At 34.4% G+C, this 72,089-nt stretch overlaps 2 protein-coding genes across 2 annotated transcripts; one reads left to right on the forward strand and one right to left on the reverse strand.

Annotated features, from left to right (window-relative positions):
* Window positions 1–22,217: 22,217 nt before the first annotated feature.
* LOC134850920 (cilia- and flagella-associated protein 299-like) lies at window positions 22,218–28,720 on the reverse strand. The gene is made up of 5 exons (XM_063866722.1): window positions 28,289–28,720; window positions 27,652–27,782; window positions 27,174–27,264; window positions 24,712–24,984; window positions 22,218–22,625 (listed from the first exon to the last, which is right to left on the reverse strand). Exons 1-5 carry the CDS (start codon window positions 28,391–28,393, stop codon window positions 22,512–22,514), a joined length of 714 nt encoding a protein of 237 aa, XP_063722792.1. The 5' UTR covers window positions 28,394–28,720; the 3' UTR covers window positions 22,218–22,511.
* An 87-nt stretch (window positions 28,721–28,807) lies between these two features.
* LOC134850918 (cingulin-like) lies at window positions 28,808–48,950 on the forward strand. The gene is made up of 15 exons (XM_063866721.1): window positions 28,808–29,437; window positions 31,675–31,855; window positions 35,175–35,283; window positions 35,502–35,599; window positions 35,934–36,013; window positions 39,079–39,187; window positions 39,863–39,960; window positions 40,258–40,332; window positions 40,681–40,781; window positions 41,283–41,410; window positions 42,421–42,576; window positions 43,452–43,576; window positions 43,924–44,026; window positions 48,180–48,272; window positions 48,724–48,950. The coding sequence occupies exons 1-15, from the start codon at window positions 29,256–29,258 to the stop codon at window positions 48,775–48,777; spliced, it is 1,692 nt and encodes a 563-aa protein (XP_063722791.1). The 5' UTR covers window positions 28,808–29,255; the 3' UTR covers window positions 48,778–48,950.
* Window positions 48,951–72,089: the final 23,139 nt, after the last annotated feature.

Genomic DNA, 72,089 nt, shown 5'->3' on the forward strand with positions numbered 1-72,089 from the left:
TGTTGGCAAGGTTTTTTTTGCATAGAGTAGCAGTTAGCTTTTTTTGCTTGTATTTGCAAGTGCAGCTTCGCCTCTGTATTTTTGTATGTTTTGGCATAAAATGTTTTAGAGTCGCTGAAAGTAGTTCAGACACTTAATAGATCGTGATGATTTTTTGTTCTTTTTTTTCAGTTTGCTTAAAATGATAACTTCAATGATTTTCACTAGGTGTAATAATCAGGTCGTTGAATTTCTCAGTTGATCAGATACCGCCAGTAAAACCAGTGAACAGTCTGTTTCAAATCTTTTCAAATTAGTTTTCGATTTTTTTAAAAGGCAGTAAATGTACTGAAGACTCTTTAATGGGTCGTGTTGATTCTTTCATTTTTTCCTGGTTAATTTCGAAAGTGGATTTCAATTTTCAGATTTTCCAGCGGAATAAATTTTTTTCTAATTTTCCAGTTTTTTCAAATTGAGTTAATTTTATCAAAAAAGTGTCAATAATACATTGTTCTTGAAGTTCAAAGATCTTTAAGGCCATATATTTTCCACTTGAAATTTCGAAAGTTGTCATTTTTAGAGCGGCCAGCAAAGCTGTTGAAAAATGAAGTATCTCATATGTGTTAAAGTCTCAAGTGCGCTACTCGAGTTCTCCAACTATTCTTTTTATTACACCTGCGAGAGCAAGTGTCTTTTAATCGGTAACTAGACTTTTTTCGCAAAAAAAAACTTTTCTGGTTTAACAGAGTCACTTGGTATCTTGGTTCATATTGAATTCAAAATTCCAAGAGTCTCTGGCACAAGTACTCTGGATACCATTACGAGAATACCGAATACGCCTGGGACGGCTAAAGTCCTGGATTAGAATCTGGCCAGGACCTGTTTTTTTTTCAAACAGGAAACATTTCGTTTCAAAAAAACTTTTATTTTATGGGCCTACTAGCCTAATTTTGAGGCGCTCGAGTGAACCATAATTTTTATACTTTCCTCCGATCGCACAAAACGTTGAAAATCTTAAAATATAATTTATAGTTCAAATTTTTTTATGACACTAATTTTGTTGCTCAAAAATTGTTTTCGAGTTTTCATTAAACGCTGTCGCATGTGCTTCTGGACGTGTTTTCCGCAAACATAACATCATTCGAGACATGATTTTGAAATTTTTTATTTGAAATTTTTCGTTTTTTATGCACTTAGTTGCTTCCTTTCCTGTCTGCTATCTTGCAATGCTGTTTTTGTGTTCAATATATATAAAATTGTAAAAGAAATATATGTAAAAAAATTGAAGTCGAATTTCGTTTGTCTGCTTATGTTTTGTCGGCTTAGTTGCCACACCGGGGAGTTTTATTGTGCTGTCAGCAGTTTTCACCGTAGATGCAAGTGTTTTTGGTTTGCTCCTGTAATTTGTAAAATTTTCTTTTTTCCGCTCATAAGCTTTTTTCGACCTAAATGGTTTTGGCTTACTTTTATCGGCGGATTTACCTTATTTTGTGTCGCTTCAAAGGCAAAATTGATTGAATTTTTTTGAAAACTTCAGATAGTTTCTATTGCAAGATTTCAAAATTTTAAACTTAATTGCTCAGAGTTTTTTTACGACAACAATTTCTTGTGGCATTTATTTTGTTTTCGGTTCGATAGGTGTCCACGCACTTGTTATCTGCTTAAGCCCCGCTCAGTAAATACTTAAAGTTTATTTAATGCTTAGTTTTTCGAAACAATACTTAATTAAAGCTTAGTTTTTCGAAACAAGTTTTGTTATTTCCGTCTCATTTTCTAATCGGTAGCTTCGCCTCTGTTTGAACATGAACTACTAGTGCAATTCAACTTTATCAAAATTGTTTCATTGTTGTACTTCTGCTGCGAAATTCTGCTGCCGAATAACTTTGTGAAGTAGTATTTTTCGAAATGTTTTTGAAAGATTACATAGCAAACCTTTGTTTTTCAAGGCATATTTTATTTTTCATTTTTTTTTTAAAAAATTTTTCAACTGTTTTTTTTTTAAATTGAAATTCTGAAGTTGGAAGTTTTTTCAAATGTTAAATTTTTGGTTTCTTTGCATTCATTGAATCTCCCAACTGTATGTTGGCTATGTCTTTGTGCAGAGTATAGTTTTGCTGACTTCTTGCTTGAGTTTGCGAAGTGCAGCTTCGTTTCTGTATTTTTGTATGTTTAGCACAAAATTTTTTAAGGGTCGCTGATAGTAGTTCAGACTCCTATTTAGATCGTGCTGATTTTTTAAATTCTTTTTTTTTTCAGGAAATGTCCTAAAATGCTCTTTTACCTACAGTAAGTGCTTTCATACATTTTAATGCATTCATGAATGCCCTTAGCTATATGTGCAATTTTTCAGTTAGTTCATTTCAAATTCATTTCTAAAAGGCAGGCAAAAATGGCTCTCCAGTTACGAAATAGGAAATGGCGCGAAAAATTATGATCGATTTCTAGTTTTAAAGGTGGAATTTAATTTTCAATTTTCCAGTGGAGTAATTATAGAATGCTCTTGAAAGTCAAAGAGCTTGGAGGCCCACTAATTTGTTTGTATGAAATTCGAAAGTTGAAGTCAATTTTGTTTTGGTTTCTTTGCGTTCATTGACTCTTCCAACTGCCTGTTGGCAAGGTTTTTTTTGCATAGAGTAGCAGTTAGCTTTTTTCGCTTGTATTTGCAAGTGCAGCTTCGCCTCTGTATTTTTGTATGTTTTGGCATAAAATGTTTTAGAGTCGCTGAAAGTAGTTCAGACACTTAATAGATCGTGATGATTTTTTGTTCTTTTTTTTTCAGTTTGCTTAAAATGATAACTTCAATGATTTTCACTAGGTGTAATAATCAGGTCGTTGAATTTCTCAGTTGATCAGATACCGCCAGTAAAACCAGTGAACAGTCTGTTTCAAATCTTTTCAAATTAGTTTTCGATTTTTTTAAAAGGCAGTAAATGTACTGAAGACTCTTTAATGGGTCGTGTTGATTCTTTCATTTTTTCCTGGTTAATTTCGAAAGTGGATTTCAATTTTCAGATTTTCCAGCGGAATAAATTTTTTTCTAATTTTCCAGTTTTTTCAAATTGAGTTAATTTTATCAAAAAAGTGTCAATAATACATTGTTCTTGAAGTTCAAAGATCTTTAAGGCCATATATTTTCCACTTGAAATTTCGAAAGTTGTCATTTTTAGAGCGGCCAGCAAAGCTGTTGAAAAATGAAGTATCTCATATGTGTTAAAGTCTCAAGTGCGCTACTCGAGTTCTCCAACTATTCTTTTTATTACACCTGCGAGAGCAAGTGTCTTTTAATCGGTAACTAGACTTTTTTCGCAAAAAAAAACTTTTCTGGTTTAACAGAGTCACTTGGTATCTTGGTTCATATTGAATTCAAAATTCCAAGAGTCTCTGGCACAAGTACTCTGGATACCATTACGAGAATACCGAATACGCCTGGGACGGCTAAAGTCCTGGATTAGAATCTGGCCAGGACCTGTTTTTTTTTCAAACAGGAAACATTTCGTTTCAAAAAAACTTTTATTTTATGGGCCTACTAGCCTAATTTTGAGGCGCTCGAGTGAACCATAATTTTTATACTTTCCTCCGATCGCACAAAACGTTGAAAATCTTAAAATATAATTTATAGTTCAAATTTTTTTATGACACTAATTTTGTTGCTCAAAAATTGTTTTCGAGTTTTCATTAAACGCTGTCGCATGTGCTTCTGGACGTGTTTTCCGCAAACATAACATCATTCGAGACATGATTTTGAAATTTTTTATTTGAAATTTTTCGTTTTTTATGCACTTAGTTGCTTCCTTTCCTGTCTGCTATCTTGCAATGCTGTTTTTGTGTTCAATATATATAAAATTGTAAAAGAAATATATGTAAAAAAATTGAAGTCGAATTTCGTTTGTCTGCTTATGTTTTGTCGGCTTAGTTGCCACACCGGGGAGTTTTATTGTGCTGTCAGCAGTTTTCACCGTAGATGCAAGTGTTTTTGGTTTGCTCCTGTAATTTGTAAAATTTTCTTTTTTCCGCTCATAAGCTTTTTTCGACCTAAATGGTTTTGGCTTACTTTTATCGGCGGATTTACCTTATTTTGTGTCGCTTCAAAGGCAAAATTGATTGAATTTTTTTGAAAAGTTCAGATAGTTTCTATTGCAAGATTTCAAAATTTTAAACTTAATTGCTCAGAGTTTTTTTTACGACAACAATTTCTTGTGGCATTTATTTTGTTTTCGGTTCGATAGGTGTCCACGCACTTGTTATCTGCTTAAGCCCCGCTCAGTAAATACTTAAAGTTTATTTAATGCTTAGTTTTTCGAAACAATACTTAATTAAAGCTTAGTTTTTCGAAACAAGTTTTGTTATTTCCGTCTCATTTTCTAATCGGTAGCTTCGCCTCTGTTTGAACATGAACTACTAGTGCAATTCAACTTTATCAAAATTGTTTCATTGTTGTACTTCTGCTGCGAAATTCTGCTGCCGAATAACTTTGTGAAGTAGTATTTTTCGAAATGTTTTTGAAAGATTACATAGCAAACCTTTGTTTTTCAAGGCATATTTTATTTTTCATTTTTTTTAAAAATTTTTTTCAACTGTTTTTTTTTTAAATTGAAATTCTGAAGTTGGAAGTTTTTTCAAATGTTAAATTTTCGGTTTCTTTGCATTCATTGAATCTCCCAACTGTATGTTGGCTATGTCTTTGTGCAGAGTATAGTTTTGCTGACTTCTTGCTTGAGTTTGCGAAGTGCAGCTTCGTTTCTGTATTTTTGTATGTTTAGCACAAAATTTTTTAAGGGTCGCTGATAGTAGTTCAGACTCCTATTTAGATCGTGCTGATTTTTTAAATTCTTTTTTTTTTCAGGAAATGTCCTAAAATGCTCTTTTACCTACAGTAAGTGCTTTCATACATTTTAATGCATTCATGAATGCCCTTAGCTATATGTGCAATTTTTCAGTTAGTTCATTTCAAATTCATTTCTAAAAGGCAGGCAAAAATGGCTCTCCAGTTACGAAATAGGAAATGGCGCGAAAAATTATGATCGATTTCTAGTTTTAAAGGTGGAATTTAATTTTCAATTTTCCAGTGGAGTAATTATAGAATGCTCTTGAAAGTCAAAGAGCTTGGAGGCCCACTAATTTGTTTGTATGAAATTCGAAAGTTGAAGTCAATTTTGTTTTGGTTTCTTTGCGTTCATTGACTCTTCCAACTGCCTGTTGGCAAGGTTTTTTTTGCATAGAGTAGCAGTTAGCTTTTTTTCGCTTGTATTTGCAAGTGCAGCTTCGCCTCTGTATTTTTGTATGTTTTGGCATAAAATGTTTTAGAGTCGCTGAAAGTAGAAGTAGTTCAGACACTTAATAGATCGTGATGATTTTTTGTTCTTTTTTTTTCAGTTTGCTTAAAATGATAACTTCAATGATTTTCACTAGGTGTAATAATCAGGTCGTTGAATTTCTCTAAAGAGCTTCTGAGAATATCGTTGTCTTAATTGCAGTAGTTTGAGTTCATTGCAAAAAAACTTATCTGATATTTTTTTAATTCGTGTTTTGTCTAGATTTGTTAATTTTGCAGAAAAACTAAAGGGTCTAAAGTGGCAACTGATCCACGAGTTTCAAAACACACAAATCGTTTTTTTTTTCAATAAACTGGGCATTTTCGTTAAAGTCCTGCCTGCCTGTTCAGAAATAAAAAGTTTCAGTTTATAGGAAAAAAGATAATTTTCATTTAGTGAATAAACAAAGATTTCAAGAATCAAAATTTCGTGAACCTTTTTGCTCTGCTTAATCGGAACTGTATACATTGATCGAATAGCTCTGAGTTTTGAAAAAAAAAATCAGAAAAGATGACTTCGAAAAGGTTTAGAGTAATTTTATTACCTAAAATCATAGTTCAAAAATCAAAAGCTTGAGTTTTATTTTCCAGTAACCTCCATGTTTTATAAATTGGCCTTTTTATAGGGCTAAACAAGGAAAATAGAAAATGAAAAACTTTTAGTTCGTATCCTATGATGCTTCTGATTAGCAAGCGTTATCAAATCGGAATGTAGACTTTTCGGATTTACAACCTGTTTAACTAAAACACCGAATATTTTATGCAGTTATTACACTAGCCAGCTTGTGAGCTTTAGTGTATGAGTACGAACGTCCTTTTTTTAACCTAACCCGCAAACAAAAGTGTTCATTAAAGGTGTTCACTTATTTGGTGGCACTTTTGCTATAATCACGACCTAGAGCATTGGAAGTTTCTTAGCTTTTGTTCTCTGCTTCTGTTCTCTGCTTCATTTGTGGCTAGTGTTTGTGATTTATCAAGCGTCCGTGGCTGAATAGCTATCGAGTGAGACTCATAATCTCTAGGTCGCAGATTAAATCCCAGACGTAGCGAGTTTTAATCAATTCGAGGCTTATCTATCTATATATCTATATACTCTATTTAAATGCGAGTGACTTCTATCTTCCATGTTTAAGCATAATAATTTTGCATGTTTAACGAAAGAGTTTTTTCATGTTTAAGCTAATCGTGTTTTGCAATGCTTAAGAAAATTTTTAAATTAGTTTTCCGCAAGGTCATTAAATTTCAGTAGTTTTTTTGCGAGGCCAAATTAATTCTGTCTGTCTGTCTGTATACCTGCTTTTTAAATTAATTTGATTATGTCTGTCTACCCGTCTCCTAATTTTTAAACTTTCATCTATCTATTATATATTTAAATGCGGGCTTCACTATCTCGCCATGCTTAGGCTTTTTCAACGTATTTTTTTTGCATGTTTAACAAAAGAGTTTTTTGACGTTTAAGCTATATCGTATATTGCTATGGTTAAGGTTTTTCAATTTTCCAGTTTAAATTCGGTGTGTATTTCATCAAGTTTGAAATTAGCAAGCTAAAAGTAGGATGTTGTCAGAGTTTTCCCATGCTTTGCGATTCTGGCCTCCATATATGAATAACCAAATCCTTTTAGTTTACGAGATAGGCAATTTCCGAGATTTTTTAAAAATTTCTAGAAAAATCAATTTTAAAAAAATTCCCAATTTTTGAAATTCTCACCCTGTAATTGGGTGCTGTCAGGGTATTGTCAGGGGTTGCGAATCTTGCCTCCAAATCTAACTTCTCAAATCCGTGTAATTTTCGAGATATGACTGACGTTTTATATGACGAAAATATTCAAAAACTTGGATTTCAAAAAAATTCCAAAATGTTGGAGATCTCATTCCTGCTGCTGGATTTTGCGACGGTACTATCAGGGGTTGCGAATCTTCCCTCTGATTATGGCTGCTCAAATCCTTGTAGTTTTCGGGATATGACTTTTTTTAGGATTTTCTCCGAAATTTTCAAAAAACTCATGTTGAAAAATTCCAAAACGTTAAAGATCTCAATCCGTTGTTGGAATCTGTGAGGGTACTCACAAGGGGTTGCAAATCTTGCCACTGAGTATGGCTGCTCAAATTCTTCTAGTTTCTCCTTATTCTTTTTGCACTTTATAGAGTTGCTCTTTGTCGTTTTCTCGGTAGTGTTTGTGCAGCGCCTCTGTTCCATTCGTCCAGCATTCATTTCTAGCAAAACTTGCTCTTTTTATTGAAAATTCAAATTTAACTCCTGGCTACCAAAACTAGTTAACTGCTAAGGGCCTAGGCTCGAATACGGTCAGCTTCTTTTTTTTTTTAAAAAACCCAAAGTGTTTAGTATTAGAAAAATCATCGGACTATCAGTTTTCTGCTTATGTTTTGTTGGTTTAGTTTCCTCATTTCTTATCTTTCTTGCGCCTTAATCTATTTTTATTGTAAATGAAAGAGTTTTGGATTCTTTTATGTAATTTGTAAAAATAAAAGCTCTGACTCAGTGTATTTTTTTTCGCTTAAAAGCTTTCTTTGGCCTAAATAGTCTCGACTTTTTTAAATTGATTTATGGACCTATATTTGAGTCTGATGAAGCATAAACTAGATTTTCACCTTTTTTCGCGTTTCCGAAAAAGGTGGGCCGTAAAAATTTACCGAACTTATAGCTCAAAGTTTTTCATTAGTATCTTCTTTTCTTTTTGCTCGATCAGTTTTTGAGAGTATTTTTTGACGATGATTTTGTTTAACACATGGTCTCCTCAAATTGAACATCTGTCGAGACAAAAAATTGCAAACTTTTGTAGATTTATTTATTTTGATTGATTTTGAAAAAGTTTTTTTTCCATGTTTGTTATCGCATGTGGTGCGAAGCTCCGCTTCGCTTACGTCTCAAAGTTTCAACAGTTTGGGTGGCTCAAGTTTTCCGACTCAACTTACAGTTTTAGTTATGGGTTAATAGCATGCAGCTAAGCTAATCGACTTCATACATTTACCATACGTCCCTGTCGTAATAGTTATAGCATCATGAAAATTCTACTGATTGAAATCGTGAAAAAATGGTTGAAAAGTAAGTGGTTGATCTTCACTGATGTTAGCTCGAAGAAAACCGAAAAGGTTCTAAATTTTTGACAAAACTAGATTTACTGATAAATATCCCTGAAAATTGTCAAGTATTTATATTCTCACAGCCTAGAAATGAATATCAAAATTCTAGTAACAACCGAAATTCTTGTGGTTTGCACTTCGATAGCACGTGTCTTGTAATCGGGAGCTACTTTTTTTCTCCGTTAACAACTTCTCTTACAAATCTGTAAGAAAAGGAACTTGCTTTATTAATGAACCTTAAAATTTTCAGGTTCCTTTTTTCTTGTTCTAGAGGTAACGCGGTTGCATTTGCATCTTAAGGTTTTGTGCTTTCTTTCAGTATGTATGAACTGAACTTTTTTCCGGGAAAAATTGAATTGTCAGATTTCATTTGTCTGCTTAGTTGCCATATCACAGAATTTTTTCTGCTGTAAACAGTTTTCATACTAAATCAAATATTATTAGGAATTGATTTACTCCTGTAGTTTTCAATTTTGCTAGCCCTATCGTACTATATTTTTTTTCGCGTAAAAGCCTTATTCGGCCGAGATGGTTTCAGATTTTATTTTATCGGCTTTGTCAAATGATTGAAGGGCAAAAATAGAAAAAAATTTTAAAAATAATTCAGGTCGGTTGTGGTATAAAATTCAAAGTTATACAACATAATCGCTCAAATTTTTTTATGACCAAAATTTCAGATGGCATTTTTTTTCCGGCTCAATGATCGTCTATCGTCGTAACGTCGGCTTGATAGCAGCTCAGTAAAAGCTTATTCAGTTCTAGTAGTTGTGTTTCTCGATTATTTTCTGAAACTGGTTTTTTATTTCTAAAAAAAAGTATTTATATTTTTTCAACCTTCTCGACTTTGATTTATCCATTTTATTTTATTTTCGCAATTTTGTAGTGCAAAACTTGCGTTGTATCGTTTTGATTGTATTATATCTCCGTTGTTTCAATGAAGAACTATGTCATAATTATTATTATTGAGAGTAAATGAACGTGGTGAAGACTCGTAAATAGGTCGTGATTATTTTTTCAGTTTTTTTTTCCAGTAAAAAGTCTTAAAATTTGTCCACGCTCACAGTTGATTTTTCGTGGTTTGACTTTGATTTCATTTTAAGTTTAGTTCATACTTTTGTTAAAAGGAAGCCAAACAACCATCGAACAGCGAATAAGTACTTGTCACGAAAATGTGATCGAAGTCTAGTTCCAAAATTGGATTTATATTTTTCGAAATATCAGCGGAATAAACTATTTACTTCTGGATCCCGGATTCTCACATTGGAAGTTGGAATAAAATCTTAATTACAGTTTTGCACCCGCTTCTGTTTATCTGATATATCATAGCTTTAGAGGAAATCAGCGTTCATCGACAATTTTGTAATACTGTTTGCGTCGACTAGTTAATAATTCGTTAGTAAGTTTTTGTATGCAGATGATAGATATCAAAACAACTTAATCAATAATTTCCGTAAGAGCAGATTACTATAAAGTCATGACCGAGCGAATCTGGGAATCAAAAGCAATATGCCAACCGTGGACTCAGAAAAAGTTAGAATATATTTGGTGGAATGTTTTACGCAAATGTTGAAATTGAAATAGCAACCAATAGTGGTAACGTAGGAAACGTATCCTGGGCGTTTTAAGGAACGATGATTTCATGGCAGAAAAAAGAAACTGCTTGATTAGGTCTATAAAATTTTCTTTAGTCAATTGTACTGTATGTACGCATCACCTTGGTATCGACTGAAAAAATGCGTCCTCATGTTTACATCGGCTGACAGAAATTGGAGCGCTTAAAAATTTTGTGAAAGTGTCGTATTAGATTGATGTGTTGTAAGAAAAATTTCAATCAATTGCACACAAGACAACAACATAAAATCACAAGTGTTCAAAAATAACATGCTCATGTGTAACTTTAATAGTTGTTTAAATTAAAAGTAAAGAAATGTGTTTCAGTTATTCTTCAAAATGTAATTGATAATGAGGTTCAGCAGAAATTGCCAGTTGAAGGAAGTTTTGGTGTATGTTCGCATGCTCTTAGCGAAACTTCCTTTAGCTGTTAATTTTTGTTGTGAATGCATGCCAATGTACTAGTATTAAAGTATTAAAGTATTACAGCTTAGTTGCTGTAAAGTTGCAATACAGCTTAGTTGCTGCTAAGGGTCGTACACATGTCAACTGTTGCCATTGTGATTAGCATGTTAATTTTTGTTGTGAATGCATGCCAATGTGCTAGTACAAAGTATTAAAGTATTACAGCTTAGTTGCTGTAAAGTTGAAATACAGCTTAGTTGCTGCTAAGGGTCGTACACATGTCAACTGTTGCCATTGTGATTAGCAAGGGCGTTGCAACTGGGTACTTGACTTTTTCCCGTAAATGCCACATGTTTTAACTTGCTACTTAATATATTCAAGTTCTATCAAACATCTAGCGCCTCTGGCGTAGTGGGAACCCACCTGCTTAAGACGATAAAGGGGTGTAGTTCGAGTCCGATCGGGACCTGTTGTCAAATTTCTGCTTTTTCTGCTTATCGTCCATCTGTTTATTTTTGTCGGCTAATTTCCCGTAGACCGACTCCATTTAAAAGTTCTGAAGATGTCTGAATGCTATTTCTAAAGCCCTATTGATGGAGATGTGAGCTACTATTTTAAATTATTTTATTGATTTTTTTTGTGAAATCTGTAGCTCTAGACTAATGTGCAAAGAATTATTACGCATGCGATTATTATGCTCGCGGTTAGCACGTATTGTCAATTTGGAACTTACTGCTTCTTGTAAACAACTTGTCCAAAAAAATCACCGAATCATTTCCCAAATAAGTGGACTCAGAAAAAGTTAGAATATATTTGGTGGAATGTTTTACGCAAATGTTGAAATTGAAATAGCAACCAATAGTGGTAACGTAGGAAACGTATCCTGGGCGTTTTAAGGAACGATGATTTCATGGCAGAAAAAAGAAACTGCTTGATTAGGTCTATAAAACTTTCTTTAGTCAATTGTACTGTATGTACGCATCACCTTGGTATCGACTGAAAAAATGCGTCCTCATGTTTACATCGGCTGACAAAAATTGGAGCGCTTAAAAATTTTGTGAAAGTGTCGTATTAGATTGATGTGTTGTAAGAAAAATTTCAATCAATTGCACACAAGACAACAACATAAAATCACAAGTGTTCAAAAATAACATGCTCATGTGTAACTTTAATAGTTGTTTAAATTAAAAGTAAAGAAATGTGTTTCAGTTATTCTTCAAAAGGTAATTGATAATGAGGTTCAGCAGAAATTGCCAGTTGAAGGAAGTTTTGGTGTATGTTCGCATGTTCTTAGCGAAACTTCCTTTAGCTGTTAATTTTTGTTGTGAATGCATGCCAATGTACTAGTATTAAAGTATTAAAGTATTACAGCTTAGTTGCTGTAAAGTTGCAATACAGCTTAGTTGCTGCTAAGGGTCGTACACATGTCAACTGTTGCCATTGTGATTAGCAAGGGTGTTGCAACTGGGTACTTGACTTTTTCCCGTAAATGCCACGTGTTTTAACTTGCTACTGAATATATTCAAGTTCTATCAAACATCTAGCGCCTCTGGCGTAGTGGGAACCCACCTGCTTAAGACGATAAAGGGGTGTAGTTCGAGTCCGATCGGGACCTGTTGTCAAATTTCTGCTTTTTCGGCTTATCGTTCATCTGTACATTTTTGTCGGCTAATTTCCTGTAGACCGACTCCATTTGAAAGTTCTGAAGATGTCTGAATGCTATTTCTAAAGCCCTATTGATGGAGATGTGAGCTACTATTTTTAAATTATTTTTAATGATTTCTTTGTGAAATCTGTAGCTCTAGACTAATGTCCAAAGAATTATTACGCATGCGATTATTATGCTCGCGGTTAGCACGTATTGTCAATTTGGAACTTACTGTTTCTTGTAAACAACTTGTCCAAAAAAATCACCGAATCATTTCCCAAATAAGCACTTTCGTAACCAACAAATATGCACTTTCGTAATATGCAACTTCTTATTTTCTCAAATATGCACATTCGTAACCGTATCCAATATCGTATCCCGTTTCGGAATAATTTCAGTTTTTTCGTTCTTCCTTGCTTTTTTTATACAGGTTATAGAAGGCTAATACCTGATCGGCTTACTGGTCCGAAATTGCGCTATTGAATGAGCACAACAAGTTTTCAATGCGTGCGAATCTTTTTATGCGCCATTTTATTATTTTTTAGAAGTTTCCATGTTTTCACGCTTACGTAAAAACTTATTTAACAGAATCTCTTGAATCAGTTGGTATTTTGGTTCACAATGAATTCAAGTTTCTGAAATTCTGCGGTTCACTTAGTCTGGAGGTAACGAATACACCTTGGGTGGCAAAGGTCCCGGATTTGAATCTGACCAGGACCTTTTCTTTTTTAAAGGGGAAATTTTCCGTTTCATAAAAATTTGTTGGCCTAAAATATTTTGTATGAATTTCAGAAGATTTTCGAAGTGTAAATATTCTGTTTCACATAAAATTGTCGGCCAATTGTTTGTCTGCTTATCTGTTGTCGGCTTAGTTGTCACATATTCAATCGTTTCTTTTGCTGCGCGCATTTTTCTTTGAGGTTGATTTTAGTGTTTGATTTACTCCTAGAATCTGTAATTTTACTTGCCTTGACTTCGTATTTTCTTCTTTTTTTTGTTTCCTTTTAAAAAAATTCCTCGGCCCAAGTTATTTTGGCCTGTTTTTCATCGGCTTAATGACCTAATTTTGGGTCGTTTCAAGGGAAACACAACTTGAACACTCCCCTCTGCAATTTTTATGTTGGTTGTATGTTTACCAGTCGGTTTGTGATTTTTTTTTCCTATGGAAATGTAATTCCAAATTCATTGGAAAAATTTGAGTTTTTCTCAGAAACCTCTGTTGAATTTAAAAAAGATGGTATCAATGAAAAATTGCCTACTCCACTGTGTGCATGTATACTCCCCTAGAATCTCTTTTTACTTGACAATTAATTGTACAGCCTTCGAAAAAGTCTGTGAGGTATTATTTGACCCATAATTTGATTTTTTTTTTGTTTTCTTGATAAATACCCGTCTCAAATCTGAGTTTTAGGTTTCGATGAAAAGAACGGTTTCGAAAATTTTCCTGCATGAGCGGTTACGCCTTATTTTCTTACACAAAGTTATGACCCTCTGAATAATGAAATTTTTGAGATATTGGGTTCAATTAAAAGAACGGTTTGTGGGAAGCTCATATGCGTATGCAACTACTCATTTGCGCATCCAAATTTTTCTGACACCAAAAGTTATGGCCCTCGAAAAAGTCAAAATTTTGCGTATCCAAATTTTTCTGAAAAAGTCAAAGCCCTCGAAAAAGTTTTCACCAAAACTTATGGCCCTCGAAAAAGTCAAAATTTTGCGTATCCAAATTTTTGAAAAAGTCAGCTCATTTGCGTATCCAAATTTTTCTGACACCAAAAGTTATGGCCCTCGAAAAAGTCAAAATTTTGAACTTTTAAAAGTTTTTGACATTTCTCGAGAACTACTCTCCCAAATCTGAGATTTTGGCTTCAATCGAAATTACAGGTTGAGTGAAGCCCTTCTGCATATGCGGCCACGCCTGATTTTTTTTTTCACACAAAACTGTGATTCTAGAAAAGTCAAATTTCTGATAAGTTGACCGTTTTTGGACTTTTCGCGCTAACTATCCTGCCAAATCTGGTATCCGGTTTAATTAAAACAACAGTTTGTTGAAAGCCTACCATTATAGCTGGCTATGTCCAGTTTGCTTAAGAAAAAAGTGATGGCTTTCAAACAAGTCGAAGTATTGAAATTTTTACAGTTATTAGCAATTTTTTTGACTTAACGCGAAAACTACCGTGCTAGTTCTCAGGTTGTGTTTAATCGAGAAATCCGGTTTTGGGAATCTTCTCTGCTTAAGCGGCCACAACCTGTTCTTTGCATGAAAAAGTCATTTTGGAAATCATTTTGACCGTTTCTTGGAACTTTAGACCGTTTTTAAGAAATTTTTTGAATTTTCTTAAATTTACACAATCAAATCTGAGATGAAAAGGTCAACTAAAAGAACTGGTTACGATAATGGTTACTGCTGAAGCGGCGGCTCCTTAATTTTATTTAATGGGAAACGTTATCTCTTTGGGAAAAATGATTATCTCAAAATTCTTTACTCTTTTCACTTAGTTATGTAGAGAAACAACTAAGGTTTTGGGCAAAGTCCAATTTTTGAAACCAAAGTCCAATATCAAACACATACCTTCAGATTTAGCCGGCCCTAGTTGTTTTTTATCTAGACATACGAAAATGTTGGTTCAGCTAGTTTTTTTCAACATTTAAAAAATTTTTCGACTTGTTTTTTTCTTTTAAATTTTGTGTTGTATCGCAAGTGGTGCGAAGCTCCGCTTCGCTTTGTATGAAATTTTTTTGGCTCAAGAGATTGCTCAAAATTAGCCGGATTTGTTCTCGCTTCGTAAGATGTTTCGATGCAACTTGAACAACCAATTTTCTTATTCAAGACAAACACAAAATTGTGATAATTCTGGTAGATCTAGTTTTTCTCGATTTTTCAAACTTTTTTTCATACTTTCGTCTTAATTTATGTCTGCTAGCTTGTCATATTATATTTTGTGTTGTACCTCAAGTGGTGCGATGCTCTGCTTCATCTCTCTATTATAATTTTTGATTTTAAATTTTTTTGAAATGGTAACTAATATGAGAATAAAGAACCTCGAATTTTCCACCATTGGCTTCTGATAAATTAGATTCAAGAAAATAGTGATTTTAGAAACAAATTGTTCAGCAGCTAAACAATATTAGATCTGAAAGTGCTTCTACTGTGTTTCAACAAAGCGTGTTGTTTTTTTGCACTCTTTTTGATTTTCTTCGGAACGACAATTTATCTTTTCTAATCAAAAACTTAGTATTTGATATATTTAATATGAAATCAGTTGGGACTCCTTACAAAAACTTTCCTTTAGTACCGGGTAAACCAAAAACAATGGTTTAGCATTATTGCTATTGAACAAACGAAAACAGGCCAAATAATAATCTTTTGGAGCTCTGTCAAGTGATGGTTTTACGAAGAAGTATAATTTTTTACATTTGTAGTAGAACAATCTAACTATAAAACAACTTTTTATTAATTTTATTTTTGATTTATAAAATCCTTGCGTAATTTAACAAAATCATCCATGTCTCCGTATTTGAAAGATCCAAATGCCTTTTTTCGCAGTCTCACAACAATCTCTACGCAGTGTGTAGAAACATGCTTCTAAGCGAAAACCAGCAATTTGAAACCAAATTGGTTTATATTTTTAGTATTTCATAAAATAGGAATGAGCAGACCATATCAAACAATTGGGCCCGTTTTGTTTCTTACGCGTTGTTAAAAAGGTGTAAGATTTAATCAAATTTTGATCATATAGAAATGGTTGCTATGATTTTTGGTTTTTGCTGAAAAGTGTTTTTTGGACTGTCTAGAGTTTATTACAAAGCCGATATTAAAATTTATGCCAGTGATCTATTATGTAATTGTGAGTCAGTTTTATTTCCTACGGGAGTCATGCTCAACATTTCACAACTCGTAACATTTAAGAAATCAGTTTGAGTTACCGCATGAATATTCAGACCAAAGCTGGAACTCAAACGCCTGGACAGATTGTTCTACAAAACCTTTTCAATTTGATTGGCTGTTTTTTGTTCAAATTTACCTGCTAATAGTAGTTTTTTTAAAATAGAAGTTTCTTTTTCTCGATTGTCTGCTTAAGGGCGATGCTCTCAGCTGACTTCAAGTTCTGTTTTTTTTTCTATGAACAATTCAAGATCTGTTTTTTTTTCTATGAACAATTCGAGATCTGTTTTTTTTCTATGAACAAATCAAGATCAGTTTTTTTTTCTGTGAACAATTCAAGATCTGTTTTTTTTTCTATGAACAATTCAAGATCTGTTTTTTTTTTCTATGAGCAAATCAAGATCTGTTTTTTTTTCTATGAACAATTCAAGATCTGTTTTTTTTTCTATGAACAAATCAAGATCTGTTTTTTTTTCTATGATATTATTGTTTTCATTATTTTTCTTGATTACTTTTTTCGAAATTTCGCATATATTAAGAAGGGTACAAACTTCTATTTTTTTTGTTTAGACTTTATTTAATCCCTTTTTTGCAAATTTTGTTGTTCTGTTTTTTCATAATTTTATCTTTGACTTAAAAAATTAGAGTTACTTTTTCCCCCTTTTGCTCACTTTGAGCTGCCAAATGTCATTTATTTGGTTTTAAGCTTCTACCAAAACATGACAAAATAGCATCCGTGTTTTGCACTAAAATTTTCTCTGTTTTTTGTTTGAATTTTGTTGTAGCGCGGAAATCCTTTGTTTTTCTTTTTTCTAAAAACTACATACATTTTGAAAAAAGAGCACGTTGGATATGCATTTTTGGAATATAGTTTTTCGCTCAAGTTTTTTCTTCGTTTTTTTTTTAAATTTTTTTGTTGCAATTTCAATATTTTATTTACGCATGTACGCTTATTAACTTTTTTATGCTTCGATCCGGTTTCAATAACGCTTTTTACCGAAGCAAAGAATAGATTTTTCAGGTTAAGTGGTAGCTTCACGAAATCACTACATGCCAGTAATACGGCGTAAAAAATGTTCCGATGTTCCTCCTTCACAAATGTTTAGTTCGCCTGGCTTGAAATTGTCGAGACAGCTTTTATAAATCATAAGGTTCTAGAATGTCTAGATCACACTTATTGTGTAATATTTAAATTTTTTAAAAACGGTTTCTTACGGTTTTTTACCGTAAATTTTTACGCTGTTTTTTTATTTCTGGAATATAGTTTTGTATCGCAAGAGGTGCAAAGCTCCGCTTCGCCTGTTGAGTGACCCCCAAGGTTTACGTTTGCCGAAGCAAAGCTTTCCAAGGTTCGCGGTTTCGTCGTTGAGCAATGGGCAACGCGTCGTGTGACGTTGGCAGAAATGCCCTCGTTTGATGAACTGTTGTTGATATTGCAGCCGTCCCAGTAAAACGACGACTACATCATGCTAGCAATAGGAAGTAAAAATACAATCCCAAAAGCGCAGACCAAATCCGAAGGTACACTGGGGTAGATCCGATTACTGCTGACCCCACCGCAAAGGACTACACCACACTAGGAGGTGCCACACTAACGTATCCCAACAGCTTTCACAATCAGCAGGGGATTCTGTAGAACAGTCCCCCGTTCTCGTTTCCACTAATACAGAAAGTTGTGCCAATAGTGGTCTATAAACCAAGAACAGCAAGACTACTAATGACACTAGTCTGGTAGCTTTCAAGGCCGGATTTGAAGGAAAACCCCTTTCCTTACACCTTTTCTTACACCTTTCTCAGAATTTGTGAACTTACCATTTTCGAGAACCTTAGCAGCTCCGAGATGTTTTCTCAGTTGGCCCAGGGGTAACGCGGATGCTTTTGACCCTCAGGTTTGCGGTTCGAGTGCCGGTTGGACCTTGTTTTTTTTTCAGTATTTATGAAATTGAATTTTTTTCGGGAAAACTTGAATTGTCGGACTTTCGTTTGTCTGCTTTTGTTTTGTCGGTTTAGTTGCCACAATGTGGATTTTCTTGTGCTCGCAGCAATTTTCATTGTAGATGCAAGTGATTTGGCTTACTTTTGACATTTGTAAAATGAATACCACTTAGTTGTGTATTTTAAATGATTTTCCTTTTTATTTTCTTTTCGCTCAAAACTTTTATTCGGCCTAAATGGTTTCGGCTCATCTTTTAAGGACTGTTTTACTTTATTCGGTTTTGCTTCAAAAGCAGAAAAGATAGATCTGCTTCAAAGGCAAAAAATATCAGGTTGTTTGTCGAAAAATTTTATAGTTTTAAACTTGGTTGCTGAAAACTTTTTTTGACAACATGTTTTATGACAATTTTTGTGTTCGAATCAATTGGCGTCGAAACACTTGTAATCAGCTTAGGTGCCAGTTGGTAAATTCTTAAAACTGATTTAAGAGTGTTGTATTTAACGAATGTTTTCTGAAATTGTTTTCATTTTCCTCCCAATTTTCTTCGGTTTTGTTATTTCCTTCGCATTTTCGACTCACTAGCCTGCAATGCTGCACTTGCGTTGTATCGCAAGTGATGGAAGCTCCGCTTCGCCTCTGTGTTGAAACTTCCTCCATAGACGTTAAGTTGCATTTGGGTCGCACTGGTACGAGCAGTCTTGTCTGTCTTTCAACTTGAATTTTAAGTGGCGAGTAAATTATCAATAACATTAGTGGGTTGCAATTGAGGAAAATATCGCTCTTGTTTTAAAATTCTTATTCTTAGACTGTTTTAGAGTTTTCTCACTATACTTTTCTGAAATTGAATTGGTTTCTCGATGCTGTAATTTGTTTTGTGAATTTCAAAATTTCGAAGATTCTAATTGTGGGTTTGTCACGTTTTTCTTTTAATTGGTCAAATGTCTTGTCCAAGTTGCAGTGGTAAAAAGTTAGCAGCAGCGCTGTGATATTTAAAAAACCATGTTCCTGGTGCTCAAAGGCCCAATAACTACTCAAACTAGCAAACCATACTTTTTTTTGAAATCAGAAGCGGAGAAAAGAATACAGCAGAAAAATGAGTTAGATCTATTGCAACTGCTTTGCCTGACCCTTGCCGTGTCCAAATCCACTTTCATGATTTTTTGGTCCGTTTCGTCTCAATAGTATTTGCTGGTATTCAAATTGGGTTCTTGTTAACTATTTTCCCCTATTGCAGATGGGAAAAAATTCGTTACAAGTAAAAAAAATCATTTTATTTTGCTTAACCGTTGAATTAGTTCTTTATAGGGCTGGAAATTTTTTACTAGGTACCATAGGCAGAGGGGGGAATAGTTAACAAGGGTCTAAATTTGATTGCATCAAACTACAGAGAATTTATATAGTATAAATCTCAAAACTTTATGCGCAGAGGAAACTCCGAGCCTTTGAGCCTCCAATATTCGTTGAGCGAAAGTTTTGCGAGCACAAAATGCGATTCGAATTTTTTGAAAGCTTAAACTCTCATTCACGTTGAACTGATTACGCATTCAATGACCGTTTTATGACATTTCGCATTCAGACTTTTCTTCTGTTCAGTTTGATTTCAAGGTAAAGTAAAAACGTTGGCTTTTTGGAAATGTTTTCTTCATTCAATGTTTCAATCATTTTTTTTGAAAAAAAAAAATAGAAATTGCACATACAAAATTTGATATTTATGATAACTATAATAAGTTGAATTCAGCGTTTTGCTTGTGTGAAAATAAGATAAGCGCAAATATACAATTAATTTTTGGTAATTTTACCGTCTGAAATTTGAAATTCAACCGAATTCGGTAAAAATTTTGATTGTTTTGTCAACACTTGCTTTATCTGAAAGATTAGTTTCTAATTCAGAGATTCTGACAGTGAATTTTAAATTTTATTGTAAAGTTATTCACAGTTTGGTCATTCATGGGAAGAGGATCGAAGAGGAAAAACGAAGAGCGAGAGGAACAGAAGAAAGGAGACGAGATCAAGTCGGCGAAGAAGAGGAAAATGGAGAGATCCCCTTCGCCAGTGCCTCAATCGCCCCAACACACATCCAAACCTGCCAAGAATCCAAAATTTTCCGAAATGATTATAGGCCTCTTTTCTTTTCCCATCTGGTCGATTTTTTGCAAAATTTGAGCTTGTTTGCATTTAAGTTTAACGATGAAAATTTTAAATGCCAATTTTTTTGGTTCGCTTCAAGGCAGATTTAATAAAAATTGGTTGTCCAGAACTATACAAGATAATAATCAATTTTCTAAGCTGTTTTAGGGAAGTTATAAATTTCGTGGGAAAAGAAAAAAGAGCCCGTTATAGAAGCTCTAACATCTTTGAACAATCGAAGAGGCGTAAGCAGGGCTGCTATTCAGAAATATGTCAAAGAACATTTCAATGTGAAGGAAAGATTGTTGACAGGAATGATAAGGAAGAACATTTTGGCTATGTTGGATGAAGGGACTATACTACATGCCAATGAAAATGCAACCGGTGCCGCTGGGTATTTTAAGCTCCCCAAGAAAAAGCCAGCAGCTCAAGGTCAAATGCAGCAGTCGCCTGCTGAAACTCCTTCGAGATCAAATTCGACTCCCAGAAAGCCGAAATTGCCTAGAAGTTCTTCTAAGCCGAAGATAGCGAAGAAATCGGAGACAATAGCCAAATCAGCGACTAAAGCAAGGAAGTGATTAGACTGTAGAGTGAACTCTGGTCACACAAACTGTTTTGAATCTTTAGTTTAAAAGCCGGAAAAGTTTTGGTTTCCTACAGATAGTATTTTATTTATTTTTTAGTTCGGCAAATTTATGTTTCATCATCTGGTTTTGATCACAGATTTATAAGAGGGACCGAAGAAGTTCATTTTACAGTCACATCTGGCAATTATTTTTCCTATCGCTTTTGATGCTTTGTGCGTAGTTTTTACCATGCGTGGGGGGTTTTTGGATAGTACGCATTATGAAATTAGGTGGAACATTTTAGAAAAAGTTGGTTTTTGTTGGTTTCATGGCTGACATCTACATTTTTGTCGGCTTAGTTGGGCTGATTTTTTGTTCTAACCATGAAGTGGAAAGAAACTCCGTATTCCGGATATTCGATTTTTTTCTCTCATAAAACCATAAACAACGAAGACGCGTCGCATCGTACAATGTCCATTGGAAGCCCTTTGAGTTATGATTTGATAAAAAAAATTGAAAATGTTCGGCAGTTTTAGACTATCGTCTGTCTGCTTAATTCGGCTTAAATTTCGCAGAACGGACCTTCTAGATGAGATTCATTTTATATTGCAATCGAAGCTTTTTTGACGTTCCCTTGAGTTACAACTGTAATAATGCAAGTAATTTAGAGTTTCCAAGTTATAATGGTCCAGCTAATTTAGTTCTGAAGGTTTTTTTTGCATGTTTGGCAGTGTTTTTATAGTTTGACCTTCAAACAGCTAATGTCAATTTTCGCCGATGTGTCAAAATTTGTTTTATTTCGTTTGTAAATTTATCAACTCCGAGTTAAGTACAATTCCCGTTTTTTTACACTTGCGAAGCTAGTGTATTTGTACGATCCATCTTTTTTTTTCCAACCTAAGTCGCAAATATTGGTGCCACTTTTGGGACACCTTTACAGCTTTCTTTTAGCATGTGCTTTGACATTCGAATAGCAATAAGTTAACACAGTTGATGTATTTTTAATTCATCGAATGAACCGAAACAACAGAACAATAATGAAAACTCGATTTCAGAATTTTTCTAACTCAATATATCTCGCAATTTTTTGAAATGCATAATTTCAGCATAATGTGGCTTTATGCTTTGCGATTTGCTACTTGCAAAGTTACTGTGGATGCCTTCAATTTGTTATATTCAAATTTAATACTCAAAGTTAATACTAATGGTGATTTGTGCCACTTTTGCTGAATGGCTTTGGCAATTTATTAGCATGTGTAGCTGCTTTATGTAGCTCCCTTAAGGCCATCTACTTTTCTTCGAAATTCAAAAGTTGAAGGTTTTTGAAAAAAAAACAAGTCGGTCGTTTTTCAGTTTCCTTGCGTTCATTAGTCTTTTCCGATCTTCGATTGGCTATGTTCTCATTGTTTGGCTTGAAAGGAAATTAAAAGGTTTCGAGTGATATTATATTGGCTCCGTGGCGTTATATTGCTTCATTTGATGAGCAAAATAAGTGTAAGTAAGTTTTTCGACAAGGGGACTGAGCGGTTGGTTAATGCGCTCCAAATTCAATTGGTGTAGTTCATTGGTCTGATTATTAGAAGAGACGCTAATTACATCCTTTTGTGACTTACACTAACGTTGGGGATAGATTGAAGAAAAAATGGTTTGAAACTGTTTTCTACTTTTATTATTTCGTCAGTTTTTCAAACAAATTTGTTTTAATTGGCCTTAAAATGCAGTTGAAACATTAAGGGCTTCCCCCTGGTATACGAGAAGTCATGTTTTTATTTTGTAGCATTTTTGCTTTAGTTAGTTACATCGCAACTGATACGAAGCTCTGTGTTAAATTTTGATCATGTTTATCACGAACAGCTCTTCATGTATATTTTCATTTTGTCTGATTTGCACGGAAATAATTTCCAAAGACTTCAAATTAAGTTCAGACACATGATGCGAGCTTAGGTCTTTCGTCTGGTGATGTGGTCGTACAGAACAATCTGGTTGTAATGAGGCGGGTACTCTTCGTTGTTTTCTATTTTGGTCCGAGTTGAGTTGTCTCCTGGCGTGGAAGCCTGAAACATAGAAATTAGGAAATAACTTATTGAGTTGTTTGAAAGATTTTGCTTTTTTTTCACTTGCAAGAGCAACTGACTTGTAATCGGGAACTAGATTTTTTCCCGGTAAACAAGTTTTTGTACACATAAATGGTTTCGGCTGATGTTGTACCGGCTTAGTCATTTTGTTATGTGTTATATCAAAGGCCAAAAAAATCCTATCGGACAAACTCAGGTATTATGAAAATGTATGGAATTGGGTTTTTTTATTTTAAGTTTTTGAGAAGCTTTTGAAAGTTATTCACTTTTTGCAAAAAATTTAAATCAGTAGAAACTACTCTACCAAGTTTTAAAAACGACGTATCAATGGGAAGACCGCCTACTCACCTGTGCGCTGCATCATCTGGTCTCTTTTTACTTAACCCTACTGTCTACAGCCTTCAAAAAAGTCTATGGGGGAATATTTGACCCATGTTTTCAATTTTTTTTTCATTTTCTCAAATAATCCCCTTCTAAATCTGAGATTTTGGGTTCAATGGATAAAACGGGTCATGCTAATAGATAACACGGGTCATGCATTAACGGCTGAGCCCAAATTTGTCTCCTCAAAAAGTCATGGCCCTGGGAACAGTCAAATTTTTTATTGTCTTGACATTTTTTTAAAAAATCTTTTTGACTTATCTCGGAACCCACCCGCCCAAGTCTGAGTTTTTGGTATCAATTCAAGTAACGATTTGTGGAAAATTTTCGTGCATGTGCGGCTACTCCCAAATTTTGTATAGAAAAAGTAATGGCTCTCGGAAATGTCAATAATTGGTTTGTTGTACCGTCTTTAGAAACAATTTTTCCTAGAGAAGCGGCAGCTCCTTATTTTTGCAAGAAAATATTATGTATTTGAGAAGATTGCATTTTCTCATAAATTTCCACTCTTCTCTTTTATTTTAACAGAGAAACAACTTAGGTTTTGGGCAAAGTCCAATTTTTGAAATAACCTATTTCATCCCGCATCAGTAAATATCAAATTACTACCTCAGCTCTTGCTGGGCTCCATAATTTTCTTTCATGGAGACCTACAAACATTTTGGTTTACCTTGTTTTTTTTTCAATCTTGTCACTTAGTTTAGTAGAGAAACAACTAAGATTTTGGGCAAAGGTCAACAAATTCCAAAAATTTTAAACAGCTACCTTCAGCTTTAGCTGTGCCTCTAGTTTTCTTTTATCGAGACCTGAACATTTTGGTTCACCTAGATTTTTAAAATAAAAATTTTTTTTTACTTCAATTTTGTCTTTTTTGTATTTGTGATGTATCGCAAGCTGTGCGAAGCTCCGCTGTACTTCTGTGTTATTTTTTCTAAATAAATTTATTATTTATAAATAAATAAGTTTCGGCTGGCTTCCCGATTTTTTTTTCGGAATGCAATTTATATAATCTGGTGTGCTTTTCGAGTAGTTTCCCTCCAAAGCATAGGCTTTTTATTCAAACAGTTTGCTCCTGTTTGATAAACACATGTATTATGAAAATGTATAGGATTTGGTTTTCATTTTCAAATTTTTCTAAGACACTTAGGGAAAAAGACACTTATTTGTGCTCGGTCATTGATTATCAATGCTTGCTAAGTCTGTTTAGGAGCCTCATCCTTATGCCGACTTTTATTGCATAGATTTTTTTGACTTTTTCAGCTTACTTTGTTTTTACAATTTAGTTCTTTTTTCTATTCAACATATTTTAATGCAATGTTTAAATTATATCGCATATGTTGCAAAGCTCCGCTTCGCCTCTGTGATTGACAACGGGACAAGGCATTAACCGACAGATTAACTAGATATCAAGCAAAAGTTATCTAAACCTTAAGAAACTTTCAAAGCAATGTAAACTATCGCATTCCTTTTACAGGGATAAGCTATAAGCATCCTGTTTCCGTGGTTAGCTCCATATATGGTTTGATTAAGTTGAAGTATTGCCGATTAAAGAAAAACGAAAAGCGGATGAAAATTTTCTTCTTAAAATTGGGCTTCTAGTGGAAATATTATTTGCGACCATAAATATAAATTTAGCACAATACGAGTTTTGTTTGATGGGAACTTTTCAAATACGATAACTTACTTTTGGGTCGACGTTGATTATCTTGCGGTCTCGTTTGCTTTTAAATAACAGCCCTGAAGTGTTTTCAGTGATCACTTCAAAATTGGAGGTGTGATTACTGGTCGATTTCTGCGTCTCCCAGTTGTAGAAACTGAGGTCAGAAGCACGTGGCAGCAGTCTCTTCTTTCCCGTGAAGTAGGGTCCAAAGTCTTCGCTCTTGAGTCGATGGGCGTAGTCGATGTATCCAGAGATTTCTTGGCTCTTTGCGTTTCGGTCACGGATGAAAATTATTGTCTGAAATCAAATGCAAATTCGCAAGTTCCCTATTTAGCAATTTCCCTTTCCATGATGGTGCTTTATGTATAATTTTCACGCCTAAACGAAGACTATATTTGAACAAACTCATGTCTTTGCTTTTTTACGCTTGCGACTAGCAAACTTTATCAAACTGGAATATAGACTTTTTTCGAGTTGACAACTTAAGCAACAGAATCACTTGTATCTTGGCTCATAATGATTTCAACTTCTGAGCGTTTCCAGCCAATTTAGCCTGTAGGTAACGAATATGTCTGTGACGGTAAAGGTCCTGCTCTCGAATCTGACTAGGACCTGTTTTTTTTAAACGGGAAATTTTCTGTTTCACCTAAAATTGTGGGCCAGTGTTTTGTCTGCTTATCTGTTGTCGGCTTAGTTGTCAGATCTTGGAATCGTTTTTCTTTTGCTGCGCTCTTTTTTCTATAATGTTGCTTTTAGTGGTTGATTTACTCCTTAAAATTGTAATTTTACTGATTACGTAATTCCTTCTTTGTTTTTTTTGTTTCGTATAAAAAGAATTATTTGGCCCAAATTAATTCTAATTTATTCGGCCTATCTTTTAATGTCTTCATGGCCTTTTTTTGGGTCGTTTCAAGGGAAGCATAGCTTGAGCACTCCATTCCGCACTTTTCATGTTGGTTGTTGGTCCAATCGGTTTGTTGAAGTTTCTTTTTTTTATTATGGAAAATTATTTCCAAATTCATTTCTCAGACCGCTTACTTATCCGCTGGTGTGTCTGTGCACTCCCCCAGAGTCTCTTTTTACTTGACCCTCTGTCTACAGCCTTCGAAAAAGACCCCTCCCAAATCTATTTTTTGGTTTCATTGAATAGAATGGTTTGGCAAAGCTCCCTGCACGAGATCTGAGATTTTGGGTTCAATCGGAATTACAGTTTGCGTGAATCCTTTCTGCTTCGCGTTTCTGCCTACTTTTTTTCACACAAAAAGCTATGATTCTCGAAAATGTCAATTTTTTGAATAGTCGACAGTTTTTGGACTTTTCTCGCTAACTATCCTGCCAAGTCTGATATCATAGAAATAATCGAAACAGCAGGTTGTTGAAAGCCTATCTTTTTAATGGGCTATGCCCAGTTTGCTTCAGAAAAAAATTATGGCCTTCAAACAAGTCAAAGTTTTGAATCTATGACAGTTTTTTGGAAGTTTGTTGACATTACGCGAAAATTACCGGTCCAAATCTCAGGTGTTCAATCGATAAACCCGGCTTTAATCTTCTCTGCTTAAACTGCCATAACCTGCTGTTTGCAGGAAAAAGTCATCGAATCGGGAATCATTTTGACCGTTTTATAGAACTTTTGACCGTTTTTATAAATTTTATGAATTTTCTTAAAATTTACAGAATCCAATCTGAGATGAAAAGTTCACCTGAAAGAACCGGTTGCGATAATGGCGCCTGTAGAACCTGAATCTTTTGTATGAGAAAAGTTATCTCTTTGGGAAAATTGATTATCTCGAAAAAATTTTTACTCTTCTCACTTATTTTAGTAGAGAAACATTTAAGGTTTTGGGCAAAGTCCAATTTTTTGAAATCATATTTTTGTGCCGCGTCAGTATAGCAAGTTCATGCAATATCAAAAACATACCTCCAGAATTAGTTGGGCCGCTAGTTGTTTTTTATCTAGACATACGAAAATTTTGCTTCACTTGGTTTTTTTTATCATTTAATTTTTTTCGACTTATCTTTTCTTATGTTTGTGTTGTATCTCAAGTGGTGCGAAGCTCCGCTTCGCCGCTGTGCATGAAAATTAGAGCTTGCGGATTATGAATCTTGGAACATACAATATTTTTTCGAATTACTTCCTATTTTAAGCGCTCTTGATGCAGAATAAGTGGAAATTGTCAATGAAATCCAAGACATTTGTCGCAATGCAGAATTGTGTGGCGTATAAAAATATGGCATTAAGGTTTTTAATAATTTGACTTGACTGATGGAAAAATTTTATATACTTTTTTTTATCACCGCTTTCGTCTGATTTTGGTCTTGCCGAAGACTTAACAGGCACCAAAGATTTAAGTCTAGTGATTCTAACATGTTTCTAGTCAAGCCCTATAATTTATGCTTAAAAATTCCAAGGTTTTTTTAACAAAATATTCAAAAATTAGTTTTCAATGTGTACTGTGAATAATCATTAATATTTGGCGAGTACTCACTGTCATCTTTCCGGATCTGTTGGCCTCCTCTCGTTTGGCTAGTTCTTTCAGCAGAGGATTCTTGATCGACTTCCCGTAGCTGGCGAGAGTCCTAAGAATGAATAGGGATAGGCGATTGCAGTGCAAGTAGCACAGAATGTTCCGACTTTGCAAATTTTTATGACAAAATAGAAATAAGAAACAAATTTTTGATTGTTTTAAATGGATTTTTTTATTTTGACTTAGAATCGATTTTTTTGTTTCAGATAAAAAGTCTTGAACACAATGATCGCGTCATAGAAAACTTTCCCGGCTTTTAAAGGCGCTCCAGTTTCAAGAAAGCTGGCCTGAGAAATTGTTTGGACTCTTTTGATTTTATTCATCTCTTTTTTGAGTTTTTGTTTTACGATAATGAGCACCGGTTAGTCGTTGGAGGCAGTTCAAGTGTGTATACGTCGTGCTCACGAGAATTCAGCAGTTGCAGCATGGCCAGACTTACATCTCCTGGTTGGTCTTGGAGAGTTTGGAGGCCTCTGCCAACTCCTTCCGCTTCTCGAACTCGGACCTCTTCAGTACCTCCCCACTGCCCCTGTAGCCCAACTCCACCAGCTGACGCGCCAGATCCTCATCCTATCCCACGAAATAATATTGTTACTATTGTTTTGTATACTTTCGAGAGCAAGTGTCTTGTAAATTTTTTGTACGCAGCCGTCAAAAAAGCGAAGTGGAGCATGTAAACTCAATTGTACTGCATTTCCTTTTGTTTTAACATTGATCTTATTAAGCTCTAGCGATCTAATATGGTAGCGTTCAATCATTGTTTTGAATTTGAAAAACTTATTTAACAAATTTTGGCTGGCTGAGTTTGGTTGCGGTCGAAATTTTCTCAAATTGTTTTCAAATGCTCTCAACGATTATAACATGAAATATTTACTGTTTATTTGTTTTTCTTCTGTTTTTGAGAAAGTGCTCTACGATGCTTAACGTGTTTTTTCTTCGAGCTTTTTAAATTTTGGTAAGGTGAGTTATTCTAATGGAAATGATCGGAACACGCGATGCTATATCAGTTGAAGTTTCATTTTTTGAGTATGAATACAATAAAAAAAAAGATGAGAGTATTGGTTTGTTTCTCTCACCTCCAAGTAGAAGAGATCTGCCACTGTTATCTGGGCATCGAGGAAGTCCTCGTAGGTGGCGAAATCTGAGATCATAGTGTCTCCTCCCAAATTTTCCTCCTCCATTTCTCACAATCTGTTTTTTAATTTATAACTGGTAAAGCAAAGGTATATATTATTGCTCTCTGATAAGCGGATTTAGAACCTTATTTGTAAACCTCGTGTGTTAGGTAATGAAATCGAGGTACAAAGTACAATGTGTTTTTGTTTCGCTACGAGGTTGATCTTGACAGATGTGGAAAAGTATGTTGGTCCCAAGCACTTTTTAAATACGGTTTTTAGGTATTTGTTTGTATATTCAACTATAAGCAATTCCCCACGTGCGCTTTGATTTATTAATGCATCAAATATGAGTTTTCGTTTGACTGCGTTTATCGATTTTTTGTACCATTCAACGCGGTCCGTATTATGTATAACAATAAATTTGCTAGATTAATTCAATTTGAATACAGTATTTGAATGATTAGTGGTACAAGATTTTTAAAGCTACCAAACGCACGTGTTTTGATTTTTAAATCATACTGTTTGAGTGTACAGGAACAATAGTTAGTACTAGTAAACAACTGATTATGAATGTATTGTGATTCCTTTTAAAATCGGCGACCAATTTATGGGTTGCGGTGTCAAAGTACCTACTATTTTGTTTACCCCTTAGAGTAATTTTTCGCATTATTTTTGATATATTTTTCATATAAAAAACACATATTATTTTAAAATTATTTTTCTAATTCAAAATTATAGCTGCTAACTTGAACCATAAAAAATTGTTCATAAAGTTCATTTCTGTGTATTTGGTTCTTATGTTTCAGTCCTATTAAAACAAAAAAGAGTCAACAATTTACCTCGTGAAACGTAATTCTTGAAAATATATTTTACTCCTTTGATATTTACTAAAAATTTTAACAAAGCAAACGGAAAATTACACGAGATGGTGTTCCAACGAAGCAAGCTGACCCCCCTCCAGAAGATAGGGGGTGCAGATTACGAGGACAGCGAGGACGAGGAGTCAGATGTGGTTGTGGGGGACTATGGCAGTGACACAGAGGGGGGAAGGGGCGATGTGACATCGAGGCGCAGGAGGAAGCCGCTTACATATGCCGAGTTCCTCAAGTCAGTCCACTTACTATTCTTTAATTTATTTCGGTAAAAGTCATTTTGATGCGGAAATTGTAGTTGTTTTTTTCTTTAAATTGTCTATTCAGTACGGCTTTCTAACTTATTGCTTCTAAACGAACGAGTGATTTCTCTAGTCGCTGACTAGTTATGCGATTTGCTTTTATTCACGATTAGGAATTCAGCTCGGTCATTTATGCTGACGAAAACGGTTGCCGAAGTTACTCTTTCGCTTTTTAAAAAGAGGAACATTTCATTTTTTCTGCAAACAGAGTAGCAATTTCCTGGGTTCACTTTGTTCAAAAATATGATTTTTTTTTGTGTTTCATCATCTCTTAAACAGCATTCACAACAGCCTGGTTTTAACTGGTAAAAATTGTGTGAATGTAATAGATGTAAGGCGTCATTGGTCAATAAGGCTATAATCTTTAACTATAAGGCGTCAGCCGAATCTTCAACTTGGTCATCGCAGAAAAAAAGCATGATCGACAGCGGTCTCTATTTTGAGCCTTTTTTGTTCAATTTTTTGAGCGTTTTTTGCCGTTTTTTTTGCTTGTACCTGCGAAGTACAGCTTATCGATTGAGGGGTCAATAACCTACTAATTTGTTTGCCCCTTAGAGTAATTTTCAGCAGAATTTTTTATATACTTTTTATTCCATACATTATTCCATACACATTATTCCATGCACAAATCTATCACTTTAAAGCAAAATTTATAGTCGCTACCTTGAAAAAAAAACCTTTAATCTTTTTGTTTCTTTTCATTCGTTTTCTAATTAAGTCGTTTTGTAACAAAAAACTTTTTACTTTGTGAAACGTAGCTTTTTTCTTACATTTTAAAATACATTTTCTCTTTTGAAAACTACGAAAGATTTTAACCAACAAAGACGACGGAAAATTACACGACGGTGTTCTAACGTAGCAAGCTGAGTCTCTCCCCTCCATAAGATAGGACCTCCTCTCATTTATCTGTGTTCACTGTTTTAAAAATGGTTTCGTGTTTCATCGTTTCGTCTCTATTAAACAGCATTCAATACTACCTGATATTGAATGGTAAACTATGTTTTATAGCTATAAAGCACAGTGGTCGAGTGGCAGAATCTTTGACTTAGTCACCGTAGAAAACGGGCCGTTTTATTTCGAAAAATTAAGAACTAAACTAATTTCCAAGTTCGAAATACTCAACACTTTATCGGGGTGCTCTCAATGTACACTCAGGATGTTTGTTTGGACTCCATTTATGACTGCTCAACGCTTTTTGCTTATTTTTCTCGTTCAATTTTTGTAATCAAATAATTTCTTGGATTCCCCTTTTTGCGTTAAAGTTTTCTGTGACCAAAGTTCAAGAAGGATAGTCACAATGAAAGATAGCCACTGAAAATTGAGTGGCTTTAGGATAAGAGTTGGCGCAAACAACTAAAATTTTCATCACCAGATTTTAAGCGTTAAGTAATTCATTTAGCGTCCAAGAACGTATCAGTTAGACCAAGTTATTCGCCGCTATTCATTTGGAATAAATTTTGTGCTGGATTCAATCGCCGATCAGGCTTTAATAGCACGGAATATAGCGCGGTTTATTTGTCCCGAATTGGCCATTTTTGAACCTCTATTACTTTGCAAAAAACAATCACACGTGAAAGGGCATGAAATTTTTCAGATGATAAACAAAAACAAAAAATCGAGTTGTTAAGTCCGAGAAAAAAAACAACTCCGCCGAGCGCAAATTTTCCATCACTGTCTTCGAAAGTAAAAAAAAACACTGCTCGAATCAGGGCGAAGCCCTGAATGTTCCGACTGCCTTTTCAGGTCTATAGAGCAGTAATAACATGAATAAATTAAATGTAATAAAAATAAAAAGAGATTTTTGATCTGTATAATTTTCATGTTTGTATAATTTGTACAATTCATTGAGCATCCTCCTCCTCTGTTGTAAGTAGTGTATTGGGTAGGATGTAATTTTGTTTCTTACTTTGAGTTTTTAATCGATCGAAGTCAAATGTATGAGATATGCAGAGCTGAGCGATTTTAGTTTAATCTAAATAACGCGGTTCTGTGGCGAGGGGAAGGTTGATTTTTTTTATTCAAGAAAAAATAGTGCGATCGAAGTGCACCTAAAACTTCAGCTGGTGAAATAAAAAATCATGCTTGCACATTAAAAAAGAGTTAGGCAAATCACGAGCAAAAAATTCTTGCCCGGAAGTGATTGTGCTGTACCAACTGCGTCTGTTTTTAGAGCTCAAGATAGAGCCTTTGGACCCCAGGGAGCGATAGACTCGATGAAGGGGGTGGAGGCGAAGAAGCACTTCCCGCAGACGCCTGTGAAGAGGTCAAGGTCAGTGGGCAGTCTGGTAGATGCACTCAGCACCACAAAAGACCTGGAGGAGGAGCGGATGAACCAGCTACGCACTATCGAGGCAAGAGATCTTTATAGAGCCAGATAGCGTTGCTAGTACTCAGTTTGTTATCCTATTCTCGATGTCTTAAATGCATAGACTGCACGATAATTGCTCCGAGCGCTGCTCTTCCACTCACCAATCGCGACGCCATTGAGTTTTCAATCAAGCCTTTTAAGTTCCAAATTTGAAGATTAGTCAAGCTATAACTGACTGGTTGGTGAGGCTAGCGTTCTCATCCATCCTTTAAAAAAAGTGCAACTAGAAACACTCTTGTTGCGACCCACCCTTTTTTGCGTTTTTCAGATTTATGATTCAGATCCTCCAAGAGACGGGAAGAAGCTATAGTTTGGGATCTTTTTCCTGATGTATTTTGACTATCTCAACGAAAACAGTGAGTCAAGTGTGGTATCTTTTGACTCACTTGAATACGTAGTCATATTCAAGCATTTTTAGAGCTTCTTGTACAGCAACTGGCTGTGCTTGTTTAGTTTCTAAATTTTTGATAGCTAATTTTGATCGGAAATTGAATGTTCAGCCGTAATTTTGAATGTGCTGCCGCAATTATCAAGCGTTATCAATTTGGAATATAGACGTTATTTAACAGAATTATTGAATGATTTCAATTGTTGATTTTTTTAAGGGTAAGGAACGTAGTGAGTACTCTTATATAGGTCTTGCTGATTTTTTGTTTGTATTTTTTCAGGAAAAGTCTTCAAATTTGCTCCAGCTCAATTTTAATTTTTTGCAGTTTGACTTATGATTTTTTAAGTTCAGTACATTTGCATTGCTAAAAGGAAGGAAAGCTCCAATATCGAACAGCAAAAGTGTAAAAGTCACGAAAAACGTGATCTTTTCTTATTTCGAAAATGGAAATTAATTATCAGATTTCCCTGCCAAATAAAATTTTTACCTATTGATCCAATTTTCTCCAATTAGGTTAACTTTAGCAAAAAATTGTCCATCATAAATTGTTTACAAATTCAAAGAGCTTTAACGCCATCTATTTTTTTCTTCGAAACTCAAAATTGAAGATTTTTGAAAAATCAAGTCAGTTTATTTTTCAGTTTCCTTGCGTTCATTGCTCTTTTCCAACTGTCATGCTAAGTTTTATGTATAAATTCAATTTATTTTCTAGCAATCTGGTGTATCATTAACGTCCATGCTCGGGATAAAACTGACCCTTTTCAAAAAATTGTCTGTCCATTATGTGTCTGCTTATTTTTGTCGGCTCAGTTGCCCCATCGCGGACTTAAATCGTGATTTAAGCTAATTTTGCTACTATTTGGTTTCATCCTGTAGCGTGTAGTTTTAATGCCATGTCTAAGAATATTTTCTTTGAAAAAATTTTTGTTCAAAAGGTTTATTTGGCTTATTTTGTTTTTGGCATATTTTATATCGAAAAGTCACTTTTTGTCCCATTTTCTGAAACAAAAATAGATTTGTTAATTTTCTTTTTTTCACAGGGCGTAAATACTTTGTTTGGGATTAAGAGTTGTATGAATTTTTGTAAATGTAGTTTTTCCGGGATTTTTTGTTTCAAGGTTTTATCAACTTAACTTAGTGGCTTCCGTCTCTTTTTCTGTCCGCTAGCTTGCATTTTAATTGTTGTGTGGTATCGCATGTGGTGCGAACTTTTACTTCGTCTCTGTGTGATAATCAGTATTTTAGTTATGTGGACGCCAAATGCTGTTGCTTCATGCTAACGCTAAATTGAAAAATATGTCAAAATGCTGCCTATAAATGTTTTTCTTTTCGCTTCTGTCATAAAACTCTTTTTTTAACCTCTGATAAACAAGTGTTGGAACCAGGTACTAGATTTTTTTCCCGTAAACGATTTTGATTACAAAATGGTTCCTTCAAAATCGTGAAATTCAAAATTGTGAATTCTAAATTAGAGAAAAATGGTAAATTTAAAATGAGTAAATTCAAATGGTAAATTGAAAAAGAGAGAAGTTCAAAATGGTAAATTTACAAATATGCATTTTAGTTTTTTTTACTTATATATTATACGACTAATGCTTGCATTGCTAGTGCTTGTAAACTGGGAGATGCAAGATCTTTCGGTGTTTTTCTGAAAATTTTTCTGCTGTTTTCAGCTATTAAAAGCGGGCTTTAATTCTGTCGGCTTATTTACATCATTTTTTAAAGTTTTGGGTAGTTTTTGATATTGATGCAAAGTTGACATGGTATTTTTGTTATTTTAAAATCATTTTTCCTGACTCCTGAGTTTTTATTTTCTATTTGTTTTCCCCTAATTTTTTCCCCTGTTATTGCTGTTATTATCATACCCTTTTTGGCGAAGGAGGTAATTGAAGTCATAAGTTCAACTCAGTTTTCTTGCTATAATTTTCAATCAGTTTTATCGTCAATTGATTTTTATTTTGGTTCAAGTGCTTGCGAAACTTTATATTTTTGTGGAGCTATATTTTTCTTTAGCAAGAGACTCGAGACTCGGTTGTAAGAGGCCGTAATGGCTTTTAGATCACAAATTATCTTTAAGATATTTTTATCCATATTGTGCTGGTGGTTCTCAGAATTTTTTGAAATGTCGAATTTGTTTTTTTCTCGGTCTTCGTTTTTTGTGTGCAATAAGTCATTCCCTATTTTTGTGTATTATGTGTTTTTTGTTGCAACTCAAGTTTAAGCAAAGCAGATTAATATGTAATTATGCTTTTTTATATACTCACCAAATTTTTCTGCTAGCGAAGAAAAATGAAATAGACGACAGTTTTTCGGCAGCTTTTTCTTTTGGATTTTTTAAACTAAATTCATAGCAACTTGTCGTCCTAATTCATCATAATGTCTTAGTCTTTTTGCTGGAAATCGACTTAATTTAATGGCATATCGACATTTGGAAAAAATTTCAAGATTTCTTGACATTTTCCGTCCTTGAGATCCAACGCTGGGACTGTTTTTGACCACTTTTCCCGGCTCAACAAGCGTCTTCTGAAGTTTTGTCTGCAAAGTTACCACCACTCGGTTATTTTTAAATGCCGATTCAAAGCTGGCTGTTGTGTTTTGCCACAGGTTTTCGTCAAAATGAGTTACATTTGAAATGCACATGAAAATGTAGTTTTTTTTGGCGTTTTTTAATTTTTTTAAAGTTCGCTTGTTGTCTGTATCGCACGTGGTACGAAGCTCAGCTTCGCCTCTGCGTAAAAACTGCCAAAGGTTTTCAAAAAACACGGTATGGTGATTGTAATATGTAAGCAGCGATTTCGATGATTAAGTTATGTCTTTTTTATACTAAATTGAGCCTTGAAGAACGTCTTAATTGCATTACAAATCAATCTCGTTGAAATTAAACACTGTTTTATGTGCGTTGTTGTTTGTTTAGCAAAACATATCGCTAACCCGAGCCCAGAAGCGAGATCTGCGGAGGCTAGAGGGAGACCTGAACAAGAACCAGTACCGCATCAAAAAGTCATTCCAGAAATTCGAGTCAGGTTAGAGATATTGCATCTGTTGTTCCATCTTTACATTGAGGGAAATACTGAATTTGAATTCATCAATCATATTTTGAACTTCCATTTTACCTAAGTAATTGGTCTAATAAAAAACGTCGCCTTACCATCTGTGCAATAGCTTTTCATCAAATTGCAGATAATGCTTCATTTTTTAAAATAAAAATTGAAGCAATGATTTAATTCGTCCGTGGTTCCAGTGGTGTCCAGTCGCATGGACAAGAAAGACCAGCAGCTCAAGGGACTAGACCAGTCAAGTGCCAGATCACTCCAAGAGTACTCACACAAACGCAAAGAGGTACGGTCAGGTAAGAACAAAAATGAAAAACATTATAAATGTTTTCATTTTTGTTCTTTATAAATATCATGGTATTGTTATAACAAAGTTACTATTGAAGTAAATAGATATAAGCCATAGTTTGAGATTTTTTGAAAACAAGCAACCGGAAATCAGCTTTTTCATAATTCGGTTGGTGCAATCAAACGAATAGCTATAGCTCTCGGTTGAGGCTTTTTATTTTCAATTTCTCAAAACTTGAAACTTCGTTTCGAAATACCTGTTAGTCTAAATACCAAAGAACTTCAAGCTATCTATTCTCCAAGACTTGTTTCTTAATAAATGGGCCTTTCAGCGTGCCTTCACTCGGTTTGCGGAGAACAGAAACAATCAAGTGAGCACTAGTAAGAGCAAGAGGAAGTCAGACCTACAACTGTGAGTCATTTTCAAACACAACACACACTGACAAAAATTATTTGTGGAGGGGGAGGGGGATGGGAGTATCACATAGAAACGGAATTAAAACAAAAAAGAAAAGAAATTGACAAAATATTTTTCTCCTCATGAGTCCAAAATCAAACATTCATTTGAATATATTATTCTAAAAGAACCCAGTCTGAGAGATTGCGTTTAGACGAATCATGGCAGGTTGCAAAAGTCAACTGAGCGCAAACATTTTTCGAAACCGTATGTTGCTTTAATACCAGCGGTAACAATTGTCGTAATGTCCTACATATTATAGAAAAAATTCAAGTCAAGTTAGGTTATTGACAATACAAGACAAAAAAAAAAACAACTAGAACGAAGCATGAAGGAAGCTGAAAAGTATGAGCAAAAACTGTTATTATTAAAAAAAGTTTCAAACTGATTATGAAAAAAAACTTGGGAGACAAATATTTATACAATGATTATATGTATAATAGTATCACGTTCACTTTCACCGCGGAGAAATTCATCTTGAAAGTTTGTATCTATGTAATTCTTTTAGGTTAAAAATTTTCGTTTTCTATTGCAATTAGTTTATATACTGATACGTTTTTGAATACTGTTTAGATACTTTTTTGAGGGTTAGCACTCTTGTCAGTGTGTTTAAAACAATCAAGTTGTCTAGTTTGATTTGGATGTCAACCCGTATACGCCTTATGGAATTACAGGTTTAACATGTGATGTTATAGGCTGGATATTTTTTAAATTTAAACCCTGCAAATTGGTATATAGTTTCACAGAATATGTTTCAACTAAAAATTTGGTATATTTCTTTTTTTTTTAAATTTAATTATCTAGTTAATTATTTGTTTCATTTAGGGAACGGAACTATTCAGATTTAATTTAAATTCAATGTCAGTTGGTTTTGGTTAACTATCGTTAAGTCTATGATAAAGTTTTTTCATGCTTTTGTAAACTAATTTTGAGCTTTCAATGCAATTTTGATAGCTGTGGACTGGTTGTAGAAAAAGATTTTCCTGACTTCAGTCATTTTTGGCACAGCGTTTTTAAACAAAAATTTGAAGTCGTCCTACAATTGAGTTATATGGGTCAAATAAAAAATTTCCGAGTAAGCGTTTGAGGTCTATTGATTCATGCTGTTTGCGATCTGATAATTTTGAAGCTGAAATATTATGTGCTGGTCTTTTTAATCCACATTTGCAACCTTTGCTTAAATTGAATTTGTGATAACTTTTGTGAAGGCTTTTCGTGAGTTGAGGAAATTGCTCTGCTTTTCAATGGACTGGTTATCCCAATCAGTTCTCTTTCATCAACTGTGCATCGTTTTTATCTGAAGGAGAATTGATAATGATGCAATTAGTTTTTCCTCGAACTAAAATCTGAAATACTGTTGTATATTAGGAACAAGTAACAGCTTTACCATTTTGTTTTTTTTTACCATGACTGTTGTGTGCGTCATTAAAGCTGAAGCCAATATCGAACCTATGTTATCAAAGTAGTTATTGATTACGCCCGTTTCCTTACGATCTGCATTTATATTACATCCTTTCACCTTTGTGCAATCAAAAAAATATATCTTATAAGTAATTTTCTCAATTATTGTGTTAGCCATGGAGGTGCGTATCACAGAAACTCAGAATACCCTGCTTAATTACAGGAAAGCAAGGAAGTAAGTTAATTTCAAGTTTCAATTTTTTTACCGTTAATGTAAAGAAAACGCAGCAAAAACAAGAGCAACAAGAAATTTCATAGAAAAACTTGGAATTGGCAAGCATTGTTGCAAAACATGGCATGTCTACAACAGAAAACAACTGACTATGAGGTGTCCTAATCATCAGGGGCGGATCTAGGATTTTCTCGAGGGGGGCGGATTTTCAAAAAAAAAATCATCAGAGGCGGATCTAGGATTTTCTCGAGGGGGGCGGATTTTCAAAAAAAAACTTTTTTTAGGTCGACCATATTGATTTTCCGAGCTATCCGAAAGCAGTAAAAAGACCCTGTTTTGGCAATGTTTTCTACGCCGCAAGCAAAACTGTAAAAAAAACAGGCCAAAAAAAGCGTTTATAGGCACTTTTCGGAAAATTTTGACCAAAAAATTGCGTTTTTTCGGCGCGCGCTCCCCACTCAAAAATAGTATATATTGGCACCCAAGGCGCCTTTAGAAAGTTTTTAGGGTCCGTCACCAAACATGGATATCTCAAAGTAGTAAAAAGGGGGGACCCTTTGGGTCGGCAGGGGGTCGAATCCCTGAAAAAAGGGGCGTCCGAAAACCCCACCACCCTAAATCCGCCCCCGCCCCTGGTAATCATTAACCATAAAACACGAAATTTGCCAAGGTACCGTAGTCTTGAAGCAGTGCGCCACATGCTTTAAATCTATCAATTCTGGGAGTTTTTACAAAAAAAACTCGCAAAACATTGCTATATAGTATATCACCTGGGCTTTGAGGCGATCGTTATTGTTTCCTGTGATTTTTTGAAAATATCTTTTTTTGTCAGTTACGGATTGCTGCTCACTAAAACTAAATCCACCTTGGTGTCGTTAACCTGCTGACTCATTTTTTCAAGAAATGGATATATTATCTGTTTACTCAAGACAAATCTTCAAAGCAATAGCATTTTTAGATTTTGTTTGTCGTTGTAAGAACCAAAAGTTTAATTCAAATAATGATTTTCAATGGAACGTTAACCGACTGTTTTACAAGCTCATATTTCGTGTTAATTAAACACAGCACTATGATAGACCATGGGAGTGCTAAATTTTCATTGGGAGTCCTTTTTATATAAACAAAATCTTGAATGTAAATAAAACTTATGTATGAATATGACAACCATTATTAGTTCTGGTTCTGAGAAATTTGTGACTGCGAGAAATTAGAAACAAATGCACTTTTTTAAAAGTTTTTTGCGCAAACTACTATTTGGCAAACATGTTTTGTTCTTAGCCCAGTCATTCGGCAAAAATAATTACCCTTGCGATAACAATGGTGGCTTTTAACAATGGTGGTTTTTAAATTTTGATTTCCAATGACAATGGAGTCATTTATTTCTTAGAACAACCGTGGAACGAGCTTACAAGGCAAAGATGGCAGAGCTGAATCTGAAACAGTTGGAGATTCAACGCATCACGCAAGAATTCACACAGAAACTCAAACGAAAAGAGGTGAGATCCTTTTTATCCACTAATTTTGCTATTCTATTCAAGGCATCTTTCCTTTGAAACAATCAAATATAAAATTTGAAACCATCAAATACAAAATTTGAAACCACAAATTTTTTGCAATGTCCATAAAAATTCTGACCCACCGTCAACCCGACTTTGCATCATTTTAGATTTTTATCGTTTTAGTTAACAGAAGTGTCGTTTTTTTTACCAGACTATCGATAGTCGCAACAAAAGCTTCAAATTCAACAAAAGTTTAAGTCCTTCGTTATAGCCTTTCCAAAGCCCTGTCAAACAGTTCTAATGAAAATACACTGTTCTAAATCTAAAACAATTGCCTTAACGTTCTAGGTTTGAAAAGCAGAGGTGAATGATTTTATTGATGTCGCAGGGTTGGTCGAAAAGACAATTGACGTCTCTTTAATGACGTTTTAAACGTCACGTAACAATTCAATGTAATTTAATGTGTTAAACCACTTTTTTTGTTCATTCCAAAATGAAAATTAGTTTCGAAAACTGACGTGTAATTCAACAATTTATTACGTTATAAACGTGTTATGAATTTTTTTCGTTTCTGACACATTTATGCCGATCTTGACGTGTAGATGATTTTATTGACCTACTCATGTCACTACTGCGACTTCAAACCATTTCCCCCTAATCTTTGTTTTTCAGGAGGAGGAGTTTAAATTGAAGAAAGAGTTGGGCGATTTGAGTCTGGCAGTGGCATCTGAATTGAAGAAGAAAGGAACAATAGATGAGGCCAGTGAAAAGTTAGTGCATTATTTAAATAACTGAAAAGTTTTCAGAAAAGTCTATGTCTTCAAGGAAGAGGTAAAAAATCGGATAAGCGTATTCAAGTGTAATGTTTTAGTTACGCATCTGGTCTCATCCACAACTTTCCTGTCAGAAATTGCATTTGATATTTGGAAAATCAGTTTCCGTAGAATTTGTACAAAGAACATTGATCAACTTGAAAAAATTACTCACAGAAGAGAGCTGCAGATCTTTGTGGTATATCAGACACCTATTATGTAATCTTCATCTTTATTATGTCATATGATGTTTAGGGAGGTACAGAAGAGGATGCGACAGAGGGAGAAGGAGGACCTGGAGCTTGAGAGTGGTTACGAGAGCTCCAAAGAGTGAGTTATCACCCAGTAGTCTTTTGTGAGTTCATTAACGATTTGAAAGTAATCAGTTTGACGGCAATCAGTTCTGATGATTTCATTTTTATTTAGTTCTATCAGGGCTAATTATTGTTTTTCTGGGTGTTCGCAATAAGCTTACGAAACTTACAATCGGCTGCTGAAATCCGAGTTAATATCCAGAAAAATTAACTCGGGCTAGCAATTTATTTGTGAACAAAATCATCTAAACGCTTGTCATTCATCGCTAGAAGGAGCAAAAACCTCATAAATATGATAGTTTTGCACTTAAAAATGATAATAAAGTATTATCTGCTTGACTTGTTTTCGTATTTTGTTTCACAGGAAGTCGATGAGATTGAAGAAGAAGACAGAGAATGAGAAGCAAATGTTCACTCGTGCTCTGGAAAGTCGAAACAGAACTACTGGTGTCAAACAGAGAGAAAGTGAGTAGTCTGAAGTATTAGAAAATGTGATCAAATCAATAGCAGATTTGGGAAGAAGAGGACACGCCTTCCTCACTCCTTGGGATCTTGACCCCATCACCACCCCATCGAGGGTCAAGGCCGACATTACTATTTGTCAAAAGACCTTTGGCGAAATATATACTTACTTTGAGGGGGATGCGAGCACAGAAAACCGAAATCCCAAAAATAAACCTGTTCTGAATTATTTTCCAGCAGCTCGATATTTTTTGAGAATTAAGGTAATTTTAGCGTTTATGTTCTTAAAATTGATTTGATTGACCGAAGGACTTCAACGAAATCCAAAGTATTTTTCTAACAATCTGTCGCCGTTCCAAAAAATGATAGATTCGATTCGCTCCAGCTATGCTGTGTTCTGAGGCAAATCAACAGCACCTGACCTGCTGTAGCACCACAAGAACGACATCATTTTGGTACTAATCACCAAAATCAGATTTCTCCAAGGTCTTTTCTGTATTTCAGCTGGTCGTGAGTTGATGTCTACAAAAGTGAAGATGGAAGACACGGGTGAACATCTGAATCACCTGAAGAAGACCCTCAATGCCACCAAGACAGACCTCAACGCCATCGCACTCCAGAACAGACTCAAGGTGAGACAGTACATTCATGCTCTCACAAAAAGAAATTAATTTAAAAATTCAATAAAAGAATAGTTGTTACTGAACAAGAAGAGATTTTAATGTAACGAAATACAATGAAATCAACGCGAATGTCTTCCGAGGTTTAACCAAATGAGACTATCCTTTGTAAATAAATGCAGTTCCTGTGAGCTGATTTGGATATCAAAATTTATATTTTTGGGTACTATGTGCAATTACGAAGAAAGTTTAAAGAAAAAATTGTCAAGTTTTTTTTGTTGCTTTTAAATTTTTTGCTCAATTAACCATCGTTTTATTAATTAAAACAACTCTTTTAGTTTTCTATTAATTGACTCAGCGTGTTCACTTTTTACATGCTCGATGAAGTTTCTAATCAATAAATGTTTATTGTGATGTTAGAGTGCCCCTGTCGTTGCCAATCTCGGCTTGTCTGACCGTGATAACGTAGAACTATGCGACAGGTACCTCAGAAAGTACCTGTTGTCTGCAAAGGTAAATTTCAGCCCTGACATTCACCACAGGGCGCAAGAAAAAATCGAATTGTCTCACATTATTGTGGAAATGGTTTCTTTACTCTCTTACTGCTTTTTTATGTACAACCTTACTTGAGCCTAAATTGTCAAAATTATTTTTAATTAACTTCTCACACGGTCGGCTTAGAGAGTTGGAAAAACGTTTGCGCAATTACGTGAGCCAAGAATGTACCGTATAGCATGAGCCATTTTAGTTGTCATTAAATAGATCATCCCTGGTTTTTTTTATGTAAAAGACATCGATGTTTTTTTTGTCCCAAGACATTGATGTTTTTTTTTGTCTGTCGATGTATTTTTGAGGTTGAGAACTTTGCAGGATGTCAGGATGCATGTCCAGCAGTTTTTCTTTTTTAAGCTGATTTGATTTGTTCTATAAAACTTGAAATTCGTTTTTTTGTTTCCTTGAGTTTTTTATATCTTTTCAACTGTCTGTTGGCTTTGTCTCAAGTACCCTCGGCACTTTTTTAGGCGGCGGGTGACCGTAAACAAGCTCTGGACGTGGACACTACACTTAGGAGCCAGTTCAAAACTGACAAACAGCTGGAGGACGCCGTAATCAGAGCTTGGAACAACGAGATAGACTCCCGCAGATACGTCATGGACGACGTCAAACAACGACTCGAGGTCAGTCCAGAATGGACCAATTAGTTTTCACGTTGTATAACTGTTACGCAATCATAACTGTGAATATGGTCGTGTTAACTATGGCTAATTCGCTCATTGACAAAAAGTTTTGCGAAACATATTATGTAATCTATGACAGCAAACATCGCATAAAGGACACAAAACAATTTCTGTTTACCTAAATTTGGTAAAACACATTCATCTAAAATTTTACTCTTTTCTCTTAACTGAGTATAGAAACCGGGTTATATGTTACTTCATCATCAGTCCTTAGCAGGGGCGGATCTAGGATTTTTTTCGAGGGTGGGGCGGATTTTCAAAAATTTTTCGAAAATTTTGACGACCCTTTTTTTAGGTCGACCAAATTGATTTTCCGAGCTCTTCTAAAGCACTAAAAGGTCCCTGTGTTGGCCAAATTTTCTGCGCCGCAGGCAAATTTTTAAAAAAACAGGTCAAAAAAGCCGTTTTTAGGCACTTTTTGAAAAATTTTGACAAAAAAATTGCGTTTTTTTGGCGCGCGCTCCCCCTCAAAGTTAGTATATATTGGCCCTGATGGCGCCTTTAGAAAATTTTAGGGTCGGTCGCCAAAAAATGGATTTCTTAAAAAGTACCAAAGGGGGGACCCTTTGGGTCGGCAGGGGGTCGAATCCCTGAGGGGGGGGAGGGGGACGTCTGCCCCCCCCCCTAAATCCGCCCCTGGTCCATAGTAATCTTTCTGTGCCAGAATCTGAGCTGAATTCAGACATTTCATTTTAAGTAAGGAGTGCAGATGCATAGATTTTTTTTCTGGCTGCCTTCTCTGCGACAGATTTCTTGTTAATTTTCTATTGTACCATGTGGCTGTGAAATTGTGTTTTGATTTTTGGGTTGTTTAGAAAGTGGTGAGTCAACGGGAGTCGAAGAGCAAGAACCTCTCGCAGGATGTGCGGAGTCTGGGACTGGCGAGGAACAACCAGGAGAAACAAGTGAGGGAACTAGAGAGGAAACTGGAAAAGACCAGGTCAGTAGGGCGTCTCGAATCCATTTAAATTCCCTTTAATGCTCCCTTCTCAAGGACTAATTCAACAGCTGAGCATATTCGAGATTTATATTTAGTAACGAATCTCCCACTTTTGGAAAGAGGGAGGGGGTAAAGAGATCCAGATTATCTGGAGCTGCTATAGGCAATCCAAGTTTTCAACAAAAGATGTCTTTTTTTAAATTAAAGTCACCAGACTAGGATTATATGCCAGATATTTATCAGAAGCCAAATTAAGTTTTCAGAAAAAAATTACTTTCGGTCTGTGAGTTAAAATTTCATTAAACAACTTCCACAAGTTAACTGAATAGTTCTTCTATTTATCGCAGACTTGACAACCAGAGAATGATGTTGCAAAAGTTGGCAGAGCAAAAAGCGCAGGAGAGAAGGATAGAGGAAGAGCTGTTGCGCAAGAAGGGTGACCTCACCAGTGTAAGAGTTCATTTTTTGAAGCCGAAAATCGAAAAAAATACACTCGAGAAAAAATGGGATTTTTAGAAACAAAAATGCAAAAAGTTTACCAGTGCTCTCAAAATGGAAGCAGAAAAATATTACTGAACGTATCCGCTAATTTAGTTTTTATGAATTTTCAATCCAATTTTTCTGAAAAGTGACGAAATATTTGCGCTGGGTGTTTTTTCATCGTTCAATATCGGTGATCATAATAATAGTTCTTCACAAAAACTTTACCCCACTTTGAATATGTCAGCACACTGAGTATGCAATTTACTCTTGCGATCAAATAATTGACCTGCAGTTTTCGTAAAGCGTACGAGATTTGAAAATTGACAATTTGGAATACTATTAAATTTATTTCAAGTTGTGTAAAACTGATGTGTAAAACTCCAAAAAAGTAAAGAATCTGATAGTGAAAAAGCACATATACTTGAACCTTTTAAAGCGCCGCTGAGAACCTTATAAAAAGTACTACTTTATCTATAATTATTCAGTTAAGCTATGTACTTTTTATCCCGAAAACTAAACGAAGAAAATATTGTAGTCTCGATTTCTGAAAATAGTCAGTTGATCACAATGTAAAATGGATGACGTCTTTATTTACAATATCAAGCTTGCGAGCGTCAACTTATTCGAACGGACCTTCTTTTCTAACCTAACTCGCAAATAAAAGTGATCATTTGGTGGCACTTGTGCTATGATCAGGATCTGTATCATTGGAAATTTGGAAGCAACTGTTCTCTACTGTATTTATAGGCTAGTGAATTTGTTTGGTTAAGCGTCCGGGGCTGAGAGGTTAGTGTGTTAGACCCATAATCTTAAGTTTGCAGGTTCGAATCCGATACGTAGCCGATGTATTTTTTTTTTACTAATTCGAGGGTTTTACTACTTTCTCTTTTTGCTCTTTGTGTTCTCGCCATTGTTTGCGAAGCTTAGCTTTGCCTCTGTGTTTCACTTACAAGCTTTAGCGAGCGTAGTGTAATAATATGACCATTTTTTCCAACTTCAGTCGCAAATGCTGGTGCCTTTTTAAGTGGTACCTCTACGACTTTGAGAGCATGCATGTTGACATTCGATTGGGAATCTTTTCACGCAATTGATGCATTTTTAATTCATCAAATGAACCGACCAAAGCTGTTCATTTAAAAAACAGCACAATAATAAAAGTTTGGCTTCAGAAAGAAGTTTTCCAATTCAATATATCTCGCGATTGTTTAAAATGTGTAATTTATACATAAGTTGGTTTTATAATTTCCAATTTTTTGTCTACAAAGTTAGTGTGATTATATTCCAGATTTATTGTTTTTGGTGCCGCATCGCAATCGGCATTTTATTTTCACACTTATTAGCTTTATTTGTGGCCGGCCCGTGCGCAGATGCGAGGACAAGGGACTCTAATTATCCTGATTGTGGGATCGAATGTGCCACAGCAAAAACGTTTATTTTCAAAGCTTTTTTTTCACTTTTTTTCTTACTTAATAAAGCTCTGCTTTTTTGTTGTTTTCTTGCTAGTGTTTGCGAAGCACAACTTCGCTCTGTGTGAAATTTTCAAACTTTTAGTTTATTTGGTGTTAATTGTGAAGTAATTTTGTTTTCAAAGTGTAATTAGATTTACTATTTGATTTACGATCATTAAATTTTTTTAAATTAAATCGTAAATGCCTTAAGAACAGTACAGTAGTCTATATCAATCAAGTTTTTATGGTTTATGCATTAGGTTTCCCAATTTATGCATTAGTTTATCCTCTTTATTTATGCATTAAGTTGTCCAAAGTTTGTTAGGTTCAATTAGAGTTTCTTTTTTGATATTCATATTGAAATTGTTTAAGTGTTATACAGTTTTTGGAGATTGGTTTTTGTTATTTAGTGTTGATTCGTTTTTCGATGTTACTAATTTTTCACTTCGAGTGATATCGAAAAGTTTGGTATTTTCATAGTTTTTTGATAAATCAGTCGCCGAATGGTTTTCATGTTCTCGTCTCAAAACTTTTGAGTGTTTTGGTGCTTTCGTATACTTAAGTATACTTAACAAACTTCCGGTGTTTTTCCTAATATTTTTACTTCTTGAGGCTAAAACTAACCCAAATGGAAAAATTTGTTGCATTTGCTGTTTTCAGGGCGGTTTTCTTGAAAATTCTGTTTACTAAGATACTATACTGATTTGTTGGTTCAACCAATTGCTTTTAAAGATGAGAACATGAGCTGATTATAGATCGTTTTTTTAATACAACACAGCACCCAAACAATGAAATAAAAAACGTGAAAATATCAAGTTTAAATTCAAAAGTCTGCTTCAATTTTAAAATTTTCCTGCGGAATGTGAAATTCGGTTTTTTATATCGAGTTATCCTTTATTGGGTTAGTTGTATCAAAGAAAGGTCCAGATCAAAGATTCGTGAAGTCTAAATAACTTTGAGGTGATTTGTTTTTTTCTAGAACTTTCGAGTTTAAAACCTTTTTTAACTATTGCAACTCTGTATTTAATTGTTTTTATCTTATTTTATAAATTATTTCCTTGATTGTTTTCAACTGTCTTTTTTCGCAGTTTTTTTCGCCTGATCAAAAATGATCAATTGAAAACAAGGGCAGTCGGAAGGTTCGCAGCTTCTTTTTGATTCTAACAGTCTTGTGTTGACTTCCAACTAGATGAATTATTCTGCGTGACGACCATCCAATAACAATTTGCATGTGAATCAAATATGTTTTGTGTTGTGAATACATACATTTTTACTTTCAAAACGCTTAAAACCTCTGAAACTATTTTTTTTTCGCTCGGCTTATTTTTCTATAATGAGCCTTCTTGGCCGCTTTTTTGCTTGAAATTAGTCAAAAAGTTCAAACAAGAGTTTTTCTCGACACTGAGTCCGTACTGAAACAGCTCTATTATGATTCATCAGTCGTTCTATTTAGATGATTATCGTGGAAAAACAAGAGAAAACACTTGAATACAAAGCCTATTTGTATTTTTACTAACACTGGAATACAAAGCCTATTTGAATACAAAGCCTATTTTCAATGGTCGTAACAAAAAAGAATCATTTTAAAAAATAGAAAAAAAATGAAAAATATCAATTTTTAAGAGTCGATGAACGTAGTGAAGGCTCATATTCAGGTCTTGCAGATTTTTTTTCAGGAAAAAGGGTTAATTTTTTAACCTCTCAATTTTGATTTTTCGCGGCTCTATTTTTGTAAGTCAATGATCGTAACAAAAACTAATCATTTTAAAAAATAGAAAAATAATGAAAAATATCAATTTTTAAGAGTCGATGAACGTAGTGAAGGTTCATATTCAGGTCTTGCTGATTTTTTTTCAGGAAAAAGGGTTAATTTTTTAACCTCTCAAATTTGATCTTTCGCGGCTCTATTTTTGTAAGTTATGTTCATTTCGAGCAAAAAATTAAAGGTCGTAAAAGCGTGTTCAACTTCTATTTTCGAAATTGGATTTTAAAATTCCGATTTTAAATTTCAGATTATCTATTGACCAATCAATCAGAAAAGTTTTAATCATAAATTTTTCTAGGAATTAAAAGAGTTTCTAGACCGTCCAGTTCCTTGGCTCTTTAGACTAGGGCTTCTCTGTATCAGGGCAAAGCACCATATGCTTCAACTTCTCATGAAGGGTTCTGAATTAGTTTTTGGAAAATTTGTCAAAACTTTACTAAAATAAAAACTGTTTTTCATTTTTCAAAATTAATCACGTATGCATTGTAAAACAAATTAAGCGATAAATTTTGCCTCTACTGACTCATTTATTGGATCAATTTGTGAGCTTAAATGCCTTTTAAAATGATTTATTGAGTCAGATTAGTTCGCTGCAACGCTACGCGTTGATAGAAAATATTACGCGCATCAAAAATAGAATTATTGCGGACACTAATTCTCTCAAATTGACAATTTTCATACGGCCTTAATTTTTCGGTGAACTGATGTTACTGCGCCTATTAACGGCGCAGTAACATCCGTAACAAATTTTCTGTTACTTTCCTTGAAATCAAAGAAATAAAGAGTCTTTTATAGAGGTCATCGGGGTTCTTGCAGTATTTGACTGGTCGTTGTTTGAGGAGAACGGACTTATTGTTAGTCAAATCAGCTCTGAATTGAAACTGTTCTTCTTTGTGTGTTTGTGTAGATTCACGTGAAGAGAGAAGACAACTACCACACCCTTTTGAGAGAAAAGGAGGGACTGAGGAAGGACCAACAAGTACTCACTGGCATCGAAAAGGTAAAAATCAACAGGGCAAACATCGGCAAAACATCTGGAGAATCAGTTTTCTGGCCTACTTAACAATCTATGTCATTTTGCTAAAATAATGGTTTACTGGGTTCATAATTGATTCATTTGCCCAGCCATAGCATCAGTGTGAGAAGTCAGCATCAAAAAAGTGTCGTTAAAAATAGGTTCCCTGTTTGATAAAAAGCTATCATCTCATGCATTACGATTATATCACGACGGGGAAATTTTTAATTCGTTTTTACATATGCGTTTTTAAATTTTTTCATAAGTTGATCTGACTGTAAAAATCCTTTGTCAAAAATCAGTGTCTGCTCTCTCTAGGTCTCTGAACTTTTGGGCGATAAGAGTATTTGCGTCGAACTTTCTTTTCAACAATCACTGACATAGGAATTTTGTTTGGATTTTGGTTATCAAATTTCAACCTAATTTGATTGTTTAGGAACATAGAAGGATACTTCAAGTTGCTGGCAGGACAGATTCCATGTATTCATAGTCCAAACTCCCTCTACAATTGCATGCTAATTCCCAAATCTGCATGCCAGTACCTCGGAGGACTTGCAAAGCACAGAAAATCAGCCGTCGATGTTTCGATCAATTAACGATCTATCTGTAAACCTCAAACTAATGAAAATATTTTTATGTCTTCCAAATTTTATTTTGAACTCATCCTGTCTTTTCCTAGTTTCAAGTTTCTAGTATGGCAAGCAAAATGATTCAATTTCCGAAATCCATTAAAATCTATTAACTTCTCTATTAACATTTTTACACTTGCGAGCGTTATTGTAATTATACAAACCTTTTTTCAAGCCTAACTTGCAAATAAAAAACTTCATTGAAATGTTCATTTATTTGAAATTTTACGGTAGCATTGGAAATTGCGCAGCGTCTGTTTTCTTCTTTTTTGTGGCTAGTGTTTTGAATATATTAAGTGGTTGGAGTGTGAGACTCCCAATCTCTAGATCGCAGGTTCGAATAACCGAATTTTTGCTAATTCGAGGCTTGTTTCTATTTTTTATGGAACTTTTTAGAGCTGCTTTTTGTCTTTTGTCGTGTTCTCGCAAGTGAGTAGTAGATGTTGGAGCTGAAATGGGGGGGTGCTGGGAGACCCAGATGTTTTAAGATAGGGAATAGAACATCAGGTCTCTTACCATTACACAAACCATGAAACCTTATTACTAATCGTCTTCCCTGTCTTAATACATTTTAGACTCTGTACCCAATGATAATACATAGCTGGGAGACCTGGTGTTCTATTCCCTATCTTAAAACATGGGGGCCTCCCAGCACATCCCCCTCTCCACTTCAGCTCGAAAATCTACTACTCAAGTGTTTGCGAAGCGAAGCTTCGCCTCTGTGTCTATTAATATTTAGAGAGTACTATTTACTTTTCGTTTTTCTCTCTTTATTTTTCCGGTAATAGAGTTCGGGTAATCTCAGGTTACTTTTTTGAAAGATTCAATTTTGAATTTTTGGTGCTAGAAAATTGCTAAAGGAAACTTCAAAAACTGCTAGTTTGAACCGGAAAATTATGTTTTAGATTAATATACGCTTTACGCTTTTTCCTCACCCGCTTATTGAAATTAGAGAAAAAGTTAAGAAATACTGAAACCGGTTTTTTCTCGTCATTGCAAAAAGTTTAGGAATTTTCATTTTCTTTCAAATCACGACTGCAGTTGTTTCAACATATTGTACCATTCGATCTATTTTGATGATTTTTTGGTACATGCTATGTGAAATAAAATTAAAAAGAAAAATGAGCACAAGCGAAGTTTCTCCTTACTTTCAGTGATAAAAACGACTATGTTCATTCTGTCTAGTTTTCCATTTGTTTTTGTTTCAGTTAAAAGGCAATCGATTAAGATGTAAAAACTGCAAGAATGAGAAGTATCTAAAACGTATTTTGACAACTTAGAATGAAATTGAATTGGTAGTTCAGTCTATTATCAAATTTTGTGTAATTTAGTCTGCAAAACAGACTTTAAGTTTTTCGATATATTTAACTTTGCATTTTAACAATAATTTCTGTCAGAAAATTGGCATATCAACAGTTTGAATTGTTCATTGGCATAAATGTTGTCTTTTTGTGACAATGAATAAAAGCCAATCAGCAGTAGTCTATTGACTTAAACTAGCAGCGTTGATACACCAGCTATTATTGGGCTATATAACGTTGCCACGTTCCAAGGTATCTGGTGATTTCGAATTTGATTTAAAAACCCTACAGTTTTTTCTGACCAAGGGTCACCGAATATAAGTTGCAACTGCCTCAAACTTCATTTAACTCACATAGGTTATCTTTTTTTCAACATCAAGTTCAAAGCACTTCGAACTTCAAAATTATAACTATTCGGGATTGTTGATATTTTTGGTATAAAGGTCACGATAAGTTTTTACAATCAAACGCTAACGAATGGATCGCGCATTGTTCAAATTTGGGCTATGATCTATCTTGGGCTTGGTTGACTCATTACTTAAGCGAACTAGCGAGCGTAGTGTACTAGTATGGCTCAACGTTTTTTATCAACCTAACCTTAGCACTAGTTTCATATTAATTTGGTGGCCTTTTTGCTGCATAGCATTGGCACTATATTAGCATCGATAGCTGCATTGGAATATCAGTGGCTAGTGTTGATAAGTTTGTCAAAGTTAGTGGAACAGACGCGAGAACTTCAAATTCCAAATCCCGAGGTCACAAATTCGAGTCCGACACAAAATATATTTTGTTACTAACTCGAGGCTTATTTCTTCATTTTCCAATTTTATTTTATAAAGCTACTTCTTGCCGTTTTTTTGCCAGTGTTTGCAAAGCGCAGCTTCGGCTCCGAGTAAACACTGTTTTTTGTATCAGTGAGTCAACGAAGAATTGGGAAAAATATGGCGTAGGGGGAGTTTTTCTAACCAATTTTGATTTCTTGAAAAAAAATTTTTTAGGGATCACATGGGTTATCATAAAACCATAATTGGTCGTAGCCCGGATAAGAATAAAGAAAAAAGTGTTTATCAAGGAAAATTGGAGTAGAGTTTTTTTATTCTGGGCAAAATCGATCAGAAAACTGGTCTTCAGACAAGTTTTCACTTTCAGTCCAATTTTGTTTTCTTTTTCATTAACCTAGTTTTACTATTTAATGACATTCCTTGTGTCCCTCCATCCCCTCTCTTCTCGGAAAAATAAAAAACTGATACTCTTTGATTTTTTGTGTTTTAAATGTTGTCGGAACATTCTGCTTTACTTGAACAACGATTGGCTCTCCTTATTGCTAATAGGATTGCAGTTTAAATCTTAATTCAATTATGCAAGCCAAAAATAACTTAGGTTTAGTCAAAAGAGCATCTCACCATCGGTTTGAATGTTATTTACTTTAAACTTCGCATCCAAAATTTCATTTTATTGTAAAGCTTTATCATCATTTGATTCAGTTTTTTTCTTGTTTTTCCAGACTGTGTATGCAAGGTGCAACAGTTTTGTTCAGCTAAACTCAAAATTTATATAATGGTCGTCCTGATAGTAAGTTGCTCTCACAATAGAATCTAACCGAAGTTTTTGATACCCTATCTGTGATCATGTAGAAAAAAAAGATTGGTCGAAAGTGCATTTGAGAAAACTGATTATCAGCAGTAGCTCAAAAATTGCTTATTTTTAGTCATCAAAATAAAAAAGCGTTTGATTCTTTGAGTTTTCATAGTTTGAATTCCAAGTTCACCGCAAGTGCTTCTATACGTTACGCGGTGTAAGATTTTACATTTAAAAAAAATTTGAACAGCCAAATTTGACATCGGAGAAGGTGTTTTCTTTTAGATTTTATCTTTTGGAAAATTTGATTTCAAAAAAATGTTATGTGTTTAAACATTAGATAGAGATTCAACCCGGTGTTTATATTGTTCTTGATTTGATTACACAAGCATAGCTTGAAACTTTGACCTTTCTTTTTTTTCCAGCAGAAGTCGCAAATATTGTTGCGATGCATTTGTTGCGACAAAATTTGTTCAATTTGAAAGTGTTCATTTTGATCCAGCTATTTAGTACAGCCACTGCTAAGGATATTAACACAGACTATTATATAACAAATAGCACTTTAGCTTGAAGGAACCGTGGATTTGTAGCATAGAGCAAGGAAAGGAGACCAGAAGCGTATGTTTTTAATGAACTTTTTCGTATACTAGTTAAAAATTGTCTGCTCTATAAATTGAAGCATTTTAGTTGGTAAACTTCTTTTTTTTTTCAAATTGACTGTTTCTGCTAATGCGTCATAATTGGCTTGCATTATTATTAGCAATTATGTAGACTCATATTTGGCGTGCGTTACTTAAGAAGTTTTGTAGACTCAAAGTTTTACTCATTCAGTTTTTCCCAGTAGCGTTATTGGTCACATTTTTGCTTGCGTATGCGAAGTGCAATTTCGCTTCTGTGTTAAACATTGACATCATGATAAAAAGATTATCGTATTTTGGGGTGGTTGGTTTGGCAGTGAAAATCAAGCACAGACAATTTAAGACTTCAAAAATTATATTCAACTTCAAAAAATACATTTTTTTTTACAAAAGCAGTTTCAGAGACATGTTTTTTTTTGTGTTTATCCTGGCTTTCTTTCAGATCCAAGTAATTTTTGAGTTTTTGGGAGCATACCATACACCTGATAATCTTAAGCTCCCGGAAAATATATGATGTGCTATTTAGAAACTCATTTATAAAATACATTGCAAACTCCATCATTTAATTTGCATATCCTTGGTGTTTTGCAGAGAAATATTTAGACTAATTGATAAGGTTGAATTATGAAAAACGCAGGGTCTATTTACAGCATTTCTAATCGGGGTAGTTAACGGGATTATTAGGTTAATTGTGCACTTCATTTTTTGAATGAAAGTACCGCACGCTTCAGAGCTTCTCTAATCGGTTTCATGAAGATCAGGACAGGACTGCGTAGAATTACACCGATGGTGCCAACAATTTGGGCCATTCCCATAAAAATCAGCATTTGTCCGGGGTTGCTCAGGTCAATCCAGAAAAACACCAAAGCCAGAATTGTGTACTGGAGAGACCCAAAGAGTGCGTACACAATCGAGCTGCCAATCAATGCAATCATGATCTATAAACAAAACTATCTACATAGAGAGACATGCAAAAATATGGAAGAAAAAAATAACACAAAAAAATTACGCAAATTCAGAGTAGAGTTCAGCAACGCACATTGATAACTGACAAAACGAACACCAAAATTGATAATTTGTTGAGCCAGTAGAAGTAGTTTTAATCGATTCAAATGCTGGAATATGTCTGCGTATGTAAGTCAACTTTCTTGAAAAATTCTAAGTTAAAAATATCTAAGATTGTGCGCAGTAAAATCGACAATCAGTTTTTTTCCGTTTTCATCGACGATATTAATTGGTGAATGTTGGAGCGGTGATCATATTACATATTCGTTGAAGTAAGTGCTTGACTTAGAAAATTTTATCTTGAGACTTGCATGCAGTAAAGAAAGGCTAATGGTGGGCACGTACTATTAACATTGTTTAATCAATAAGATAACTCGAAAAGTAAACGAACGATCGAGTCCAAAATAGTTCAAAAATTTCAAGACTTACCCCTGACAACATATATATAAAAGGGGGCTAAATGGTCTACTCCCCCAAATGTGAACTAACGAGGGTATCTGAAACTCACAGAAGGTATACTAGAGATGATTTGACCCAGGCATGCAAGAACCCAGACCTCAAGGCCCAGGTGATAACAGTTCTCTTAAGTGCAAATCGCCTCGGTATAACCAAATAACTAGCTGTGGGAATAAGACAAAAGTTAGTATGCTGTAGACCTAGGTGAGGGGAGCTTAATTTTAGAATCCCAGACCCCTGGAACCCTCTTTCGGGTGATATGCCATTAGTAAAAGATCTTCAACCTGATTTTTGGAAATAATTTTCTCAGGTAGCAATGAATGCAGGGAGCCGAAATTTAAAGATACGATAGGCAGTGACAAGAAACATCAAGAATTAAACTTTGAGAAGTTATCCTTTTCACCAAAAACGGTAATTTACGCCCAATACTGAGCATTGGCATATTGGTATTATGACGGCAAATAGACACCAGAGGCGAACCCCGCAAAAGAACTCAGGTGAATGAAACCCCTCCGGAGACTCCTCCCAGCGTTATTACCACTATTTTGGGAAAAGTGATAACCGACCATTACAATGGGATAACATGAGAAGTACTGATGAGATGTGGACAGAACTAGGTAGATAAAATCTACATGAAACTTTTAATCTAAATTTAGACGATTGACTTATGGTAACCTCGGGTAACCCTACAACAATTCTCCGGTGCTGAGGACCAAAATTGCGTAGAAAATCCTAAGATTAAAAGCTGAAAGTGGACTGTTTTCCAGCCCTAACCCTTGAAAATCAGAGTCAGTCACCTCATATATAATTAGGAAACATTTATCTACAGGGCAACAAAACAGAAGACAAAAAGATATAGCTTCTGAGTGGCAACGCCAAAGTACTGGAATGAATAAGACAGAGACTAGACACACATTGGATTGCACTTAGTTGAGACAGTCGGACCAATAATAGCACTTCAACTAGACCAAACAAAAGTTGAAAAGTGGCAGCAAAACTACTCCGGCACAAAAATAAGCCTCCTAACTAATATTTTAATACCGGATAAATACTTGGCTCCCCGGAGGAGGCTTTATGGCTCGGTTGGACCTCTAGTAGACGAAATGCGTTCCCCTGATAGCTAGAAGCTCGGGGTTGACATATATTTATATGGGATTCTTGAATACTTGAAAATAAACAGGTACAAAAAATGACCTACCCCAAGAACCAGGAGACCGGAACGCTAGCAAGATTCTTAAATAAACCCCTTTCTAATATGCTCAAGTAAACATAATTTGGTTTTGAGGTGAAATTGGGTTTCATTTTTACGTACCCTTATACCCATAATGAACTTGGCGCTTAGAACTACTGTGGTCAGAAATATTGTATAGCTACTATGTGTGTCAGAGTTAGAAAAAAAGATGCCTAGACGCATAGATTTGATCATACTAAGACTATAAAAAAATCAAAAAAACATAATGAAGGATAACAAACAGGCTACCCTTATGCTGAACAGCTACTCTAAGCGATTGAACAGTTGATTATCAAAGCTAGAGAAAACAATTATTACTAAACTAGAGTATAGTTGGTTGCCATCATTTAGAGAACAAAGAGAGAGGATCGACGAACGATGTTACCGTCGCAGCGATTGATCGGCACAAAACGTTGATTTTTTTTATAGAAGCAGTTAAGTAATTAGTTAGCTCATCACGTTCCTTTTAAACAACATTTGTCTATCTGTATTGAAACTAAATTTACAAGTTCCGCTCAAGCTTTGTTGGTTAGTTAGAGAGAGAGAGAGAAGCTGAAAAGAAAATCACGGGCGACGCTGCAAAACTCTTTAAACAGAGCCTTTTAAGTCCTACCATCAGCATAGCTCTTTTGGGATTGTCGATAATACTGTACCTTAGTGTCCCCCGCTTGAATACGGTATATGAAGGGTAGAATACCTGCGATGATCGTGAGTTGTGATCAGCCTCTATAGTAGAAAACCCTGAAGGTCTACAGTCCAATTTTGTAGTGGCTTTGAATGATATTAGTTTGGACGATTTTAATCATAAGAAAATAGGAAAAACAAAGGAAAATCACACAATAAACTTTTGATGTTTGATGTTGCTTTAAAAAAGCTGGAATTTTAAAACGAACAAGTTTACCCAATTAGTTTGAGGGTAAAAAAGAATTATCAAATAAGTGTTAGAAAAAAGTGCGCCAAAAAGCATTTTTTCAAAAGCTTGAGACGTTGTCTTTTGCTTTTTTTTCTCGAAAAATCACGTAAGGCTAAGACAATTTGCTCCTACTAGGACTTTAATAGTGCAACAGGAGAGCTTCAAATTTTTTACATAAAAAGAATCGAAAACAATTTTTAAAAATTTTTTCCCCAGAATACGCCGCTCGCAAAAAAATCTTACAAATGCGCCTATAATGTAGCATTTAAAACTACTTTTTTGGAACATTAAGCCTCAGTTACTCTACTCTGAGGGTAGATCAGAGTTATCAATTACAGTCTCAGCAAAAAAATACTGTTAAGATTTTTTTCTATAATTAGTTTCGACGTAATTTGTTTAAATACTTTTGTGGTCGGTTTGTGCGTTGAGAACTCGGCATGTGCTGTAAGCTTCAGGTAACAAGTGCCCTATTCTTGTATTTTTGGACAGCCATTTCCGTATAGAATATGTATTTCAAAAGGTCACCATTTAATTCGGCTTTCATTTTCGCGTGTTAGAAGTTTTAATTAAATATACTATCTGAAAATTGTTTTAAAGTGTTAAAACTATGTCAGCCAAAGTTGAATTTATGAAAAATGAAATAGGGAGTGATAGTTAACAAGATCCCAAACTTTTTCTCGTCAGAGTTGTCTGCAATCATGATCAGAAGCAAAACATTCCTTTTCAAAACGCTGCTTTAACCTCATTGATTAAAATAAAATGTTTTTTTTTTGTTGCAGATGCGAAACAATCCTCAAATAAGGAGGCTTTGGCAGGATGGAAAACTGTTAATTAATCAGAATCATTGACGCTCTGATTGGCTAATCAAGTTTTGCACACAACCAAAATCTTTATTAACAGCGAACAGGGGCGGATCTAGGATTTTCTCGAGGGGGGCGGATTTTCAAAAAAAATTCGAAAACTTTGACGACCTTTTTTTTAGGTCGACCAAATTGATTTTTCGAGCTCTCCCAGAGCACTGTTTTGCCCCTATTTTGGCATTTTGGCAAAATTTTCTGCGCCGCAGGCAAGTTTTTGAAAAAACAGTCAAAAAAGCCGTTTTTGGGCACTTTTTGAAAAATGTTGACAAAAAAATCGCGTTTTTTTGGCGCGCGCTCCCCCTCAAAGTTAGTATATATTGGCGCCAAAGGCGCCTTTAGAAAAATTTTAGGGTCGGTCGGCCAAAAATGGATTTCTGAAAAAGTATCAAAGGGGGACCCTTTGGGTCGGCAGGGGGTCGAATCCCTGAGGGGGGGGGGGGGGAGAGGAGCGTCCCCCCCCTAAATCCGCCCCTGACAGCGAATTAATTGCAGTGTCACAGGAAAGTTTCGCTGTACAATGTGTGCGGATGAGCAATAAATCTTTTGTTTTATTTTTCAGTTTTTAAAATACACTATATTTTCTAATACCCGGCTTAGATTTCGCAATATTTCAAAATTCATATATCTGTTTATTTAATTATAGGTCAAAAATAATTTTATGGCCTGGATTTATTATTCGAGATTTTCGCGATTTATTTCTTTGAGATTTTGCACAGTAGATACAAATATTTCAATCTTGAAATTATATCTTATAACTACCGGTTTCTGATCATCTGTTGACAGCTTTTTCGATCGCAGCAGAAACAGCAGCAAGAGTGTGGTCGCACCTATGACTACAATTGCAGGAATGCCCAACAGCATAAAAACATGGTCGAATTGCGGGTATCTGCTCAAGCACATGCGCGGATCACTTGTCGTTATCTCAGACAGCGCCGCTCCCGAGGTGGCAAGGCAGCATCCAGCGACCAAAACGGGAATAATTGCAAACCACGCGCTGTTTTTGGTACATTTCTGGGAGTACCAGACTGAGGTGGAGGTGATAGAATTACAAGTACCAGAGATAATCAAGAACATAAAGGGGAGCTAACCCCTTTGCCACTCTTAATACTAACTTTTTTCTTTCTTTTATTTTTAGTCGAACTTTTGTTTGAGTAGAGAATTGCCTGTTTTATTAAAACGTGACAAACGAGTTTTGAGGCTGATAAAAAGTTCAACTTTTTTATAGGTTCAATCTATAGCTAAAAAAGTGACTATATCTTTTTTCGTGAATACAAGCAAGTTATTCCAAATATTTGCGCATACAGAGGGGCGAATCTAGCATCCCCCCCCCTAAATCGGCGATTGAGCCCATACATTATTTAGTTTCAGCAACTCTGAAAAAAAAACAAATAAGTCCCCCATTTGAGCTGCAATTTCAAATCGATCTCACTTTGCCATAATAACATGCAACAGCATTATGAATATGGAAAAACTACGTTGTGTGTGTGTGTGTGTGCGTGCGTGCGTGCATGCGTGCGTGCGTGCGTGCGTGCAGCTGTGTCCGTGTGGAGGGGGGAGGCTGCTTGCGGAAAAGAGCCCATCTTCTTTTTCTTTTTCATTTTCCCCTTTTATCAACAGATAATTGACCATGTTTAACAAAATTAACGGCCGGTAGACAACTAAAAATTATTATCAACGCACGAAAAATCTGACCTGTTGATTCAGCCATGTATGAAATAAGTAAAAAGTACTTATATTAGGCTTACATTTTGTGCATACTATAGAAACATATTTCATTGGTTGGCTTTTTTAAGTAAAGCAAGATTTTGCAAGATCTTCCAAACTAAAAACATTTGCCAAGATCATTAACAAGATAACTATCCTTCTTTGACAAGAGAATGTACACGAGCCGAAAAACATCCCGTTTGTTGTCGAGAAGAATCAAATGTTGGATCCGTCCATGATTACCGGAGTCGAAGTCCGCCTTTTCGGCATCATCGGTCGCGCCGATGTTGGCTCCGCGACAGAAAATCCATAGTGTGGAAAAAGCGTATCTAGGTCGCGTTGGGCGAAAAATCAGTCGCAATTTAGCGGCGTTAGGGTTTTGGTGGAGTCAATCCCGCATCTACCACGCCAGCATATCAAGAAACCATAAGAAACCACATCAAGCCTGGGTTGAGACGGTCCAAATATACTAACTTTTGGTCAAAACATAAATAGCAAACTCTGGTCGCGGTTAACTTCGCTTCCGTCGATCGTGCCAGCGGCGGCCAACTGTCCTTAGGTCGCGCCGGTCGCAATTAGCTTAGTTTTTTTGGTTGCGCCAGTCGTGATTAATTTTTCTTCTGTCGCGTCAGTCACTGATAAATTTCCTTCGGTCGCGCCGGTCGCGGTTATCTTTTCTTCTAACGCACCGCTCGCGGTTAATTGTCCTTCGAACGCGCCGGTCGCGGTCAGCTTGCATTTGAACGTGCCAGTCTCTGTTATATTTTCGGCCGCGCCAGTTCCTGTTTACTTTTTTTTCGGTCGTGACAGTCCGGAAAATCAAAAATCGGTCGCCCGGACAGTAAGAAAACCTTCAATTTAAACCTTCAAAATCTTCAAATTAAGGTGACCTACACGAACTTCAAACAAACATTGTATTACGAAAAAAATATGCGAGCCCAAGAACGCTAGTGTCTAGACTTTGGAGCAAACCAACGCTCGTTAGCTCTTAACTTTCGCTATCTCAATTATCAGGTACTGGATTCTATGAAGGTGTATTAGACCACCAGGCCGAATTCGTATGAGTGGGATAAAAAACTTGATTTGCCTGATTATGTAATTTCTATCACCGGGAAACAAAACAGCGTTGAGTCGATCCAGGGCAACAAGAACCCCTAGCCAGTCAGGCAGAAGGATAAGTAGATAAGTCACAAAATTGGACACCTTACAGGTTATATTACTCGTCAAGTCAATTGCACAGAAAACTCCTCCTGAAAACAAAACTGATCTTTATCCAAAGAAGTAACAGAACAATTTTTTAAATTCCCGTAGCAAAATATAATTTTTGTGCTTTTTTCATGTGTTTATGAAGTTTTCAAGAATAATTGTTGTTATTGAAGTACATGATTCTTATGAAAAATTCAGTTGCGCGACCTTCGCATTATCAACGATAATCGGAAATAATGGGAAATCCGTTGAGACAAAGAACTTGAATATCCGCTTCATTTTTTTGCAAGTGAAGATTCCTCAATTGACTATCCACCCCTAAAAACTTTGACTCTCTGTATATTGCTGAAGATGAAATTTGTAGCCAAAGTTGTTGTTAAAAAGATCTTTCTGTACACTGTGTTTTACAGTGCTATGCCTCTAAAGCACTGTAAAAAAAAACAGTACCAAAAAGCAAAAAAGTCTGAAGCACTGTTTTTACAGTGCTAAGGCTCCAAACATGGAGCGAAAAATAATATAGCGTGCTTGAAAATCTTTTAAAAGTCATTTAGAAACCTAAAAGTTTTGACAATTTTTGGGGAAAGCAATTGCTAAAAAATTAATTAAAAATTCCATGACCTAAAGAAAATAGTGAACAATTCTTACCATTGGAACCTGATCTAAACTATATTTTATGATTGGATAAATTAAATGTTTTACCAATGTAAAGTATTTAATATTAACCAATCATGATCCATCTAACTAACAACCCACTTATTTGTAAGTGCTGAAGTTACTTGTAATTTCAGCACCAGAGAGATTTGAATTTAACTTAGAAATTAGTTGGACTCTCCCGAGCACTTCAGCAGCCGCAATAAACCAGTATACCCTAGATCTATTGAGCCTAGCAGAGACTAGTTAAACAACCTGAGACTAGATAGTATAAGAGTAAGATTAGGATCGGTATTAGACTAAGAAGTTGCACGAATCTATCCGGCCGAAAATAAGATAGCGTGACGAGCAGACGGTGTACCCTATCCGAAATTACTCTATGAGTTATACACCCCAGTCCTAACTCATCTGGTGCGACCATAAGTCTCGAACAAGACCTTACTAGATTAGAATTAACCAAAATTAGATTAGAAATTAGACAAAAACATTTACAAAATGTTATACGACAATAATTTAATTGAAATGTCTCTCCGACTCAATAGATCAGAGCCAATATTCCGAACCATAATAGAACTACCCGGAATTGGAAGAAGACATCGAACCAAAGACGACATACGACAAAGTAGAAACTTGCCGTATAGTTATATGATAGTTCGGCAAAAGCCAGAACAAACTTTTATATTTCGAATACTACTTGCAATGAATTTAGATTTCCATTTGCAAACATAAAACCTTGAAGTAAATCTTCAAAATCATTTCAGGCGCTAAACAAATTAATATTATACAATAACGATTGATAAAAAGATCTAAGATCGTTTTCCTAAAATTCTGCAGTATTATACAAAACATGTTTGAAGAATATTTATTGGAAAATAAAAATAAAAATTAGTAGCATGACAATAAATGGTTAGTAATCATAAATCATCCTGTTGTTCCAGCTTCATCACCTAAAACATAACAGCAATCATAAACCCACTAATATCATCAAAACACTAAATCTTTCCTTTACACAAATTTAAAACGTTATTAAAATTTAAAGTCACTTAATTTAAAATCAGATCATCAAGGCTTATCCTTGGATCTTAAATCATTTTCTACTTAATTAAATTTTAAATTTGATCATCAAGGCTTATCCTTGGATCAAACAGAACAACTTTGTTCTCCCCCACCCACTTAATTAGTGTCTAACGACCTCAAACGTCGATTCACTACCCAACCCTTTCTAAAAACCCAAGACTAATAGAAATTTTTAAACAAAACTAATCATTCAAATTAGGATAAACAGTGAAGAACTTCGGTTATTCATCCTTCACTTGACCCCTCCTCTTACCAGACCCAGGATAAATCTTAGACTTAGTAAGTTTAAAATAGTATCTAACGAACTACTCGCGTTCTAATTATACCTGAACCTTGTGGATCGATTTACTATTCTCCAACCCTTGAACACAATCACTACCCCTAAGTAAGATTAAGTAAGTTAACACCTTAGCTTATACTAGTCACGAGAAAGTAAAAATCATTCTTCGGAATCGATATACTTTTCTCTCCAACCCTGAAAAATAGACCCAGGTTAAGCTAACCAAAAAATCGTAAGAACTAACAGTTTAAGTCAATAGAAATCATTTAACAACCTTTTGCATCCGTCATTCTAAACCTTATGTCATTTAAAAACCTAGGAAATAAACAAACAATCATTTTACACAATTGTGAAATAGATAACAAAAAATACGACCTTGTAATCACACCTCATACACAAACAATTGGATACATTCGAACAAAACGACAAACACTAAAGAGAAAAATAATAACTAAACAAAGACAAATAACACGAAAAAGATTTTCAAAAAATCGAAACGCATTTTCAGAATCAGAAACCAACAGTTTAGACGAACTTTACAAACTAAAAGAATCAATAGATAAAAATTACCCACAACACGATCAATTATATTTTTCTGACTCAGAAACAACTTCAAATTCATCACAAAGAGGAAAAAGAAGAATAAAAAAGCAGTATAAACACAAACCAGTACATCTATACAATTGGAATCAACCAATTCGACACATTAATAATTACATATTAACAGTCATCGAACGAAAAAATGAGTTCAACGCACACCCCAGGTGACGAAACTCCAGATGATGATGAAATCTTTCCTTTTATAGTAGATGCAGATACTGATAGAGGACAACACATATTTTGTCAAAATTTACTCGTAAATTTATTTGAACCCGGAATCAGTCCATGTAAAACAGAGTTCCCCGATGTAAAAATCAAAAGACAAATCATAGATCACTATCTAAAAGATATATGCAACATAACACAACAGTATGGAATCTACTCTATAGAATTCACTTCCCCAAACCATAATAATAGAACATATACTATTCAAACAGACGACCTTGATTTAGAATTTTCAAAAGTTTTTTCAGAATATATAAAAAGCATCCAATACCATAACTCACAAAGAGCAAACTCCATTTTCACCAATGAAGTTTTCGCACTAATATATAGTTATATTTCGATATTAGAAAATGAACTCCCATTAACAAATGTCTCACCGACAGAAACATCTAAACATTTAAGAGTACGACATGAAATCACACTACTCTCTAGTTATTTAAACATCATTAAAGAAAATTTCACGAAAGACGACGTTTCACAACATACCAAACACGATTTACAAAAAATTTTAGCATGGTTCATAATAGATTATTTTACACACAATATTGATTTAATTGCACAAGCAAGAAAAAATTTTAGACCCCAAAATTCGAACGATGATACCGCTATCACAGAACAATCAGATTATGTTTGGGACCCCGAATGGTCTCATTCCGCATTTATAAACTTTCCACAATCAATCTCAAGTCAAGCAATAGGTACAATATCTTACATAAGAGATTATGTAAGAGTAATACCATTAACAATTGATGCGACACCATTAAACTATAATACATTTTTACCCGATACACAAAATAATAGTTTAAACTCTACAGTTATACACAATGAAAACCTCAATGGAACTAGGAATCTTACTCAACAAGATATCCAGACACCATCACACTTCATAAATGAAGAAATTGTACACACAACAACTACACAACAAAGTATTTCACCAATACGCCCAAATTTAACAACACCAAGAAATACAAATCCTTCACAAACGCAGGTAACCTTACAATCAACCGTTAAACCTTCGGTTGCTCCAAAATATTCCCATATGGATTACCAAACATACAAACCCATGACAATACCATCAAAAACACGCAAAACATTCACTAGAAACAACTTTGCAGACCATAATTATAATTATACACATCCATCAAAAACAAATTATCAACCACAAAGGAATTTTAATCAATATACAAAACCTCGAAACTGGGATAACCCAACGGCCCAATATAATTCCACAAATTTTCAACCAAATCCTCCACAGGATCGCAGTGGAAATTACCCATTTTTTCAACAAAATAAAAATAAAAAACAAACATCTTATCAAATGGATTATTTATCCTCAGATGAAGATTTCTTACAACCAGATATATTTGCACCAAATACTCAAGAATATCGTAGACAAGGAATACAGAAAACACGTACAAATCATAGAAATTTTTCTCCACAATCAATAGATGCACAATATCAACAACCAATTCAACAACAAAATCCAATTAATACACAATCTTTTCAACCAATTCAACAACAAAATCCAATGACTACACACTCGTATCAACCATCACAAATGCAAAATGAAATACCACTCCCGTATTATCTTCAACAACATGAAATAACAAGAAACCAACTTTCAAATTTTTCTCAAATGCCAAATGCAGCTGAATCATTACAAATGACAATGAATCCATACCTTATGGGTGGATCATCAATAACATCAAATAAACCTTTAATGGTTTTCACAGGAACAGACCCTGAATACTCTGTAGAAGATTATTTAAACGCAGTAACAGCAAATTTAATTTTAAATATAGGACCTGAACCAATTAATACGCCACTACATCAAAACTGGATACATCGACGCACAGCGTTGATACAAACAACCTTAGATGGCGCAGCCCAAAAATGGTTTTCAGTACTACCTCTAGAAATAAAATCAAACTGGAAAAGATTTACACAAGAATTTTCAAAAATGTTTGACTCCGAAAGAAACAAACAACAACAAAGAGTTTTATGTAATGAAATTCGCAGATTACCAAACGAAACCATCAAGCAAATAGCAGTAAGAATCGAAACACTAGTTCGAAAAGCATATTCACTAAATACACACGACTATAAAAACACTAAGATGACAGAAATCTTAATGATGACCTTAACACCACAATTAAGGAAAATAGCAATAAAAAAGAGAGCATCCCATCCTTCTTCAATTCGAGAACCCGATTTAGATTTTAGAAAACTAGTAGACAAACTAGAACAAGCAGAAATCACGATGAAACTAGAAGAAACGGAGAATTTGAAATTACAATACGTTAACAAAATTGAAACGACTCCCACTAATATTAATAATATACAAGAATCAGAAACAGATCTCGTTGAAAAAATCACTGAAATACTCAATATTTACGAAAAGAACCCGAACTTTAAAGGCAAACCATCTTTCAAGAAATGGTGTAATTATTGCCGACGATACGGACATAGTATTTCCGAATGTAGACAAAAACAGCAAGATAGTCAAAATAAACCTCAAAAATACAAAGAACCAAATAAATCATTTTATCAATACATGAAAAAAGATCAAAATCTACCAAACAAAAATGTATACAGCAACAACAGTTCAGGAAAACCACTCCCGAACAATACAAGCTATACAAGAAATCAATCTCCATATAACTCAAGTTATAGAGGAAGATCACCAGAACGAAGAAACACGTATAATTCATCACAAAATCACTACAATAGACCGAATAGTCAAAATAACTACTCCAGATCAAATTCAAATACACAACGATTTGTTTCTAGATCTAATTCCCAATCAAGAAATAACTACTATCCAAACAACCAATCACGAAATTCATCATACAATAGGAATAGAAACTACTCCTATAATCGAAATAGAAGTTATTCAAACAACCGAAACCAGAATTACCCGAACAATCGATCAAGGAATAACTCATATAATAGATCGAACTATAACAGACAAAACAATAATTACCAAAACAGATCGCGAAATAATTCACAAAATCGACACCCAAGTTATAATAATCGTTATAGAAATTATTCCCAATCACCACACCGGAATAATAATCACTATAATAACTCTAATAATCGTCATAGAAGCAGTACACCTAAACATCAAAGACAAATCAATCAAGTACAAGCTAATCCAGAAACAACATCAGACCCCCCAGGTATTGATAACACAGTAACTGATACGTTACAACTCAATCAAATAAACTGTACATCATCAGATTCAGAAAGTGATACTGAAAACACTCTTTCTATCAATATGATAAAAGTCGAAAATGACTATGAATCTGTCATATATGAACAACCCTTTCCATCACACATATATGAAAATCAATCAGAATTTCTTCAAAATTATTACACTACACCCATAAATTCCACACCAACGACGCAAGAAACAAACGAGATTAACACTACAGATCAAACCAATAAAAATACCAAAACAAAATGCTTGAATACAAACCACATTTATCAAAATATACAAAAAGAACAACCCAAAGAAAAAATTTGAACAATACCATTTCTCTTAGAAAGCCCAAGAAATAAAGAATTTCAACCACCAGACCTTGAAATAGATTTTTTAATTGATTCAGGAGCAGAATCAAACATACTAAACATTCCCACATGGAATGAAATAAAAACTTTACACCCAAAGCTAACACCTCTTGAAACCTCCAGTAAGTTAGCGACAGCACAAGGATCAACATTGATAAACTACGGAAAAATCCAATTATTTCTCCTCCCTACCAGAACAATGGAGCAAAGCAAACTTCTAAACAAGCCATTTAAACAAATATTCCATATTACTGATATTAAATATAACATCATTGGTATACCATTTATTTCAAAGTATATACCAACAATTAACATACTAAATAGTAAAATATTAATCAAAGATAAATATACAAAAACAAAAGAAACATCATTAACATTTTTTCAAAGATTAAATAAACAACCACCATTCTTTTCAAAATTTTATCCGATATTTAACCAACAAAGAAAACACCTGAAACCACTATCAGGAAACATCTATAATTTTTCAATAAAACAAGTTCATCAATATGATAAAGAACAAAACAAACAAAAATTTTATATGTCAGATTTTGAATTCAAACCTATTCATAAATTTTTCAAAATTACAATCTCTTCAATAAAATATTTGAAAAATTCGAATTCAGATATTATTTCCCTACATGTTTATAACAACACACCTTACCAAGTAACATTACCTTTAGGACTTTTAGGATATTGTGAAACTAACGCTACAACATCACCAATACACGAAAAAGCCTATCGCGTAAATAATATACTCCAATTACTAGATATTTGCCAATCTACAATTCTTAATGAAGAATTATCTATAAATAATATAATAAGTAACGAAAACAGAAATACGGATTATTTCACAAAAACTCCATATTTCAAACCTACATTCAACATCAGTAACTACACAGAGGACCAACAGAAATTTTTAACAATGTTTAATTTCCAACATTCACAAATAACACAAGACGAATTCGAAAAGTTAGCCAAACAGCTAATTCAATATTCATCAGTCTATGCAACATCAAAATTCGATGTTGGCAAAATCAGTTCATCACTACATCTCCCATTAAAACCAGACGCAGTTTTCAAAAAACAAAGAGCAAGTAAAGTACCAATTCACTTACATGATAAAGTAAACAGATTACTCGATATTTTAGAACAGTACAATATTATATCACCAGTTAATAAAGAAGAACAACCAAAAGGCAACACATTCATCAACCCCGTTATCATTCTAGCTAAAGGAGAATCATTAAAAATCGTTCTCGACGCTAGATACCTCAATTCACTCATAGATGAATCAAAATGTAATTGGCCCATTGAACCAATACAAGTTATTTTAACAAAAATAAACGGCAAATACTTCACAACCGCCGACATGAATAGTGCATACAATCAAATGCCACTAGATGAACAATCACGACGTTTAACACAATTTGTTATCGGAAACCAACAATATGAATTCAACCGCTTATTCTATGGAATATCCATAGGACCAGCAGCATTTTCAGCCTTTATGAGCAAAATTTTTAGACCACTAATACTCAAGAAAAACGCAATCACCTATTTAGACGATGTTTTTATGCAATCACAATCAAAAGACGAAATGTTCAAAGTTTTAGAAACATATCACCAAATACTTCAGAATGAAAATCTGAAGGCCGCCCCCGATAAATCACATTTCTTTTTGACAAGAGTTAAATTCTTAGAACATAACATAGAAAGAAAAACAATCACTCCACTGAAATCACGCATTGACGCTATTCAAAAACTTCAACCACCAACAAATAAAAAGAAAATCCAAGAGTTCCTTGGAATGTTAAACTTTTTAAGTAAATATGTTTATAAAATGCAATTATATCTACGACCATTTTACAACATCCTTAGACAACAAAATAATTTTGAATGGAATACAGAACATCAAACACGATTCGAAGAAATAAAGAAACTTTTAACTGAACAAATTTCAAACACAATTCCAGACCCTGATCAACCATTTTATGCAATGTGCGATGCTTCGAACTTTGGCATCGGCGCAGCATTATTACAATCACATAATAGTACAAATAAAATGAACCTAATATCAGCAAATTCTCGATTATTCACTCAAGCAGAGCTACGACTCTCAACTCTAATGAGAGAATGTACAGCCATAATATATACACTTACAGAATATGAATTTCTGATACTTGGATCAAAACATCCCACAGTTTTATTCACAGACCACAAACCAATCATCTTTCTTTTTACACAGAAATCTAACCCAAACCACCGAGTTTACAGATTTCAACTAATTCTAATGAAGTTTCCAAACTTACATATAGTTTGGACTGCAGGAAAAAATCTTGCATTACCAGACACCTTAAGTCGAAATACACCACCTGAATTACTTACACGAAAAACAACAGTTGAAATACCCAAAAACATAAAATTCGACCTTGCAGAAAACGAAACATCACCTCGATTAGAATGCAAATATACAGTTAAAACTGATATTGAACAATCACAAATAAATAATTTACAACATTTCCCACTTTATTTAGATTGTCAAAATAATCATTATGAAGTTGACCTACTTGGAACATCAACTTTTAAACCAATTCCATATTCTCAATGGATAAAAAATAACACCCAACAAAAACGAACAAAACAACACCTACCTAAAAAAGACCATTTTCCACTAATTGAAAAAGAAGATTTAACTGATAAAATAAATTTATCAGGACCACAAACAAATGATTCAAAATACACAATAAATCAAGTTTTTGACCTTCACGACCCACTTGATACAATACCCTTATCTAAATTCGAAGTTGAAAACATTTTTCTCCCCCCAACAGATACGATTACAATTTCAACACTGAAACAATATCAAAACCTTGACCCGATAATTCGACAACTAAAATCATGGCACAAATATAAAACTAAACCTATCAAAGCAGATTCAACCATTCTAGGAAACAAAACACTCCTCCGATACTTTCGCAAATTTAACAACACAACAATCAATGAAACTACAGACCTTTTAGAATACAATTTAAACGAATCCACAGTTCCCTGTCTCCCTATAAGTATGATTCTTATAGCTTTTAATATTTCACATACACAAAATATTAAAGGACACTCTGGATCAGAAAAAACATATTCAAATTTTATACAAAATTTTTACTTCCCAAATGCACCAATTTGGATAAAAGTACTATGCAATGATTGTATAGTATGTCAGCTAAATAAACCTTACCCAAATCAAAAACAAGTAGCACAAATACAAGATTTTAAAGGACAAAGTTTATACTTTAATCACCGTATCTCATTTGATACTAAAGGACCAATTTCACCCTCATCAGAAGGAAACTCCTACATTATGGTAATTGTTGACGCATTTACACATTATGTAGCACTTAATCCAGTACCACATTGTAACGCTTATTACGCATACACAACACTCTATGAACACTGGATAGCAAAATTTGGACTACCAGAAATTTTAGTTACAGACAATGGTACAGAATTCATAAATAATGAAATAATAACACTATGTCATTTATACAACATTAAACACAAACCACGTACATCTCATGCACCTTGGACAAACGGCTTAGTCGAAGGTATGAACCGTTCATTACAAGAATATCTTAGATGTATCATCAACGGAAATGATACAAAATATACCGAATGGTCAGCAGATGTAAAATTATTTCCCTTAGCATATAATTCACAAATTACGACAACTTTAGGAATGTCACCATACGAAATGGTTTTTAACCAAAAGCCACGCAAACCAATAATGTTTACAGCAAATTCACATAAAAACGCACAAGGTTATTGTCAACCAAATAAAGACTCAATTTGTTATAACCTACCTTTACATACACACGATGAAGATCATTTTCATCACCCACAAATTCTTAAATTAGCCTCCGGTACACACACCGAATGGATTTTAAATAGAGATAAAAAACACAATGAAATTTATCAAAAAATAACAAAAAAGTTATTACAAAGACAAAATATTAATGAACAAATCAATTCACGTTTTACACCAGCTTCCGATTTAAAAATTGGAACATTTGTTTTAATACCTAATTTTAATACTCACAAAGGAATTTCTAAAAAATTACAACCCCTCCGAAAAGGACCCTATCAAATAATTGCAAAACCCACAGATGTCACATATAAAATTATCGACTCAAACAAAAAAGAAATCGTTCAACATCGAAACAACCTATTACCTTATTACCCAAAAGAATACGCACTCCGCGAATTAACTCAATTATATTCTTTCACAGGATTAAAAATCATTCAAAATGAACCACATCTAAAAAACACAGAACAAAATGATAACCCCACCGAAACTCAAAACACAAAACCAACCGCCACCAAAAACAATACACAAAATCATAAAGAATCTCCAAAACAAAGAAAAAATAGAAAAATGACAGAACAAATAATACCCCAAGAAGAAATAGACAAATCAGAACATAGAAAGACAACAAGACTCCGAAATCAACCACGTAAAAACTACAAAATGTTCATCCCTCAATCTAAAATATTAAAGAAAGTAGAATTTAAAAAGTAATTTTAAGATTTTATACTTCACAATCTTGAAACCTCCGTAACATTTTTCATTTCCATTTTTCAAAATAACATGCTCACAAAGTACGCAATAATTCTAGTTCAAAATAGACCAATAGGATTCATCCAATCCGCCACTTTCTCTAACTCAAACTAAGATCAATTAGACGAATAATCTAGAACTCCAGGCACATCTCTAACTATAACTTTACAACCTCCAGGTCAAAAATAAGCAAACCACTCCAACTTGACAGCTAAAATAAATATCACCATAATACCGTACCCCTCCCTTATCTAATAACCCAAAGATCAACAATATTTCCCCAACTCAGACCACGAATACCCCCAAAACAAATTTGATAACTTAGCCTAAAGTCACAAAATGAACATTTTAATTAGCCTAAAGTATAAAAATCTCACCATACCCCGGATCATTTGACAAACAAAAATAAAGAAAAAGACGACCTCCCAGTCACCATGAAAATTGCCCCCAACAATTTTTTACGAAACTCAACCCACTTGTCAAAAAACTAATAAATAATTCGACCACACTAGAAAATCGCCTCAAACAGCAAAAAAATATTCGACCAAGAGATCATTTCTTAAATGCTTTTCTCTCAAACAGTCGCTCAAATATTTATCAATTTTAAACATTTTTTTTCAATACTTCAAGCCTTTATAATATTTCTTTTTGATATCATTGAATCTTTTCTAATAATCATAATAATTTTTTGTAACATTTTTTAAATTTTCTACACAATAATTGAACTATTCCTCCAATTTTCCAAAACCCTTGAATATATCCACAGGTACGATTTTAACAACTTGTCTAAATGATACGAACAATTTTCAGTAGAACTGATATTTTTTTATTGTTTGTAATTTTCATAACATTTCTATTATCCCTCATTTTGACAATATGTAAATGTATAAAGAAAGCAATCATCACATTTGCCCTAGCAACAATTTTTCTAATTCTTTTTTTAGAAGAATATTATAATAAACATAAACCTTCCCACTAAAGTAACAATTTAAAAATCCATCAAAAATTGCTACCCAACAGTCACAGAATCAGTCTTCACCGACATCATCCCAAGATAATCCAACACCACCTTCAACTACTCAAAACCCTCAAACATCTACACGAATTTCTTTTCAAGACAATCCATACACTTTTGAAGAACGGCACGCTCGTTTATCTGAACCACTAGAACCAGTTCAACGACAAGCATCCCTAAGTGAACCAACATATAATCTTTACCCAACACTACCACAAGAACTAAGTAGAATACGAAACCTTAGTCAAAACCAA

The sequence above is a fragment of the Symsagittifera roscoffensis genome, chromosome 7 (genome assembly GCF_963678635.1).
Source record: "Symsagittifera roscoffensis chromosome 7, txSymRosc1.1, whole genome shotgun sequence".
In the NCBI taxonomy this organism is placed as follows: domain Eukaryota; kingdom Metazoa; phylum Xenacoelomorpha; order Acoela; family Convolutidae; genus Symsagittifera; species Symsagittifera roscoffensis.

Excerpts from the sequence above, each read along its gene's own strand:
- LOC134850920 (XM_063866722.1), bottom strand. The coding sequence starts at position 28,393 with ATGGAGGAGGAAAATTTGGGAGGAGACACTATGATCTCAGATTTCGCC. Across the intron at positions 27,783-28,288 it reads CAGATCTCTTCTACTTGGAG|GATGAGGATCTGGCGCGTCA; the intron begins GTGAGAGAAACA and ends TTCGTGGGATAG. Across the intron at positions 27,265-27,651 it reads TCCAAGACCAACCAGGAGAT|GACTCTCGCCAGCTACGGGA; the intron begins GTAAGTCTGGCC and ends ATTCATTCTTAG.
- LOC134850918 (XM_063866721.1), top strand. The coding sequence starts at position 29,256 with ATGGTGTTCCAACGAAGCAAGCTGACCCCCCTCCAGAAGATAGGGGGT. Across the intron at positions 36,014-39,078 it reads AGGAAGTCAGACCTACAACT|AACAACCGTGGAACGAGCTT; the intron begins GTGAGTCATTTT and ends TTTATTTCTTAG. Across the intron at positions 39,961-40,257 it reads ATAGATGAGGCCAGTGAAAA|GGAGGTACAGAAGAGGATGC; the intron begins GTTAGTGCATTA and ends TATGATGTTTAG.